A 71315-nucleotide genomic window follows, 5' to 3' on the forward strand; every position below is an offset into this window, starting at 1 on the left:
ACATTTTTAAAGAAACCCAAGTAGACCTTAAAAAATGAAAATGTAGGCTGGGTGTGGTGGCGCATGCCTTTAATCCCAGCACTCGGGAGGCAGAGGCAGGTGGATTGCTGTGAGTTCAAGGCCAGCCTGGTCTACAAATCGAGGCCAGGACACAGAGAAACCCTGTCTGGTAAAAACAAACAAAAAATCGAAGTTGTACTAATCACCTGGTACCCAAGGAAACGCATATGAGGAATCAGCAGAGTCCTTGCCATTCTTTGTGCTCCTGTCTGTATTAGTTACTCTTCTGTTGCTGTGACAAAATACCACAGCTAAGGCAAGGTATGCAAGATTTTGTTTGGACCTATCCAGAGAGGATAAGAGTCCATTGTGACAGGGAATCATGACCACAAGCATCAGAGGTGGTGGCAGGAACAGGAAGCTGAGGCTTCACGTCCTGAACCACAAGCCAAGCACTAACTGAGAATAGGCAGACCCCACACACTCACCTTCCACCGATGTACCTCCTCCATGATGCCATGCCTCCACTAATGTACTTCCTTCATGATGCCACACCCCCACTGATGTACTTCCTCCATGAGGCCACACCCCCACTGATGTACTTCCTCCGCTAGGCCACACCCCCACTGATGTACTTCCTCCACTAGGCCACACCTCCCAAACAGCCTCGCTACTGGGGACCAAGGGTTCAAATGCTGAGACTATGTGGGTCTTCTCATTGAAAACACCGCACCATCTCTCCCTACTTCTGGTCACCTTTCCTCCCTCATTAGCTTGAAGCTCACCCAGGGCACGCCCGCCTCCTTACCTCAGATTCGTCAGAGCATTGACTGCCTAGGAAAGGGTAGGACTTAGAAGCTGTTGCACTAGTGACTCATCATGTCTCGCAGGAGGCTTTGGCTTGGCTCTCAGCCTAATTGGGTCATTTTTAATTCATAGCAAGCTCTCCCCTTAATCAGAGCAAATCTGCTCAGGCTCAATTAAAGCTCTTTGGAGACCCTTGTTTTCTACCTGCCACATTCTGTTTGTTGTGTAAACTAAGTCAGTTGAGAAAAGGTGTACGACTATATACCATACACAATAAAAAGGCCGCCAAGCCTGCACGTTATGCATAACTGTATGAATGGATTTACAAGGCCCCAGTGAACTGGTTTCCTCCAAGAGTCTAGGTGAAGAGGAATTAGTTTCTTTTCACTGGCAACAAAAAGGCAACTGTTTGACCCATTTCCTTAATGCTTTACCATTCTCCTATTGCTTTCAGGAGTAAGTCCAAAGTCTTTGTCAGAGTGAGTTGGTGATAGAACCTCCACCACCTCTTCCTGCCCCATCACTCAATCTCTCCTCTCTTTCCTCCGCCATCTTTAGTTCTTCTGAGCCATTCTCCTTCTGATCGCGTGGCCCTTGCCAATGCTGTTCTCTCCCTGCCCTCTCCTTGTTAAATTCACATTGTGTACCTTTGAGGCTACTGTATTATATTAGGCATATCTTTCCGAAGTCACCCTCTGATAGGTGCCTCTCAACTTCCCTTTCAGAAGGAGAAAATACTGCATATGCAATTGGAAGATTATCTGCTTGGTGTGTTTGCAGGTGGCGTCTGGATGCTGTGTGTATGCCTGTTAGAGTAACTAAGTGAACACTTGCCAGGGAGGGGGAAGGGAGTAAAGATTAGGGAGAGAGTGACAGGGGTGGGAGGAAGGACAGAAGGGAACTAGTTAGGGACCAGGAAAGATGGGAAGGCAGGGCATGCCCACCAGGTACCCAGAGCCCATTGTAATGAATGGTTCTGTTCACTGTTCTTGAACAGTCATTAGTGTCTGGGTTTAGTATTCTCAGACTGAAAATACAACTTGAAAGTTGTATTGGTAGTTCTGTTGCCTTAAAATTTCTATTTTACAGAAATTTGGGATATTTTTGTTTGGTACTTTCTGGAGGGAAAAGGTCAAAGAAAATTCATGCTTTGCTTTCTTCAAACTGATATTATTCTGAATTTTTGTGTTCTTTTGTTTGTTTGTTTTTGCTTTTGCTTTGTTTTGAGACAGGGTTTCTCTGTATAACAACTCTGGCTGTCCTGGACTCGCTTTGTAGACCAAGCTGGCCTCAAACTCAGAGATCTGCCTGCCTCTGCTTCCCAAGTGCTTGGATTAAAGGTGTGTGCCACCATGCCCTGCTTCGTTCTTTTTTCTTTTAAACAAAATCTTGTTATATTAGCCTAGACTGAAATGATTGCTCTTTCTCTGTTGTTCCTTGTTGATGTGTTTGGGTTTGAGACAATGTCTTATTATGTAGGCAAGGCTGGCCTCAAACTGGAGTTCCTCCTGCCCAGCCTACTGAAGCCGGGTTTGCAGGTGTGCATTACCACACTTAGTTTCTTTTAAAATAGCCTCTAAGGAGCATAGCTCTTCCCATAAAAATCAGTGATGTAATGCTACCAGAAATGAGAAGATAGACACATCTAAGTAGACATTGTGGTGGTTGGAATGGGAGTGGCCCCAATAGGCTCACATGTGTGGATGCTTGGCCATAGGGAGTGGTGCTGTTAGGAGACACGGCCTTGCTAGAGGAAGTGTGTCTCCGTGGAAGCTGGCTTTGCAGTCATAGATGCCCAAGCTATGCCCAGCGTGGCTCGCAGTCTCCGTCTGCTGTCTGTAGCTCAAGCTGTAGAACTCTCAGCTCCTTTCCCAGCACCTGGCCTGCCATGTGTTTCCCCGCTATGACAATAATAGACTAAACTGTTGGGACTATAAGCCAGTCCCAATGTACAGTTTTTCTTTACAAGAGTTGTCGTCGAGGCTGCAGAGATGGCCCAGTGGTTAAGAGCACTGACTGTTGCTCCAGCAAAGAGCACACACCTCTAACCTTCACACACACACACACACACACACACACACACACACACACACACATATATATATATATATGTATATATATATGTGTGTGTGTGTGTATCAGTAATATATATATATATTTGTATTATATATATACAAATATATATTATACAATTGGCTTATAAAGCCCCAGCGATTTCAGTCAAGACAAAACTATAAGTAGTCCACAGAGGAAAGGGAGTGTTGAGTTCTGGAATGACCTAGCACACATTTTTCAATGACACAGATTACTGTAGGGAATCTGTTTATCCCTGAGGTCCAGGCTTGGCAGCTAAATGAGCAGGATGATATTTATAGGTAAGTGGTAAAGGTAAGATCCCTCCAAACCACATCTAGCAAGCCGAGCATCACACTTTTATGAAATTAAACTGAAATCAAAGTATCTGATGGTTTGATGATTCATTTCCTATTTAGCACATTTTTAAGTGTCTTCAATGATTCAATTCAATATTTTTTATTTATTCCATTCATTTTAATAATTAAAATTAGCAAATATTTTCAATAGTCAATTTAGCTAAATGTTTTACTTAGCAAATATTTATTCAGTCTAGTATGTGCCAAGGATATATTGGCAGCTGGAGATCTTGCAATTAACTCTAAACTAATTAGCTTATTGCAAGAAGGTGTGCATAAGATCAGTAAAATCAGCAGACACTTGGCTACTCAGGCTGTATTCTTCCAACGTGTTAGGCTTCAGGCAAGCCTCATTCTCATCTTCTGGAAAATAACAATAGCCTGTTGCTCTTATTCTTGCTTCAAGACTCTGAGAGACAGTCACGCAACAAGCACCCAGGAAATGATGTTATTATTATCACAATTGTTTTTCTCCTTCCACACAGGCACCTGTGATGATGCCAGTTTATAGAAATAGGCGCTTGATAAGTGCTGTTGAATCAACAAATGAATTGGCAAACAACAGAAAGCAACACCCATCTAATGATCCATCCCATTTGTGGGTAAAAGGCAGGACACGGTTGGCAGGTTATTCTCATATAGTTCCATTTACGCTGGGCAATGCATTCTATTGTCACGTATCTTTAACATGGTCCCCTCTCTCTCTCAGTGTTCACAGGAGTCATAAATCTCCCTGTTAGAAAGCTTTTCTGTCTATTCAAGCATTTCCCCATCTCGTTTATTAGCAGAGTCTTTGGTGTGTGAATTTGGAGGCTCTTTATAAATTATACAAAACAGTTCTAGGAAATCCAAAGGTTTCCTAGAAGCATAATGATCTAGTAGGAAAAGCCTTTCACATCTTTGAAGATTCCTGAGGTGCTGAGGGAGACCATGGCTTTAGAGTCTTGTTGGGATCAAAGCTATGAGGACCGTAGAGAATACATCATTGCCAGGACCTTTCTCCTACATCATGTGGGAGTTATGGGATGGACTGAAAGGTCACTTCCTTAACTTTCCAAGGTAAATGGCTCAAGTTTCAGGCATCCAAGGTCTTCTGTGGGATCTCTTTTTGTTTGTTCCCCTCTTTCTATTCCTCCCATCCCCACCCCCCATCTGTCTCTGGCAGCATCCTCCAAGGACAATACCAACAAGGTAGAATGTGGAAGAGAAGAAACTGCACCTGAGATGGTGGGCTTTGTGAGACAACACAGTGAGATACTGTTTGCACGGATAGCCTGAACTGTTGGTGCATTTCTTTTCTGTTTAGTTTTGTTTTTGGACACGGCCTCATGTAGCTCCGGCTGGCCTCACATTGCTTATTCTTGTGCCTTAGACTCTCCTGTGCTGGGACTACAGGTGTGTACCACCACACTCAATGGAGTGTGTTCTTCAGCCTGACTCGGGTCCTGTTCTTCGCTCTGATGTGCTAAGTTGGATGTGTGGGTTATTACAACTTCAAAACTTAATGAAGGCTCGTCAATGAACCACTCTGCCTGCTTGCATGAACACCAGTCTTAAGTTGCTTGAGGAAATATGTATTGAGTTTCCTTCAAAGTAAACACCACTGTTCTTTATTATACTTGCTTTCTGGTGAGGGAAAAAAAAATACACAAGCCATTCTGTGGGTTCTCCCTTTAGCTGATGTTGCTATTGGCCGTCTCCTGCCCTGTTTGAAAACTACGGCTCAGATACTGAATTGCACACGCAGTGGAAGAAAAGACTTGGGAGTTTCTTTTGTTCTTTTCCTGGCTGTTTTTCATTCTCTGCACGCCCACTCCTGCCCACAGATTCAAGGCTCCCGTCTCTCACTAACACATATTTCTGCCTACAATGTACTCGTTAATTTACACAGCTCTGATTCATCTCAACAGTCACATGCTCCTGACAGGTGGATGCCCCTGGCCAGTCACCTGGAGCCACTTTTCTGTAATAGCAACTGTGGTTCACAGTGCTGCTATGCACCACCCTTGTTTTCCTGCGGAAGATGTGACAGACAGGATTCCAGTTCCTTGTATTCGTAGCCCTTTTCCACCCTCATGGAGTTTTTCCTTTTGTTTTGGTTTGCTCTTTTTTTTTTTCTGGTACTATTTTTTTCAAATTCATTTTTCTAACCTACTCCAACGTTCTTTCAGGTATTGTGCTATCCTTATGTTGTTGTTGTTGTTGTTGTTTTTTTTTTTTTCTCACCTATCCTGTAAACAGTAATTTGTTGCTCTGGTAATATTACTGGTCCAAGCTGATTCCTGTGGAGCTCTGCAAATTGCAGACAAGAGCGTGGAAGCTGCAGCCGTTGTTAGACGAAGTGGATGAACCTGGCTTGGCGCACAGTGGGAAGGGTCTCCCTGTTAGCTCTCATACACTACGCTCTCTGCGTTTCTTTTACTTCTTGGCCCCTCAGAAACTCAGGACTCTTACATTCCCTAACTCCCACGACGAGGAGGAAGAATAAACAACCCTTGGTTTGGTTGAGGAGCTTGCTACATCTCAGTTTCCAGCCTGCCTCCCTCGTTAGCTACCAGTCAATCAGCCATTCCTCTACCACATGCCCGCCTTCCTCCAATCACAGTTGGCCGGGGTAGGAATGGGTAGCTGAGGCCAGCTGCCAATTAGATTCTTTTTTTGTTTGTTTGTTTGGTTGGTTGGTTAGTTTTGTTTTTTGAGACAGGGTTTCTCTGTGTAGCCTTGGTTGTCCTGGGCTCGCTTTGTAGACCAGGCTGGCCACAGCGAGCCACCTGTCTCTGCCTCGGAGTGCTGAGATTAAAGGCGTGCACAACCACGCCCGGCCTGCCAACCAGGCTCATTTGAAAACTTCAAGTACCTATTGGATTCACAGCTCTTGCCCTTCCTTCAGCTCTTGGTAGGCTGGTAAGGTCGCTCTGACTTTCCGGTAATCTTTAAATTCCACCACACAGTCCCTCCGGTAAGATGGGCTCTCCACCGAAAGGGGGCGTATTTGAGCAGAGTTCTATTCCTTTCATGTAGGAGTCTTCTGGGTACTGTGGGTGGGATTGCTCCAAGGTCGAGGCCTTTCAAGTAGAGAGAGAGCGGAAGTGAAGGTGTAGATGGTGTATTCAGTGATGAACCCCGGGAGCCCCTGGTGGAGGGTGCAGGACACTTGAGGAGCTGTCCACGTTGTCTGCTCCTGGAAATCACCTGGGCAGCCCCGAGGCTCTGGGGTTGAGGACCTCCAGATCATATGCTGTAACAAAGGCAGGCTAGTTGTCGTCATCGGAGTCAGGGAAACGCCCCAGGTTTCTAACACTTAGTTAAAATGCCAAACCAAAGCCATAGCCAAGCCATGGCGTCCTAGATACCGGAGAGCATTGGTTCTCAACCTTCCTAATGCCGAGACCCTTTAAATACACCCCTCATGTTGTGGTGACTCTCCCAACCGTAACATTGCTTCATTGCTACCTCATAGCTGTAATTTTGCTACTCTTACGAATCATAATGTTAATATCTGATACGCAGGATGTCTGCTATGTGACTATTGTAAAAGGACATGGCCCTACAGGTTGAGAACTCACTGCCAAAGAGGATTCGGCCTGACTGTTAGAACGGAAAGCATCCCGTTTCAAGGACGGCTTGACAGTTGAAGTAAACGAAAGGAGGGTGTGGGCTGGGTCACCTTCGTGGATGGTTCACATTTTCTAGGATGATGACCGTCAGCTGGAAGGAGGCGGTCAGGCTTCAGTAACTATGGAGGAGGGGTTGGGCGGGGGAGGGGCCTGGGGAGGAAGAAGGCCAGGGGGATCCTGGGTGGTTGCAGGAACAAGTCTCAAGGGAGATGGATGTGAGGAGGAGACCCGGACACTGCAGCTGGAGCCGGGAGGGGCTGTAAGCAATCTTTTCTGGTTTTTTTTGGGGGGGGGCGGAGGGTCTGGGAGAAATGAGAAGGCACGCGCAGGGCTGCGGTGAGGTGGAACTGAAGAAGAAGGGTGGGTCCGAGCCAGAGGAAGAGCCTGCAGCACTGCAGGTGGAAGATTATTCATAAATGTTTTACAGAGAGGAGTGAGCAAGGTCCTTAGGGATGCAGGGCTTGGCCCGTGCTGGGTTGGGGTCACCATCTGGCTCGACTGCAGCCCATTTGATGGCGGTGGCGCTCGCACCTGGGTGGAGGGATGATCGCTTATATCCAGAGTGTGCCATCTTCAGCACCCTTTAAACTGCTTCATACATTTAGATTTCTTACTGGGCCCCAAGAATTGGAGCCAAAGCATGCATGCGCGTGCACATGTGTACAGACACACACAGAGGCACGTGTGCACACACATATACATACATACACACACATCGCACACACACATACATGCACATACATATATACAAACACACACACATATATGTTTTGCTTTCCCCTGGTGTAGAATGCTGGCTCTCACTCCCATACTGACAGGCTTCCACTTTCTATGTCTCTATAGAAACACCATTTTTTTTTTTCCAAATTACCATCCAATTGGGATTGATCCCCTCATATGTTCCTGGGCTTCTTTCTTTCTTCTTCTTCTTTTTTTTTTTTTTTAATAATTTTTGTTTGTTTGTTTTGTTTTTTGAGACAGGGTTTCTCTGTGTAGCCCTGGCTCTCCTGGCCTCGCTTTGTGGACCAGGCTGGCCTCGAACTCACAGCGATCCACCTGCCTCTGCTCCTGAGTGCTGGGATTAAAGGCGTGTGCCACCACCGCCCAGCTTTATTTTGATGAAAAACATTTTTTTTCACTTTACATCCTGATTGTAGCCCACTCCCTTGTCGCCTCCAGATCCCCCCTTCCCCATTTCCCCTAGTGCTCGGAAAGGGGAAGTCCCCCTCCTCCCCCTAACATCTGATCTCAGCCTCTCCAGCCTCATCTGGACTGTTTGTATCGTCTTCCTTTGTGGCCTGGCAAATTATCCATAAGTAGTTCCTGGGCTTTGAAGGTGCTGGAGTTACAGTACCTTGTGGCTTGACTGTGAAATGTCTCCAGCAGGCTTAGATAAGCTTCCAAACACATGCTTCCCAGAGATGCTCCGGAAGGTTGTAGATGCTTAGAGACACTCAGCCTACACAGCAGCAGCGGCTCGCTGGGAGTGAGCCTTCGACATGGGATCTATTTCTGGTGCCTGTCTAATGCTCTTCCTCCTTGGCTGGCCAGGTGTGAGAGCCTCTACCACACTGTCTGCCAGGTGCTCTTCTGGGCCATCGCTCCCGTGACTGGAACTGTGAACCCCAAATAAGCGTTCCCTCTCCTCAGTTACTTCTGTCAGGCCTTTGGTGACAGTGGCCTGAAAAGTAATATAAGAGGTGGGCGGGACGATGTCCTTGTCCTTGTGTGGCCTAGGGCATAGGCCTGGGGGAGACATGGACACGCTAAAGAATGAGAGCAAAGCTGTTTGGCAAAGTGACCGAGGCGGGAATCTGGGTGGTTGGAGCCCTGTAAGCATTGAAAAGGGTCCCTGGAAAGCATTTGACGGGAGGCATGAAGGAAAAAGCTAGTGGCGTATGGAAACCTGGAAAACAGCGCACACCTGCCTAGATAACAGGTTGAGGATAAGTTCTTATTGGCTTGCTGGCCGAGCACTGCCCACGGAGCTGCATCATGGCAGGCCTACCCACCTGCTCCCAATGGGGGAGAAGAGCAGAGAGACCTTTGTCTTTGTTGGCACATAGTCTATGTTTGCATCTCCCATGACAAGAAAATGGTAGCGCCGCCAGTGTTACCCACAATGCCAAGTGCCTATGATCTTGCTTTTGTAGTGCCCTAACACCGTCGGTTTAATTCAGGTTGTGTGGTGACGCCGGCACCACATCTTCCTTGATGAACGGAATGTCAGTGACTTCTGTGTCTTGCTTATGAGGACAAGAGCTGATCTTGCCAAAAGCCCTCTGGGGACCCATCAGTAATTTACTTGCACAGTACGTTTCTGTCAGATTTATCATTAGGAATTTCTTTTTAGAATTTGTGTGTGTGTGTGTGTGTGTGTGTGTGTGTGTGTGTGTGTGTGTCTAGGGTACCTGCAGAAGCCAGAAGATGGCATTGGCTCCTGTGGATCTGGAGGTACATATAATTGTGAGCTGCGTCATGTGGGTGCTGGGAAGTGACCGCTGATGCTATGGAGAACAAGTGCCCTTAACCACTGAGCCATCCCTCCAGCCCTGTCATCTGGAATTTTATAGTCTAAATGTAGGAGAACACATCTTTTAAACTTGTCTTTAGTTGTTAAGACATCATATCTCTGTGTAACAGAGCCCTGGCTGTCCTGGACTCTCTTTGTAGACCTGGCTGACCTCAATCTTACAGAGATCTGCCTGCCTCTGCCTCCCAAGTGCTGGGATCAAAGGTGTGCACCACTACACCCTACCTTTAATTCTTAAGTGTTAGCAGCAAAATGTGGCCTCCTGGGATTCTGACTGTACTCCTAGCAGGCCACATACCTCTATGAGGAGAGAGGGGATCTGGATGACACTAGAAGAGAGGTCTTGTTCATTCAAGGAATGTACCTTCTTCATCTCACAGGACTTCACACCAGCCTAGAGAGCTCTCACAGGACTTCACCCCAGCCTAGAGAGCTCTCACATGTCTTCACCCCAGCCTAGAGAGCTCTCACATGACTTCACCCCAGCCTAGAGAGCTCTCACATGACTTCACCCCAGCCTAGAGAGCTCTCATATGACTTCACCCCAGCCTAGAGAGCTCTCACATGACTTCACCCCAGCCTAGAGAGCTCTCATATGACTTCACCCCAGCCTAGAGAGCTCTCATATGACTTCACACCAGCCTAGAGAGCTCTCACATCATTTCACCCCAGCCTAGAGAGCTCTCACAGGACTTCACCCCAGCCTAGAGAGCTCTCACAGGACTTCACACCAGCCTAGAGAGCTCTCACAGGACTTCATCCCAGCCTAGAGAGCTCTCACATCATTTTACCCCAGCCTAGAGAGCTCTCACATGACTTCACCCCAGCCTAGAGAGCTCTCACATGACTTCACCCCAGCCTAGAGAGCTCTCACATGACTTCACCCCAGCCTAGAGAGCTCTCACATGACTTCACACCAGCCTAGAGAGCTCTCATATGACTTCACACCAGCCTAGAGAGCTCTCACATCATTTCACCCCAGCCTAGAGAGCTCTCACAGGACTTCACCCCAGCCTAGAGAGCTCTCACAGGACTTCACCCCAGCCTAGAGAGCTCTCACAGGACTTTACCCCAGCCTAGAGCGCTCTCACATCATTTTACCCCAGCCTAGAGAGCTCTCACAGGACTTCACCCCAGCCTAGAGAGTTCTCACATCATTTTACCCCAGCCTAGAGAGCTCTCACATCATTTTACCCCAGCCTAGAGAGCTCTCACAGGACTTCACCCCAGACTAGAGAGCTCTCACATGTCTTCACACCAGCCTAGAGAGCTCTCACATGACTTGACACCAGCCTAGAGAGCTCTCACATCATTTTACCCCAGCCTAGAGAGCTCTCACAGGACTTCACCCCAGCCTAGAGAGCTCTCACAAGACTTCACCCCAGCCTAGAGACCACAATGGTCTTGTCTAGAACACGGCCTGACATGTGTAAGGGATCCTGCGGTGAGTTAACCACCCCGAGCAACGCTGGAGGCTGGAGCAGAGGTGTAGCCTCCATACATCACCAGAGGCAAGGGCAGCAGAACTTCCATGGCCCACAACCATGACCTTGTCCTATGTCCGACATGAAAACATCCCAAACTACAGTCCCATACTAGGTAACCCATTCTCACAAGAGCTGGTGACAGGAACAGCTGCTGGCTAATGAGAATCACCCAGTCCCTGGGGTCCCCTCCTGGAATGCAGGCCTATGTGATTCCCAGGGCTTCTTGGGGCAACCGGCGTGGGACGCAGATGAAGGACGTGAAACTAAAATACAGAATGGCACTGAGCACCAGAACCCGGGAAACCAGGACTGGATCCTGTGTCATCTGCTTCAGACTCGGGGGTGCCTCTCCCAGGGAGGGACAGCTGGCACTGGCCACTCCTAGCCTGGAGGAGGAGAGAGTTTTGAGGAAGGTACCTCGGGCCACTGGAAGTCATATAGGACCTGGCGCGGGAAGGGGTGTGGGGCCCAGGCAGGGATGATGGCTTGGGTCCACAGGCTGAGCTAATATATGTCTATGTTCTTGGGAATGGTCCAGGCTGGAGTTATCGCTCTGGGAATCATCACCCAGCTGAAAATAGCTTCATGAGCGAGGAAAATTCTGAGATTTCTCATTCTCAGACTTTCATCTTCTTCCCCAAATGTGAGAAGCCAGTTGTCTCTTCCTAGGAAGACACAGCTCTCTGAACCAGGGATTAGGCACTGCGGCAGTTTCTAGAGCCTCTATTGCTTATGTAAATATGCAAAGAGCTCCCAGCCCTGGAAACAGACAACTGTACTGTGAAAAGCCACAGACCTAGACCCCCCTTAGGAAACTGCTTGGTTTGTGCGTGTGACAGTTTGAGTTTTCAGTACCAGGCAAAGGCTATGCTCTTAAGCCCTCCCTGCCTGCCCTGAACAGTGTTATTTCAGTCTGATGTCTGTTTAGCTAGGGGAATAATTAATTAACAATTACATCTGCTGGAAACACACCACCAAGTGGCACTCGGTAAATATTGACGAGGACTGAGCCTACTATTTACTGGTATCGTCAAATTAGGAGGACAACTGTGATAATGCCGCAGCAAAATATCTGAGGCTTTGTCATCTCACCGAGGAGGAAGTGAGGGCCAGAGAGCCAGGGAGGAGTGGTGACTTTTTGGACTTCTGGTAAGGCAGAGACCAAGCCAGAACCCGTGCCACTAACTCCTGACCCGAAAGTCATCTGCTACTTCTTTTCTGCTCTGTTGCCTTGGTCTGTTGCCTTGGTGGGCTTTTTTTTTTTTTTTTTTTTTTAGAAATGGCTGAGTCCGGTTCAGATGTTTGTGACGTCAGCTTCTCCAAAGAACAGTAAAATCTCATTAAGTCCAAATAATTGGAAGAATGGCCAGGCTGAGCTGGAGAAAGGTTTGAGCTATTTTAAAAAGATTCCCAGCGTCTTCCTTTCAAGGCCGTGTGGTAAATTAGAACAAGTACTTGCAGAATGGGGCCACGTAGGTCTAACTGAACCCACTCAGAAAACAACAAACATTTATGTACTCTATAAATGGAACATTGATTATTTGCATGTAACTGATGGTTGCTAAAGATATTTTAGGAATTTGGGGAAATATCTTTTTTTGCTAAAAGAAAAGCTGTTTTCTTTGAAAGCTTATTATTATTTATTATTATTTTTGCTAGGTGTGGGGTGGCACACACTTTTATTCCCAGTACTTAGAAGGCAGAGGCACATGAGTTCAAGGGTAGCCTGGTCTACAAAGTGGGGTCCAGGACACTGTTACACAGAGAAACCCTGCCTAAATAAAAATAAATAAATACATAAATAAATTGAAATAAAGCTTATTTTCATGTTTCATGAAGAAACTCGCAAATATAAAAGTAAACATAGGCCAAATCACTCATCAAAGTTATCATTAGTTAATCAAATTTAATGACAAACTATAAAGCTAAAATAAGAATTAAAAACAACTGAGAGCTCTCCACCCCACTGTCACTCCTCCTAAGTCCCCTCCTCTTCTTTCTTTCTTGTTTTGAGATGTGGTCTCCCAATGTAGCTCAGGCTAGCCTCAAACTCATGATCCTTCCAAGTCAGCCTCCCTCGGGGGTAGGGTTTTGGGGATGCGCAGTACACTTGGTGTTTTATATTTTAATGGCAAAAAACAAAAACAACAAAAAACAAAAAAACAACAAAAAAACCCCAGAATTGCCCAATCAGTCCAATTTTTAGAAAGCAACACAAATTCTGCTACACACTAAGGACAACCACATTCATCCTAAGAATCTTTCATGGTCTGCCTTGAATTCTCACGAGAGGGCAGTTACCAGTAAAATAGAGTCCTCAATCTAGCTAGTCTCTCTCTGTCTCTGTGCACCTCCCTCTCCGCACCCCCCCCCCCCCCCCCCGTCACATTTACAGTTTTTCTGTGCTCCACCACTTTGGTTCACAGCAGCACATTTTCACCCCGCCAAGGCCAGCAGAGCGCCCCCAGCTGCTTTGAAACTGGAAGCCTTTGAGGCTGTTGCTTTCCCTCACCGTGCCTTTGAATTTCCACAGGTGTCCAGCCAGCCCTCCCTAGTGCCTTTTGTGACCAATCCCTGCATCTGCATGTCTTCTGTGTTCTGTTGCTCAGACGCTGAACATTCATTATGAATGTTCTGAGAAACACGAGCCTCTTCATCCGTTCATCCGTAGCCCTTTTTTTTTTAAAAACACAAACAAGGTCAGGCATGCTTACTCCTGAAACAGCTCGTAGGTGCTTCTATTTTCCTCCCTCGAGTTGGCTTTTTCCTTCTTTATCGCTTCGGTAAGCAGCTTGTGGCCAAGGGCACGCTGTTGAGTAATGGGTGGCTATTTGGGAAAAACAGTCTGTAAAGTTGACAAGCACGTGAGCATGCTCACCGCGGGGGGCGGGGGAATTCTAGGGAATCTGGTTGAAGACATATAAGGCTTTTCTTGCTGGTTTGGTTGTCTTGGATGCTATTCAAAGATTCACATGTCTTAGGGCTGGGGAAAAAAAAAACTGACCAAAACAAAATGAGATACATTTCTGCCAAGTAACATGAAGCAAAGGCTTTTCAGGTAGTCCCTGCTGGCGAACTGCTGCCCCCATCTGGAGACGTTGGGAACTGAAGATTTTTTGTTTGTATTTTGTTTGGTTGGTTGGTTGGTTGGTTGGTTGGTTTTTTGTTTGTTTGTTTGTTTGTTCCAGCCCAGGTCTTGCGTCCCCATGCGTCTGCATTTGCTTGGCTGTCCTATGCAAGTGTGTCTCGCTGAAGTTTGAAGAAATGCCAGGCCATAATCTGAAAAATGTTTTCGGTTTATCCCGAATCCGAGTAACTCCAAGGATTTCTCCGGGGCCGAGACTGTCTCCTTACCTTTGTGAACCATCTGTTCTGGGTCCGCTCTGCTAAGAGGTTAAGTTAAACCACCTCACCCTTCTTGGCAGCCTTGGGCTAGCAAGGAGTGCTTTCTGATTTGGCATTCTGCCTTAGAATTTCTGTCCTTAAAAAGAAGCGTTTGAGCCGGGCGGTGGTGGCACACGCCTTTAATCCCAACACCCAGGCAGAAGCAGGTGAATCCCTGTGAGTTCGAGCCAGCCTGGTCTACAAAGCGAGTCCAGGACAGCCAGGGCTACACAGGGAAACCCTGTCTCGAAAAACAAAAACAAAAACAAAACAAAACAAAAAAAAGGAGCGTTTAGACTTTGATGTCTAAGCTACCTTGGGCTCTAGTTCCGTTAGGAAAAAAAAAACTTTACTGGAAAGAAACATTTATTTTAACTCAAATACACCCTTAGGCATTAAATGAGCCCTCTCTTTATGAACAAGAGTTCTGGAAGCAACATGTGCTTGGAGGAGGAGCTGAATTAAAAAAAAAAAAAAAAATCAAATGATGAAGCCCACCACTAGGAGACAGTGTTGATAAAAAGTTCAAGAACAGCTTCCCCATAATCTTTCCTTCTGATGAGATTTTTTTTTTTACCCTTTAAATCAAAGGATATAAGAATGATGAAAGACTGTAATATTTTTGTTCAGTATTAAAGTTCTGGAAAGAATATTAAAGGGAAATACATTTTTCAGAGTAAGACAACGCTAAGTCTGGTGGCATTTCTATCACCTGAGATGGAAAAATACTGGGCTTGCTTTGAGAACATGAAAGAACCAGAAGATAGCATCCAGCTCATGCTTGTTTGGCTTCCTCGGAGGGGCGTGCTGCATTAGCTCTGTGTTCTGGGAGCAGGGTATTAACTGCTAGAAAATTCTAGAAGTTTCTTTTCCCTTAATACAGGCTATCTTTTTTTAATATTCCAGCATTCCCATGAAGCAAAGAGTGCTGCTTTTTTTTTTAAAAAGACGGAGAGATCGAGGCATAGAGATTTTTGTACAAGACTAGAATTGCAGAACCACAATGAATCAGGTGTGACCATGACAGTCTCGCTGCTCTCGTTTGTCTTTTTTTTTTTTTTTTAACTGAAGACTTCAGGCACATATAGTGCATTTTAATGAGATCCAACCCCCCCCCCCCAACTGCTCCCATAGCCCTGCTCCCACCTTCCCCTCTCAGCTTTATGTGTTCTTTTTAAATCCACTGAACACTTGCTGCGTCACCAGGATGTAGGTGGGTGCAGGCCTATCCCCTGGAACATACAAAGGATGGCTGCAGGGGAGGAGTGAATGGCGCTGCTCCTTTTAATAGCTGGAAAGGATTACAGTTTTGAACCAGAGTAACAAACTGGCCTGGCAAGATAGGCCCACCCGTAGGCTCAATCGTCTTAACAATTATACTTTTGTTATGAACTCACTAACAGAGCGTACCTCACCTACAACCCGATTAACCCAAACAATAGGAGAAGGAGATTAAAGAACACAATAGTGAAACCTTAAGGATATCAGTTTCGAGGAAAGATTCTCCTGGTGTGGTCAGCAGGACCTCAGCAGACTAGCAATTCCACCAAAGTGACTGCTGAAACCTGGAGCAACTGGAACCCCTGGAGCCTCAAGCCTTGAAGCCCTTCCTGGAGCAGTTCTCTCTAGGAGCATCTCTTGAAGTGTTGATGAACAGCCAAAACAATCCCAAGTTCCCCCCCCCCCCCCCCCCCCCCGTCTCTCCCTCCCTCCCTTCTCTTTTGGGCCCATAAATATATCTCCTCTGAGTCTCTACTAGGATATTTTCAGCTGGCAACATCCAAGCTCCCTCACGAAGTGGATCAACTTCCAAGGGGATAAACATCCTGCTCTCTCTCAGGAGTCTGTTCCCCATCCCACACTTGGGATCAACACAAAACCATGTTTTATCTCCTCTTCACCTACCAGTGTAAAAGTGGCACTTTCTGGTTGGACCGTGGTGTGTTCATCCCTGATGTAACACATATATCTCAGTCCCTTCCCACCCCCGAAGGCTCAGGTATCATCAGAAAGGAGGGTGTGGGAGGTAGTGGATGACTGCTAGGAAAAGGTGTGTCTTGGCTAAAAGGCCCCCCGATCAAAAGCAATCTGGTAAGGAAAGGGTTTGTTTCATTTAACAGCTGGTAGCCCATCCCCCAGGGATGTCTGGGCAGGAACCTAGAGGCAGGGACTGATGCAGAAGCCATGTGAGAACACTGCTTACCGCCTCGCTCTGTTTTCTTTCTTACACATGCCAGAACCACTTGTCCAGGCTTGGCACCACATATAGTGGGCTGAGCCCCTCCCACATGAATAATCAATGAAGAAAACGCCCCTTGGGCTTGCCCATAGGCCAGTCTGGTTGGGGGGAATGTTTTCTCAGTCAAGATTTCCTGGGGGGGGGGGTGTTTCTGGACACAACAGGTGATGGCATACACACGCTCCCTTACAGTAGTTGTGGTCACGTGTACAAGGCCTACACAAGATCAACCCAGCCAAAAATCCTAGCAGGAAGAGCTAGCACAGGAGCAACTCACAAAGTCCCACCCCTAGCTGAAGAGCTAGTGGCTGTTGATGGCTTCTGTGGGAGATGGCCCCTACTCATTCCTCCAATAGATGGACTTAGACCCACCCACGCATTGGTAACTCTGGTCCTCTGGAAGAGCAAGGATGCTCTTAACTGAGCCCCTCGTCCCTGCCCCATCTTTAAATTATTATTATTTTTAAATTTGCTTTTTTTTTTTTTTTTTGAGACAGGCTCTCACTATGTAGCCCTAGCTGGCTTGGAACTCGATAAGTAGACCAGGCTGGTCTTGAACTCACAGAAATCCTCCTGCTGCTTCCAGAAGCAGAAGCCACCATGAGACTAATCCTAGCTGTCAACTTGACCACATCTGGAGTCAACTAAAACCCAAGCAGCTGGGCACATCTGTGAGGGATTTTTCTTGATTGAATCACTTGAGGTGGGAAGACCCACCCTAAGTCTGGCCAGTACCTTCTAAGAGGAGCCTATATAAAAGGACACAGGAGAGGGAAGCTTTTGTTTTTTGCTGCTTGTGCTCTCTCTCTCTCTCTCTCTCTCTCTCTCTCTCTCTCTCTCTCTCTCCTCTCTCTCTCTCACTGAGGTGTTCATCTGAGGTGTTCCTGTGTTCCTACTTTTTTTTTTGCGACTCCAGTGTGTACTGAAGACCAGCTGAGACATCCAGCCTTGTAGACCCTTTGTCGGGAGCCAGTCATTGTTGGACCAGGCAGACCACAGCCTGTAAATCACTGTAATAGACCATATGCCACTGTAATAAAACTCTTAATTAATATTCATCCTATCAGTGCTGTTCATCTACAACAGCCGTTCCCAATCTTCCTGATGCTGCAATCCCCTCAATACAGTTCCTCGTGTTGTGGTAACCCCCAAACCACCAACAAAAATTATTTTCATTGCTACTTCATAACTGTAATTTTGCAACTGGTATGAATTATAGTGTAAATATCTGATATGTAAGATACCTGTGAAATTGACCTCCAGTTTCATTTGACTTCCAAAACGGTCACAACCTACAGACTGAGAACCGCTATTCTAGAGACTCCTGAATATATCCACCATACTTGGCCACATGTTTTGTGTTTCAAGACAGCGTTTCTCTGTGTAGCCTTGGCTGTCTTGGACTCGTCACTCTGTTGACCAGGCTGGCCTCGAACTCACAGAGATCCACCTGTCTTTGCCTTCCTGGAGTGCTGGGATTACCATGCCCAGCTACATGGTTTTAAAAAATTCTTTTTCTTCTACTGAGGGACATTTAAGCTGTTTCCATGTTCTGGCTGTTATAAATAAGGCTGCTATGAACATGGTTGAGCAAATTTTCTTGTTGTGTGCTGGCGTATCTTCTGGGTATATTCCAAGGAGTGGAATAGTTGGGTCTTGAGGAAACCCTATTCCCAGTTTTCTGAGATAGCACCAGATAGATTTCCAAAGTGGCTGTACTAGTTTGCATTCCCACCAGCAATGAAGGAGTATTCCTCTCTCCCCACATCCTCCCCAGCATGTGGTGTCACTTGAATTTTTGATCTTAGCCATTCTGATGGGTGTAAGATGGAATCTCAGAGTTGTTTTGATTTGCATTTCCCTGATGACTAAGGAGGTTGAGCATTTCTTTAAGTGTTTCTCAGCCTTTTGCTATTCCTCTGTTGAGAATTCTCTGTTTAGTTCTGAGCCCCATTTCTCAATTGGGTTATTTCGTTTGGTGGTGTTTAGTTTCTTGAGTTCTTTATATATTTTGGATATTAGACCTTTGTCAGATGTAGGGTTGGTGAAGATCTTTTCCCAGTCTGTAGGCTGTCGCTTGGTTCTGTTGACAGTGTCTCCTACCTTACAGAAGCTTCTCAGCCTCACGAGGTCCCATTTATTAATTGTTGACCTTAAGGCCTGGGCTGTTGGAGTTCTGTTCAGGAAGTTTGTCTCCTGTGCCACTGTGTCCCAGGCTCTTCCCCACTTCTTCTTCTAACTGACTTAGTGTCTCTGATTTTATGTTGAGGTCTTTGATCACAGGGGGAGGAGGTCCTCCTCAGTCACAGTCATAGGGGAGGGGAGTAAGGGAAAAATGGGAGGGAGGGAAGAATGGGAGGATACAAGGAATGAGATAACAATTGAGATGTACTATGAATAAATTAATAAAATATATTTTTAAAAATTATTATTATTAGATTTTTAAGCTACCAAACTGATAAACTCACTGCTCCACATCTGGCTGATCCACCGAAGCACTTCAGTGGGTACAGGTTTGAGCAGCATAAAGAGGGTGGCCTTCTACCGGTGTCACCTCCCTCCCCAGCATGCTTGTGTTTCTTAGTGGTCAGCGTGAGTCTGGAAATGGAGACAATTTTGGAATTCTGGACTCAAGCCCCAGGGCCGGGAATCGTGGCACAAGCCTGTAATCCCAATACCTCATGAGGCAGAGGCAGGCGGATCGCTGTGAGTTTGAGGCCAGCCTGCTCAACAAAGTGAATCTAGGATAGCCAAGTCTACACAGAGAAACCCTGTCTTAAAAAACAAAAAACCACTAACAGGCCAAAAAAAGAGCCCTGAAGGTTTTTAATCAGCATGTTTTTCTTTTTATTAATGACATGTAATGGAAGGGGATAGAACAAAAAATTCCAGAATGAATTGTTCCTTTTTTCTTTGTGGTTATATGCTAAGTTTTACAGAGCTGTTCCATACAATGTGTCTCACTAAGGGTCAATGCTCAAAAGATCGTGGGGGGCTCATTTCCAGAAGCACCTTGAATAAAGTGGGTTGCTGTGTCACTTATCATATGGTCCCTGAGATGTTACTAGATCACTTATGGTGACTTATGTCCCACCCTCCTACCTGAAATGAGCTTGACATCTGAGTGACTTTCTCTTCGCATCAGTGATCTCTGTAAGGCCTATTGCACGGCAGGTGCTTAGGAAATCTGTTTAGGGTTTCTGTGGACTTTTCCTTTCTTTGCATCTAAGTAGATAGCTAAAGCATACTTCTGTAAGTGTAAAATGCCATTTGTGATTCTGTTTCGTCTCGCTAGATGATAATCATAGGGGTAGGCTGGTATTAATGCAAGCATCGGCTTTTAGCTACATTTTCCTTCTGTGTGCGCACTGTGGCCTGGGTGTAGACGAATTCACCCCCCTAAATGGTTGCCCCGCGGCTACTGTGCAGACTTGAACTTCTGTTTCTCAAAGAGCTCTCTCTGCTGCTGCTCGCTGGTGGCCTCCCGCTGCTGCATCAGCTCAGCTGTTCCTTTGGTCACCCCCCAGGCATCTGGCTTGGACATTGAAGGGTTATATGGCCTGCCAGAAGCTATCCGGAGACTCTGCCAGTACTCCTTTCTGGCCCTGTGGAAACAAAGCACATGTCAGGATCTGCAATATATCCAGAGCACATACCAGGATCCCTCAGCCCACCCTCAGAGCCTTTCTTAGTCTCTGAAAGTACTAACATGCAAACATTTGTTTACGAATCCAGACGTAAGGCGTTTTCACCACTTAACCCTTTTAGGTCTTCTTTGAACCCAAACATAGAGATGCCTAAAATGTAGAATCAGGATATTTTCTATCTGGTATATATAACCTTTCCATCCTAGTGTCCTGGCCACATTAAAAAAAATCTCTTATAATCTGGGTGATGTATACTTTTAGTCCCAGCATTCGGGAGGCAGAGGCAGAGGCAGGCAGAGCCCTGTGAATTCAAGGCCAGCTTGGTCTACAGAGTGAGTTCCAGAACAGCCAGGGCCACACAGAGAACTTTTACTAGACTATGTTAAGTGTGCAAAATAACGTCTCTCCACATGCCACTCTCGTGTGTGTATGTCATACTTTGATCACACGCACCCCTGTGTTCTCTCACTTTCTCCCTGAAACTTGTCTGGAGACAAGCTGGCATGTGTGACTGGATTCTCCCTCCATCCTATATTCATCATCTCCTCCTGCTTCCGGCCTCATGTTAGTAGCCTGTCTGGAAGGCATCTACACTGGCTACTTTATTTGCCAAGCTCTTGAAACTCTAACCTTCCTATGGGCTCCCCATCACCTCGGCGACAAGTTCATCCACCAGCGAGCACACTGATGGTAGCGGACCTACCCCTGCTGGTCCCGGGAGTCTGCTTTCTATGGAATTCTGCCTCCTCTCTGCTCTCAGACTTGCTCAGTGCCCCCTGCCTCTTTCCACCTCTTCATGCCTCCCATCAGCCTCCTCTTTTGTCTGGCAGTGTACTTCATCCTTCAGAATTCAGCTCCGGCTGCAGCTTCCACAGGCATCCCTCAGGAGCCCCCTTCTGCCTTGTGTCGCCGTGGACCATTAGGTCAGAGCCCGCACTGCTATGTGCGTGTGTCTCTCTCTTTGTATTTGAATTCATCATGTCATTTGAACTTGCTTGCTTGTTTCTCTGTCCCTTAGGTTAACTCTTTGGGAACTGGAGCCCCCACCCTCCTTTTCTACCTGGTAGGATCCTATTTAGCTTTCAAAACCCAGCTTTCAACTCTCCCCTTTTTTCTGATATGTTGTCCTAGCTGGCAGAGACAGTTATTTTTGTCACTCCTCGAAAGCTGCCACCGTGTAGTACAATGGCTTTATCTTTCTTCTGTTGCTTTTCCCTTTCTATCCTATGTCCCATGCAAACCACGTTGGACTCAAACTCACTATGTAGATGAGGCTGGCCTAGAACTTCCTATTTTCTCCTTGCCGCCTTCTAAGTGCTGGGATTATACCTGTGCACCGCCGTGCCAAGCATTGGTTTTCTTAGCCACTCCTCCTTGTGAGACTCTCAGAGCCAGGTCCCACCCTCCCTCCCCCCCCCCCTTTTCCCCTTCCCTAGTCCTTAGAAAGTGGAAACCATCCTCACATACGATCTGAGCCCAGCCTATCAAGTTTTATCTGGGCTGCCGGCATAGAGCCCAGCCCGGTGCCAGTTGTAGACTTATTTCCTTGCTCATCACCACCACTGGAATGTGAGTTCTGAGGAAAGATCTTGCCCATCATTACCACCTCATTCCTAGCTCTGAAAATCAGGACACAGAGCACTTAGCATTAACATAAAGTATTAATACTTAAATGGACACTGCATGCGCTGTGCTTGAGTGGGGCGCAGATTTGCATTTGCATGCTCTTTAAACTTACAGTCTATCTTAAACCTTCTCCACAAGTCACCTGGCAAGACGCTTTCTAAGCAGCTCAGGAGAGACTCTGAGGAGGAGGGCCGACCGGGGTTTGCCCATCCTCTTCGCACGGGACATGGGAGGAAGGGGTCCTGAGGGGAGCAGATGGAGTGGAGGAGTACTGACCTGGCTCTGACCCAGGGTTTGGTGTGCATGTTCAAACCACTTCCCCAGCTGCCATGTTTTTCTGAAGCTGGTGGCAGGAACCCCCTTTCTGGGGCCAGCTCCTCTGCAATCGCCCTGATGTGGTAGGGCTCAAATCCGCAGCAGCCGCCGATGTACCTGACCCCCAGGTTGTAGGCCTCTCTGGCATATTTTTGAATATCCCATCTGGTCGCAACTCTGGGTTCCAGGCCTGGAATAAATGATATTAGGTCTGAGTTCTTTTTTATTAAAAAATAAAAATAAAAAATAAAGGGCTGGAGAGACAGCTGAGTGAATTAAGAGCAGTTGCAGCTTAGGCATGAGGAATTGGGTTGGGGCCATGTCAGGTGGCTCACAAATGACAGCCTATAGCTTCAGCTCCAGATGTGCACTCTGCTAGCACCTGCAGTCTCATCATGATCATGTGTGTGCATATACATGGGTGCACACACACACACACACACACACACACACACACACACACACACACACACGAGCATCACACATGAGCATGCACACATGCTCAAACACCACACACACATGCAAACCACACACACATGTACACACGTAAGTGTAGACACACGAGTGTGCACATGTGTACATACACACACATGAACACACACATGAGTGAGCACACACAGACATACACATGCACATATTCAAACACCACATATACACATACATATATACATGTACACACACATTTACACACTCACACACACCAACAATTTAAAGTAAATCTTTAGAAAGGGTGGAATATGAAAGAGCAGAATACCTGATGCCTCCTCTGGCCTCTACATGTATGTACATGAATACATGTAAACATACACATGGGAGTACACACATACAGACAACCACACACAAAATTAACATGAAAATTTTAAGAGGGAGTGGGGCTTTGGAAGTAATTCATTGAATTTTATTTTGTGATTAAAACATTAAAAATAGATGGCTGTGGTGGTGCACGCCTGTAATCCCAGCACTTGGGAGGCAGAGGCAGGAGGATCTCTGTGAGTTCAAGGCCAGCCTGGTATACTGAGTGAGTCCAGGACAGCCCAGGCTACACAGAGAAACCCTGTCTCGAAAAACAAAAACAAAAACAAAATTAAAAATAAGGGTGAAAGGATATTCTCGAAGGCCACACACTTCAGGAGCAGAGCTAGAACCAGGACCAGCCCTCTCCAGACGCCCCCGCCCCAGACGACAACCTTTTCATCAACTCTAAGGCACAAGTCACTAGCTGTCACCTCTGGGTCACAGTTAAATTCATGGTTACTGTTTCCCTTAGCAGTCCCTTTTTCCTTCCGTGGCCTAATACGGAGGGAGTTTTGGCTTCAGGGACAAAAGCTAGGGGGCAAGAGATGACACTCACAGCTATTTCTCTACCATGGCAAAAGCTCTCCGGCTACATAAATTCGTTTGGAATTTTTCAGGCAAAGATATTGAGACACTCCATTAAAATGGCCTGTCTTACCAAAGGGGAATTCTGGGAGATCGATAAATCCCTGTTTGCCGCAGTCGGGGGTGTGGTAGGCCAAGGGCTGGCTCATCAGGTAAGCTTTCAAGCGGGCGGCCTCCAACCCCTCTTTCATGAGCTTCACCGTGTGGAGGCTGGTGGTGGGGTCGAAGTGGCAGTTCACACCGACAATGGAGGCACCTGGAAGTGAGGGGAACATGTTAGCATAGGGGAGACACCAGATTCTGGCAGCTTCCATGCTCCTGGCTCTGCAGGAAGCTGGTACTCATCGATGGACCGAAGGACAGTGTTTGGTCCCCACGCAAACCTTTATCATCTGTGAGGAAGAGCGATTGAGAGCATCCAAGAAGTGTGTTCTGAGAAGTCTGGTATAATTGAAGTGTCACTTAGGCACATTGGGCTGTCCATCTTTTTTTTTTTTTTTCCTTTCTTTCTTTTCTTTTTAATCATTATTAGAGGCTTTTCTTTCCTTTAAGTTTTGGCAGTCCATTTTTCAGTGTTCGACATTATGTAGCAAGCGCGATAATTTTTCAGCACTCCCAGCTGCTGGATTGCACCTGTGTTTAGCATTATGCTGCTCACGCAAGGCCAGAACAAATCTCCCCTCTCGCCAGGCATGGTTAATACATTCACAAATGCGTCTGAGGCATAGTAGCCGAAGGTCATACAGAGAAAAAGGTTCATTTGTTGTTGTTTTGAGACAAAGTTTCTCTGTGTAGCCTTGACTACACTCAATTTGTAGACTAGGCTGGTCTTGAACTCAGGGAGATCCACCTGCCTCAGCCTCCTGAGTGCTGGAATTAAAGGTGTGTGCCACCACTCCCAGCAGTTAATGTTTTTGTTTCTTATTTATTTATTTTTTTTTTACTGACTTTGTTTGTTTGTTTTAAAATCTGTTTTCAAGAAAAATTTTTGTAGAGTCCAGGGCAGCCAAGGCTACACAGAAAAACCCCGTATCAAAAATCAAAAACAACAACAACAAAACCCCACAAAAACCAAGAGAGACAGAGAGAGAGAGAGAGAAGAAGAAGAAGAAGAAGAAGAAGAAGAAGAAGAAGAAGAAGAAGAAGAAGAAGAAGAAGAAGAAAGAAGAAGAAGAAGAAGAAGAAGAAGAAGAAGAAGAAGAAGAAGGAAGAGGAGGAGGAGGAGGAGGGAGGGAGGGAGAAATTTGTGTCTAGGATTAGTGATTTGAAAACAAAACTCTCAAGACCCTCCTTCACTTGAGGTGGCTAATCACTTTAACACCTCTCACAGGGACAAAGTGCTCCTTTGTGCGCCAGCCTCCCGGTCAGGCAGCTTCACAGAGCTGCCACCTAAAGTGTTTTTCTGAAATCTGTTATGGTGATGTTTGATTTAATAAGACAAAATACATTTTAGATGTCTCATTTCATTAAAAAAATTTTTTTTTATTTGGTTTTTCAAGACAGGGCTTCTCTGTGTAGCCTTGCCTGCCCTGGAACTTGCTCTGTTCAACTGGCCTCAAACTCAGAACTCACAGGGATCTGGCTACCTCTGCCTCCCTTGTGTTAGGATTAAAGACATGTGCCACCTCTACCCAGCCTAGATGTCTCATTAAAAAAAAAAACTTTTATAGTTATTACATCCTTAACTGTGTCTGGAACCAGGATGACCAATAATGACAAGTGTTAGGTATGGTTTTGGAAATTTCATCATCTAGTAGATTTGAAAAGGACAACAGGCTATTAAAAGTACCACTCTCTCAGGAGGGCATTGTGGTGCACACCTCTAATCCCAGCACTCAGGAAGGCCGAGGCAGGTGGGTCTATGTGGGTTTAAGGCCAGCTGGGTCTATAAGTGAGTCTAGGGCAGTTAGGGATCTTATTATACAGAGAAACCCTGTCTTTAAAAACAAAACTAAACAACCCTCCCCCAGAAAAAAAAAAAAAAAGCTAAAAACTGAAATCAAACTGAACCAAACCAGTTCCACTCTCTCAAAAATGAAAGGGATTCCCAAATGGAGTATCTTTCTTCTTTTTTTGAACTTAAGAACTTTCAGTAAAGGGTTGGTGGAGATGGGTCAGTGAGATGAGCACTTGCTATGAAAACAAGAGGATCTGAGTTCAAATCCCCGGTGCCACCAAACTGCTGCCATCAACATGCAAGCCTGTGAGCACAGCCCTGGGTGGAGGGTGGGGGGTAGGGGTAGGGGGGATGACAGTGGGGGGGGGTTGAGATGGTCCAATCCCAGCAGCTTGCTGGCCATCTTGCCTAAGCTAACTGATAGGCTGCAGGTCAGTGAGAGAGATCCTACCTTCGTTTATCTAACGCTTTCCGTTGGAGTTTTTGTGGGACTAAGTCTCACCTTGTGGCCCAAGCTGGTCTCAACCTCTAAGCAATCCTCCGGCTTCGGCTCTCTTGGCCACCCACCCCTCCAGCAATGGGGATACAGGTGTGCACACCACACCCACTCCATCTTGATCTTGACCTTTTGACTTTAATTTTGATTGTGGAGCTCCCATAGCTTCTCTTTCTTTGCGTATTTTATTTTATTTGTTGTTATGCTTACTTTTATTGTACTGGTTAATTAATTATATATTGGCTATTTATTACATACTTGCTAGATGTAAGGTTCCTTGGAAGGAGAAATGTAAATACAATATGGTCTGACATCACAGACTTTGTGTTTTTTTCTTGATTAAAAGCATGTGTCATCACTTGAGCTCAGACTATCTTTTAGCTCAGTATTTCCCAAGATTTGGCCCATGAACATAAGGTTTTATGATGAATTAAGATAGATAATGGCTATTCATCACATCTCCTTCTTGGATATTAACAAGAGATAAGAATGTGTCGAAGAAACAGAGAATTCTCAACAGAGGAATATCAAATGGCTGAGAAACACTTAAAGAAATGCTCAACCTCCTTAGTCATCAGGGAAATGCAAATCAAAATAACTCTGAGATTCCATCTTACACCCATCAGAATGGCTAAGATCAAAAATTCAAGTGACACCACATGCTGGGGAGGATGTGGGGAGAGAGAAACACTCCTTCATTGCTGGTGGAAATGCAAAGTAGTACAGCCACTTTGGAAATCTATTTGGTGCTATCTCAGAAAAATGGGAATAGGGCTTCCTCAAGACTCAGCTATTCCACTCCTTGCTTGGAATATACCCAGAAGATGCTCCAGCACACAACAAGAAAATTTGCTCAACCATGTTCATAGCAGCATTATTCATAATAGCCAGAACATGGAAACAGCCTAAGTATCCATCAGTAGAAGAATGGATAAAGAAACTGTGGTACATATACACTATGGAATACTACTCAGCTATTAAAAACAAGAAATTCCTGAAATTTGTGGATAAATGGATTGAGCTAGAAATGATCATAATGAGTGAGTTAACCCAGAAGCAGAAAGACTCAAATCGTATATACTCACTTATATCTGCATACTAGCCCAAGGGGCATGTCCCACGAAAGCCTTCACTTACCAGGAAACTGGGACAGAGGGGAGGATATCCTATTGGGACTCTAGATGAGAGAAGCATGGGAGAATGGCAAAGTAGAAGGATCCAGAGGGTCCTAGAAACCTACAAGTAGAACATTATGATAGGCAGATTTGGGCCCAGGGGTCATGCTCAAACTAAGGCACCAGCCAAGGATAATACAGGCGGTAAACTTTAAACCCCTACCCAGATCTAGCCAATGGTCAGAACATTCTCCACAGTTGAGTGGAGAGTGGGATATGACTTTCTCACGTACTCTGGTGCCTCACATTTGACCATGTCCCCTGGAGGGGAAGACTTGGTGGCACTCAGAGGAAGTACAGCAGGTTACCAAGAAGAGACTTGATACCCTATGAGCATATACAGAGGGAGGTAATCCCCCTCAGGAACAGTCATAGGGTAGGGGAATAAGGGGAAAATGGGAGGATACAGGGATGGGATAACCATTGAGATGTAACAAGAATAAATTAATAAAAAATAAAAATAAAAAGAATGTGTCAAAGATTTGGCTAAGTCAACAGTGGAGATCCAGGCACAAGCAGGATTAGTGTGGCGTCTGATCTATCAGCATTCTCACAGATGGAAAATGCCAACTGAAGACATTCGAAATGAGTGTTGTAACTGACAGTAGCATGCTTCTCTCTCTCTCTCTCTCTCTCTCTCTCTCTCTCTCTCTCTCTCTCTCTCTCTCTTTCTTTTTGTGGTTTTTCTAGACAGAGTTTCTCTGTGTAACAGCTTTAGCTGTCCTGGAACTCACTTTGTAGACCAGGCTGGCTTTGAACTTACAAAGATCCAGTCTGCCTCTGCTTCCCAAGTGCTGGGATTAAAGGCATACACCAGCACCGCCCAACTGACAGCGGCATGCTCTAAGGGCAGAGATGCTCATATCAGATACATGGAGGTAGAATTTGAGCTAAACATTGGAAAATGAGCCTGGTTTCTTAGGCACAGAGTGCTCAGGGTTGAGCCAAATAAATCTGGTTGATCTAGTGGGGTGATTTTAGACAGATAAATGAGAAAAGTGAGGCTCCCTATGCCTGGTGCACATGAAAGGCCTGCATATGATGGGAAAGGCCCAGACTGCCTGCCAATTACCAAGGTCCCCTCTGACCTTGGAGACCACTAACTTACCCCCTCTTAGTTTTAGAGTTCCCATAAAAATTAGGATTATATACTTTCCTTCCTACGCATAAATATTTCTTACTGTTAGTGACAAGTGTGAAAACGATTCTTATGAAAAATCAGGAGGTGGGTAAGAACCATAAATTAGACAAATCACTGACGTGTCTCTAGCTCACAGAGTGAGTCTCTCTTCCTCTGACACTGAGTTATAACTTGGATTTAAAATGCGACAGTTTGGAAAACAGTCTGTGCATTTCCCTTAATTGAAATGAAACCCAATGTTAGGAACAGAAATTGGATAAAAAGATATATTAGGTGGTCAGCATTTCATATCACAGTTTCTTTTGATTTATTATAGCAATTACACGAGGCAAAGCAAGCTAGCCACTATAAGAAAGAAAAAACTTTGGCAAACAGACAACTAACTTTGAAGTTATTAATGTTTAAAGATCCTCGACTCGAGACACGTTTAAATAAAACACAATTTCTCCTAATGTTTCTTTTGACTTATGCAAACATCCTTCTTGTTTCAAAGCATTAGGCCTTCAACATATGTCTGGCTACCCATTGCAAAAGGCTGCCATACGTCTGTGGCTTGGGGATTCGAGAATGAAATTTTACTGTTCTTTAAAAATATAAACTCATGGGTTGGGGAGATGGCTCAGTGGGTCCTAAGTTCAGATCTCTGGTCCCTGCATAGAACAGCTGGGCATAGTAGCCCGCACCTATAGCTCTTGTGCTACTGTGATCAACACAGACAAGTGGACCTAGGAGCTCAGTGGCCAAGCCAGCCTACGTAATCAATGACCTCAAGGTTCAGTGAGAGACCCTGTGTTAAAAAATAAGGAGAATAAAAGAAAAAGAAAGAAAGATGAAGAGCAATAGAGAAATACACCCAAGGTTTTCCTCAGGCCTCTACATGTAAACACACATGCCACAACACCCCTTCCGTTCACACACATGAACATGTATACAAAGCAAATTCATAGATTTTCTGTGTATGTTTTCTTGGTATATGCCAGAGTATGTATCAACTCCTGAAACAGTGTGCATTTTCTTTGTTACGTTTAAAGCCTGACTAGTAGCAAACTGACGGAAATCTATCATTACCTGCTTTTACCAGCCGCACTGCACACTCTCCGGGGGACACCCCATGCAGATCCCCTTCAGGCCCAATGCACATGGTAGCCGCTACAGGTTTACCAGATGTTTTTAAGGCTTCCACTGCCCACACAGCTTCTTCAACATGTTCAAAATACTGAAACCGGTGAAGAGAAGAACACATTTAATCATGTTCCCCACAAAACAATAAGAACATTATCACATGAGGAACTGCCTAGCAACAACTCAATTTCTAAGCATTTTTTGACCCAGAATAGAATGAGCGACAGCTTCTTCCTCCTTTTTTCCTAGACAGGGTTTCTCTGTGTAGCCTTGGCTGTCCTAGATTAGCTTTGTAGAACAGGCTGGCCTCTAACTCACAGAGATCCTCCTGCCTCTGCCTCCCAAGTGCTGGGATTAAAGACGTGCGCCACCACCATCTGGCTCTTTCTTTCTTTCCTTCTTCCTTCCTTCCTTCCCCTCTCTTTCTTTTCCTCCTCCCCCCTCTCCTCCTCCTCTTCCTTCTCCTCTTCTTCTTCTTCTTCTTCCTCCTCCTCCTCCTGCTCCTCCTCCTCCTCCTCCTCCTCCTCCTCCTCCTCAAGACATGGTTTCTCTGTGTAGCCCTGGCTGTCCTGGACTTGCTTTGGCATCAAACTCACAGAGATTCATCGCCTCTGCCTCCCAGAGTGTTGGAATTACAGGTTACCATGCCTGGGCTTGGAGCCACAGTTTCTTAGTGTGAACAGAAGACAAAAGATTTGAAAACTACTGCGTCCAATGAACTGTGTCAAAGTTAGCTGAAGTCTTAGATGAAAAAAGATCCCCAAAGCTAAATACATAGTGAACCCCCCACCCCATGTTGACGTGAGAGTAGAAGGTTAGAGAAAGGGGTTCCGTCTGAACTCGGGCCATCTTGCTCACCTCTGCAATGAGGAAGTCCACGTTCTTCTTCATGAAGACCTCTAGCTGCTGGTGAAATATTTTCTTCACTTCTATCTCACTCTTGCAGCTGAGGTATGAAGGTGTCTGGCTCACACCTCCGGCAACCAAAGCGTCTCCTTCATCGGCCACTTGCCGGGCGATGTCGCACGCAGCTTCATTGACCTTCTGCCCCTAGAGCAGGTAAGTGGAGGACAAGTGTAAACTTACGTGTGAAATCAGACGGCAAATCAGTTACATGCCCGCCTCTCGATTTTCTTTATTAATCATTGTTCTTGTTCCAGAAAACAAGAGTTATGTAGATCAATGCTTGATCAAGTCCAGCAGTTTGAAAAACTACACTAATATGAAAACAACGACAGCTGTGGTGAGGTCTAGGCTAGACGGTGTTGTCAAAAATCTGAGAGGACAGCAGTCTATAGATGAAAAGAGCTAAGCTAGGATTTTATATAACCTGAACTTAGATAAATAATTGTGACAATGGACAATAGCCTTTATTAATTAATAAGAGTAAAATTCAATTAAGATGATGACCAAAAATTCATGACTGTGTATTTCTCCCATGATAAATACGTGCCTCATAAGGCACATTCTAATAATTTAAGACATTTAAGGTTGAGCTGGTCTTTCTGTTTGTTTGTTTGTTTGTTTGTTTTAAATGGAGTCTCACTTAGCCCAGGTTGTCCTTGAACTCCCAATCCCCCTGCCTTCCTCTCACAAGTGCTGGGATCACAAGCTGGTACCACATGGACCATCTCCCTTTTGTACTGAGATAGCGTCTCATCCTGTTGCCTTCAACTGCTGAGCTCACAGGTCCTCTCACCACAGTCTCTTGAGTGGCTGGGAGTGCATATGGGGCTAACAAGCCTGCCTGCTCTAGGGTGTAGCTTGCTGGCAGGGCTCTTGCCGAACACATTTGAGGTACTGGGTTCTACCCCTCACACTGCAGATAATAACCACAACATCTTACCTTATCCTTGAAAAATAAAGCAAAGCAAACCTTCTACCACCCCATAACCCCCAAACGCAAAAAATAAACACCCCATACCACAGGTCATTTTAGGACTCTCCCCCGCCCCCACTTCCGGGTTCATTTTAGATATGACTAGATATGACGAAATATCAGCCTGAATGGACAAGTGATTTGGCAATGACAAAAGTGCCTGCAGCTACAGCTAAACTTCTCGGCTTCCTGCTCCCTGTACTCTGCGCGCCTTCGACCTCAGCACTCGGGAGGCAGAGGCAGGCAGAGCTTAGCGAGTTCCTGGTCAGCCAGGCGGCATAATAAAAGCCCAGTCTCCAAAAAAAAAAAAAAAGGTATGGAGATGTATGGACTTGTGAGGACGCCACTTTTGTTTAGCCACGTAAGAGCAGGCTGGGCTCGTTGTTGAGTGTGTCTTTAACCTGCTTCACCAGGGGCCTTCCTGTTAATCGTAATGAGTGCAGCTCAAAGCCTGAGAGTGTGAGTCCAGAACAGAACTCCAGCTTTGCTCCTCCGTGAGCACTTGGGTGGGGGAGTGTCTATGATGCCCGTCACGGGTGGCGGCGGCCCTGATGGCCGATACTCACAGATATCTTCTCCGCCACATAGTTTCCTCTGTTCTCCAGCTTGTCTTCACTGGCATAGAAGGTGAAGGTCTGCATGACATTCGAACCAGCCCTGAGGAACTCCCGGTGAAGCTGGCGAACTGGGGAGAGCGCACAAGCAAAGCTGTGATCTCACCCGCTCACCAGCCTGCAAGGCTCTCAGGCAAATGAACATCAAAATGGCTCCTTCACCTGCCTGCCATTTGTACGTCTGGGCTTAAGGAGGGGGAAAGCTGGGTCTCCTGGAACCTCCCTCAAAGCTGTCAGGACTAGGTAGCTGGGTGGTTGGAGAGGGCAGCGCTCAGGGGCGACGTATTTGCGTCCTGTTTTTCTTGGTTTAGTTTGCTCTTTGTGACCTTGTTTTTCATTCATTGACTCTCTGTGGAAGGCGCTAATAGGAGGGGCAACAATCTGTTGTCTTGTCCTTGGGAGATCTCATGATCCACCCAAGGATAGCTGTGTGGGTGGGCTCTGCAGGAGAGACTGTCTACTGTGAGGAGAGAAGCAATGGGGCTGCGTGTTGAAGAATCCCAGGTTCTCGCTGGGTGGAGGTGGGCAGGGAAAGTCCCTGTAGTGGGACTGGCCTGAACAAACACAAAGTAGGATCAGGTTTGGCATTTGGGGGAGTGACAGGAAGTCTGCATGGGACACTGAAGAGATGTTGGAGAGGTTGGCAGGAGATACAGGTAGAAAGGCGGGGCTGAGGATAGAATACAATGGCCACCAGTCTGCTAGCCTAAAGACCATGCTCTGGACCTCAGGTGATAGCTGTGACTAGCCCAGTGGGGTTGTTTGTTTGTTTGTTTTCCTAAAAAACTTATTTATTTTTTTATGCATTAGTGTTTTGCCTGCATTTATCTATCTGTGTGATGGTGTCAGATCCCCTGGAACCGGAGTCACAGACAGTTGTGGGCTGCCACGTGGGTCCTGGGAATTGAACTCGGGTCCTCTGGAGGAGCAGTCAGTGCTCTTAACCACTGAACCATCTCTTCTGCCCCAGCCAGGTGGTTTTTGTTTTTGTTTTGTTGTTTTGTTTTTTGGGCAAAAAAAGTTGAGTTTCTGTTTGCTTGTTTTTTTGAGGAAGGGTTCTCATATGGTGGAATCCTTGGTCCCCAGTTGGTAGAACTATTAGGAAGGGTGGGGAGTTTGTTGGAGGAAGTGTATCACTGGGGGCTGGTTTCGAGAGTCAAAAAGACTCTCCCCATTTTGAGGGTTAACTTTGCGTCCTCCTTATGAGAAGTGAGCTCTCAGCTAACTGCTGCTCCAGTCGCCTGCCACTGTGCCTTTGCTCTGCTGTCATGGACTCTAAGGCTCAGAAAACATAAGCCTAATTAAACACTTTGTTTTATCATAGTGTTTTGTCACAGTGATAGAAAAATAACTAAGAAAGGTCTCATGTAGCCTAAGCTAGCCTTAAACTTGTTATGTAGCCAAGGATGGCCTTAACCTGATCCTCCTGCTTCTACCAGCATTGAAAGATAATTCTGGAGGCTTGGCAGATATAGGTCAGTGATTAAGAGCTGCCCTTGCAAAGGTCCCATGTTTGGTTCCCAGCACCCATGCCAGGAAGCTTACAATCACCTGCCACTCTGGATCCTGAGATTCCGATGACCTCTTCTGGCCTCCCAGGGTAATTCCTCACTTCACCCATATAATTAATAAATCTTAGGGGAGAGAGAAGAAGTGGGGAGGGAGAGATGAGGAAATGAATGTTCTTGGGTTTTTTTTGTTTTGTTTTGTTTTGTTTTTTTAGTTTTTTGAGACAGGGTTTCTCTGTGTTCTCTTGGCTGTCCTTGACTTGCTTTGTAGACTAGACTGGCCTCAAACTCACAGAGATCCACCTGCCTCTGCCTCCGGAGTGCTGGGATTAAAGGCATGCTCCACCACATCCAGCTATGAATGTTCAATAAAATGAGAATTGGAGCACTGTTCTCAACTATAAGCCCTTGGATGGACGGCAAGTGGGAACAGTTTCATGGCTGAAAAAGAAGAATGTGGGAACTGTTTCCCATATAGTTACCTATATTCAATTTAAAGAACAGTACTTGACTCTAAGTAATCGCCTCTCAACCTATGGTGCTCACCAAGGCCCCTGAGTGCTTTTTTAAAATGATGGACTTGAGGGAGAGTCAACCCCACAGATACCCTAACTCCCTCGGGGTGGGATCAGGCATTACTGTTTGTCTTGTTTTTATCCTTTTGAAGGTTCCTGGTTGATTCTTGTTTTCAGCCTTGCTGAGAACTGTCATGCTAAGACAGATGGAAACACGCATCTTATAAAATGAAAAATTTAGTGTTTGTTTTCGTCAGGGGAATTAGCCAGGCAAAGGAAGGAACCAGCAATCCTGCCAAGCCCTGGCATGTGTTTTGAAATGCTAGAGGCCTATAAAAGCCAGCCTAGGGCAGCTATGTCAGAGACTGAGAAATTAGCTAGGACACTGGAGATAAAGGCTAAGGCTGGAGTGGGGCCTACGCGTCTGCATAGTACCTAGAATGCAGGCAGAGCCTCTGTGCTCTTGCTTTTAAATGGGTGGACAAGTGTGTGGGAAAAAAAAAAAAAGCTCCGTGATTTAGAAAATAGCCTCGCAAGCTTGAAGCCAGCCCTTTCATGATTTCACTCTTTTTTAATCATGGAAACTTTAGCTCTCAGTGGGAAAGGAGCTTAAAGCACACATCTAAGCTTTAAAGCTCATTTTAATTAGCACAGGAATCAAATAAAAACACCTCAGAGGGAATACCTGTCAATCAAACAAGCATGGAGCTGCTGAGATCTCAGGCACTAGGATGGCGTGATTTATAAAGTCCACCAAGGTGATCCGGATGGATTTCCAGAAAGCCTATGAAAAAATCCTGGAAGGAGACACTACCTGTTTGTGTTACATGTGTGTTCTATGATACAGGCTGTCTGTCTTTCTAGACTTTCCTAGGGGGCAAAGGTCCAAAATGACTGAAGATATTTCTTTACTTTGAAACTATTTGTTTCCTCATATTCCTTCTCTGTCTCCCTACCTCCCTCTTTTTTTCCCCCTCCCTCCCTGCCTAGAACTCACAGAGATCCACCTGCTTCTGCTCCTTAAACGCCACCACACCCAGATGAGAAATCCAAGTTTGTGAGGCTCCACAGCAAAATTCTACAACAGTGCTTCTCAGCCTTCCTAAAGCTGCAACTCCTTAACATAGCTCCTCATGCTGTGGTGATCCTTCCCCCACCCCAATCATAACATTATTTTTGTTGCTACTTCATAACTGCAATTTTGCTACTGTTACGAATTGTGATGTAAGCATCTCTTTTCCGATGGTCTTAGGGGACCCCTATAAAGGGCCGTGCGACTTCGGAGGGGGGGTCACGACCCACAGGTTGAGAATAGCTGTTCTACAGTCAAAGACAGTTTTCCAGTGGCATGTTATGTTGGCAGGAACATCAGTTGGGAGAAGCATGTGATGAAATAACACTGGGGTATTTCTTTGCAGCTGTGAAATGCTGGCCAGAAGGAGCCCCAGTTCCCAAATCATGTTTTCCAGCAGTTTGCTCACTCTAATAATGAGCATTCCTGCGTGCCTGGAGTAAGTGCCCACCCCCCCATCATCGAGAGTTCCTGCCAGGCTCTCAGAGTGACACAGTTAAGGGAGGCCATTAACAGGGACAGTCTCTCAAATGGTTGAGTGAGTCTATCTACAGTTTGGGTACCATCAGCAGACCAGAGGAAGATAACGGAAGACTGAGAGTAAATTGTTTCAATTTAAGGCAGAGGGTGGCAGCCAGGACCTCCAGGAAGGCTCAGGTACAGGCGACTCTCCTGCATCTAGAAAGCAGAAAGAGCCGAGGATCTGGCCCTAGACAAAGTGACACAGAAGCGAAGCTCCCAAATGCCTGGATATCAACCAGATATGCCTGCTATGTTCAAGTCAGGGCACTGATGAGAGAGAAACGGGACTGCAAGGCAGAGTAGAATCACTCACCCAAAAACTCTGAGAACCCAGGTCCCTCCCAGAATGCTCTGGGCCAGAGTAGTCCATTCCTCTGCTGTGCACATGTGTGTGTGTGTGCTTGTATGCTTGTGTGCATGCGTGTGTTCATGTGTGTGTATGGTCCAGAGGTGGAGATTGAATGTATTTCTCAATTGCCTTCCACCTTATTTTTTGAAACAGGGTCTCTCGCTGAACGTGAAGCTCACTGGTTTCGGTAGACAAGCTAGCCAGCAAGCCCCGAGGACCCTCCCATCTCTCCCCATCGTTTGGATTACAGGTATCCAGCTTTTTTTATGTGGGTTATGCGGGCTGGAACTCAGATCCTTGAGTCTGAGGAGCAAGCACTTTAGCAGCGAGACATTTCTCCAGTCCCAGTTCCACCCTTTTAAAGATGAATGCTTCCCTCTTGCTTAAGAATCTGCAGAGACCGCTACCTTGGAAGATAGGACTTGTTCCTTCCTTGTCACTATTGTTTGGTGACTTAAAATAAAAAAGAGTTAAGGCAGATGGGATTGGGTTTAGAACGGGAAGATGCTTGACTGCACTTAGGCCTGGGCTACAGGACCGTGAACTGAACAAGTTGCCAAATGTGCAAATGGAGAGATGGGATGTGGTGTCACAGGCCTTAAAGCGTGTAAGAGCAGGACAGACATGTGGAGGGGAATGACCAGAATCTAAGCTGGTTAGAACGAAGGATGGGGGGGGGGGCTTGATGAGATGGAAGGATGGGAGAATTACAGAGAGGGAGCAGACAGACAGGAGGAGCTCGTCAAAGGGGGCTTGCTGTCAGCATACCATAGGTGGTCATGTCTTGGTAACGGTGGCTGAGGTACAGCAAAGGGAAAGTTCACTGGGGAGGAGATGTAGGCATTACCAAACTGCTGAGTGGATTGCCTGTGTGAACACTGAAGGCATAGATTGGTAGGGGGTCAGGGCAGGGGAGGGGGAGACAGCAGCCAAGGAAAAGACAACACCAATCCAAGTTCTAGACGTCTGAAGTGAAGGGCAGGGGCCAGGTGGTGGGTGGCTGATAGAAGCAGTGAGAAACATTGCGCTTTGTAGCATGTGAGTCTATACTGATAGCTGGCAGTGCCCAGGATCAGTAAGAGGTATGGAAAACATTGCTAGCATGCACCTCTTTCGTTCAGCACAGCACACGTTATTACAGCTTAGAACCGAGGGTTCCACCAACCTGCCTCAGGGTGCTCCACAGCAGCTTCCGGTGTCCAGGGCCCCGCCTTGACATAGCCCCTCTTTTCCAGCGCAAAGACAAACCCTCCATCTCCAATCACAACTTCTCCGGCGTTTAAACGTTCTAGGATCCCCTGAATTTACAGCCCAGGGAGAGAAAGGAGTTGGGTTTCAAAGACGAGTCCTATTTTTAGTGGTTTTTGTTTTGTTTTGCAAATATTTCAGTGCTGTGTAACAACTGCCACTGTGCTCAGGTGTGAGGGATGAACTTTGAATTGCGAATTGGAAAAGGGCTTTATAGACTCGAAAGTAATTTACTAGTATAACCGTTTTTGTAGTCACTAAGAATCATGATCTTTAAATTAAACATACCCTATCTTCAAATTCTCTCTCTCTCTCTCTCTCTCTCTCTCTCTCTCTCTCTCTCTCTCTCTCTCTCTCTCTCTCTCTCTTTCTCCCTTCCTCTCTGATTTTGGAAATTAAAGCCAAAGCCTCTGAATAATTTATCCAAGGTCCTTACAACTCTCTCATCCTTAAATGGTTTCTAGATTTGATTTCAAACAGAGGTGAGGGAGAGTGGAACAGCTCTGCAAAAAGGTGAATAAGCCTGAGGGATATGTTAGGACGCACACATTTGCTGCATTCTGGTTACTAGCCATACCAGTGGATTTTTAGAAACATTAAGAGAAAACTGGCTGCATAAACAGCATAAGGAATCACAGGCTTTTGCACCAAAATCCCTCTGCATCTTCGCAGAGCCTCCTTCATTTTAACCCTCCTCCTCCACAGTCCCACCCCAAGCCATTATGATATCAGGAGCGAGCTCAGGGGGGAAACCTTTGAGATCTTCACTGTAGAACTGGAAGTTACATGGGGTGTATGCTCCCTACTGCCTTATATTCCTTTTGGACCCGAATAATTTCAAGCCTAAATGTCTGTGAGTTAACAAACAACTATAAAGAGACAGAATTGCTCATGCGTAATCTTGAAGTTAAAATATTCATCATGACTATGATATGTCTAAATATTACATCTTAAATTTAAAAGTATATATGTATATATAAATTAGCAAATATATGTTTGTGATATATAGATATATATTATATGTAATATAAATATATATCACATGAACAGTGGTCCCATAAATAATCTGTGACTCACTTCAGGTGGAAATAATTAGTGATATTATGGCAGTTAACAGCGCTCACTGAACATGTTTTCAAATTTCAGAACCACAACTTTTTAACACACAGTATACATAGCAAGGAAGGAGGAGGAGGAGCAACTTAATTATCACGCCAATCATGTTGAGTGGTTATGTCAGCATACACTTAGATTCTATTACAGTTTTTAATTCTCTAGACATAAGAATTTTTTTGTTGTTATTCCTAAGCTAAACAGTGCCACGTGCTATGAAAAGCTTAGAGTTTTGTTTTGTTTTGTTTGTAAAAAAAATTATTATAAAGGAGTATATGTAATATCAGCTTATTTTTTTTCTCAGTTTATTCTTTTAAAGTGTGTCTGCCTAGGCAACTAGCAGAATATATATCAGAATGTTGCAGGCTCTGTTTGTGTTTTAACCAGTTTGGTTTTTGCAATGAGTAAGTGTCCTTGTGATATCTTTTTTGTTTTGTTTTGTTTTTGTTTTTGTTTTTGTTTTTGTGAAACAGGGGTTTCTCTCTGTATAGCCTTGGCTGTCCTGGACTTGCTTCACAGCGATCTGCCTGCCTCTGCCTCCCAAGTGCTGGGACTAAAATCGTGTGCCACTGCGCCTGGCCCTTGTAATACCTTTTAAAGGCAAATGTGTAGGCATATTGCTGCCCTTGTTTTAACATTTATGTGAGAAAAAGGGTATTGGGGAAGCACCCATATGTCCCTCCTTTCTTGATAATTCTCTAAAGTGCGTACACCCACACCCCACACACAGTTACTGTTTTTTTTTCAGACATGGAGGCACTGTGTAGCCTAGGTTGGTCTTGACCTCTGATCTTCTTGCTTCTCTCTCCTGAGTGCTGGGGTTTCATGCACATGCCATCAGACCCTGCTGCAGAGTCTTTTTTGAAATGGTGACATTTCTAAGCTTGAGTTTGGGAAGTGGGTTAGACTCCAGGTTTTACACCCCAGATGGGGTGTATGTGTGTGTGTGTGTGTGTGTGTGTGTGTGTGTGTGTGTGTGTGTGTGTGTGTGGTGTGTGTATGCGCAATGGGTCTTTCTTTGCAGTCTGCAAGGGACTTGCATCATTTAGTAAATCTATGCACTGGCAGTAATTCAAAACTTACTTAAATCTCACACCACCCACATGCGTTTACCTCTAGGGCACTGTGCTTCCAGTTTTTAATAGGATTAGCTTTCTTTCTTGAGTGGATGTCTTGTTTGAGTTGACGCCTGTCCCTTTACAAACTATGCACACCCAGGTGCTTTCCGAGCAGGCATGCCCCGCTTTCATGGGTTACTGACGGTTATAGTCAGCCTGGCTCCATCTGTGTCTCAGACACCTCCTGGGCTTGATATCAAAGCCAAGCTGATTCCCTTCTCTCCTCTGTTCCCTAACCCAGAAGGTCTGATTTAGACTGAACTCCTGTGTTCAGCAGGCCACTAGGAAGCAGAAACCCGCTTTTTCTTAGGTGAAAACAAGACTCACAGGCTTTTTTCCCCCCTAAGGCTGGGCAGTGGTGGCACATGCCTTTAATCCCAGCACTTGGGAGGCAGAGGCGGGTGGATTGCTGTGAGTCTGAGGCCAGTCTGGCCTACAAAGCGAGTCCAGAGTCCAGGATAGCCAAAGCTACACAGAGAAACCCTGTCTAAAAAAAAAAAAAAAAAAAAAAAAAAAAGAAAGAAAGAAAGAAAGAAAGAAAGAAAAGAAAAAAAAAAAAAAAAAAAAAAAAAAAAGAATTTCATGAACAGCCCTTCCTCAGTGTCTTACATACACTCGACTTATTTGTTTCTGAAACTGTTTTTTGGTGCTTTTGTAAGAAATTTTCTTTGGTCGTTGAAAGAAATTGCAGATGAAACCTACCATCACTCCCCCACAGTCCTGTCCTCCTGAAGGCAGCTGCCAGGGTGTGGATGAAAGGAGGCTCGAGCCAGGAACTGTCTGGCAGTCAGGTGGGCTCTGTAGCTGCCTGCCCCTCCTGCATCGACAGTCTGCAAGCCACCCTCCAGGGACACCACCCCCCCGGGGGTGGGGTGGGTATTGTACCCATGGGTCTGTGAGCAGCTTCCCTGGTCTTTCGGGGTGCTGCACCCAAAAGTTGAGAGTCTAAGGGGCTGGAGGGGCGCCCTGACATACCGTGTGACTGTGGGGATGCCTTGGGTCCAGAAGGCAATCATCCCACAGATCTAGGGTACAATGTGGTCCAAGTGGAGGCAAGAGTGCAGTGTGGTCAGAGGCTGTCCTAGGCTCTGTGTAGGAGATGCCTCGAGTCAGACAAAAATTCTCTGTCCCTTCTAACCTAAGGCTGCCAACTAGGAGGATGCTATGCCGCAACCAGGCTCCAAGTACCCCTCTGTGCTCGCTGACGTTGGGAGTACCCAGCTGGTGGTGTATTGAGAGCGCCCTGGGGTTCTCCCCAGACTCACCTTCTTGGCCTTCTTGCCGGCAACCGGTGCCATCTTTCTGGTGTAGTGAGTGGCGCTGGACACAGCTGCGGATGGGAGGGAGGAGAGCTGTCCCCACAAAGTCTGTGCTGCTGAGCGCCCACAGGTCTCTTTATACAACAGCTAGGTTTCCCCAGCCTTGGCCAGGTCCAACACATGGCCTCAGGCAGGGAACACGCCCACCAGCCTTTGAATCAGGTCAGGGGCTAACTGGGAAGTTGCCGGCCAGAGGAGATGTTGAGATTGGTCTCCCAGATGGGTGGAAACACCAAGAAGTAAGATAAGAAGAAAGAAAATAAATAATTAAATAATACCGAGGTCACTGCTTGCTCATCTATCAGCACACTGCCCTTTTGGCCAGTCACAAGCCTCTGACCTTGATCTGGGGTCAGGTACCCATGACCCACTTAAACTGCCAGGCTGGGCCCCTAAGAATTCCACTCAGTGCCCAAATATTTGACGAAGGTGAAGATTCAAGCTTGTTGCAAGAACGTCGTGCAAAGTGTAATCTGCACGACCCACACCTGGCGTAAGTAACTCAAACTTGGCATTTGCAGAACTTTTCGATGCCGATCCTCAAGTGGCGGTCCGTTTTCAGTGACCTTACAAACAGGCTTTGCAGCTTCCAATAACCCTGGCTTCTAGTAGGGATACCCGAATACCTGGCAAGCTCAGGGTCTAACATGTAAAAGGCAAAATGGAAAAAGACTCTGAAGACCTTAAAATTCCACTTGAAAAACAAGGGTGAAGCAAGCCAGAAGGGATCTGGAAGTCTCAAGCTGTGTACTGATGGCAGAAAGGTGACAGTTTTTAACCTGTTCTTTGTGATTTGTAGTTTTCCCCTAAATATTTAAAACTTATATTGATTTTAAAAACACTATAGAAATATCACTTTTTAAAACTGTACAACATACTAGTAAATACTTAAAGGGAACAAATGGTGTGAGGGTTCAGAACCTTTTATCCAAATACAAAAGGATGGGGGGGCAGGGGCAGGGGGAAATTCTCCGCTAGAACAATGACCTCAATTTCACACATGCAGAAGAAATTACAGTGGCAGATAACACATTGGTAAAAGTTTAAAGTGATATATGAGTGATATGCAAGTCAAAAACTTTTTTAAAAGCCCATTTCCCTCTGATGAATATGTAAATGAGAAAAAGAGAAAAAAATATGTTGAAAGTAATTCAAGTGACAATATTTTACTGCCTCCCCCACCATTCTACAACCCTATACACTATACACCATGCTACAACCCTATACACTATAGGGAGCCAGCAACAATGAGACACACATGATGTCATCTTTTGCAGGGTCCAGATCGTCCACCACTACTGTCCTGGAGAAGCTAAGTAGGTTAGCTAGTTAATGCCCTCACTGATAACCACAGCAGTAACGGCCAGTATTGCTGAAGTGCATTGTGGTCTTCAAGCACTAGAGGGCTCTATCAGGGTTCTGCCTGTCAATAAAGTCAATATTTCCAGCTTCACAGGTTCATCCAGACTCTGCAAAAACAGTGGGGATTTTAAACTAGCAGTTTGGGGCTGGACAGATGGCTCAATGGTTAAGCGCACTGGCTGTTCTTCCATAGGACTCAGGTTTAATTCCTAGCACCCACATGGCAGCTAATAGCTGTTTGTAACTCCACTTCCAGGGGATATGATATCCCCATATAGACATATATGCAGGCAAAAGACTAATGCACAAAAACAAACAAACAAACAAACAAACTAGTAGCTTTAAAATGAAAACAAACCATAAAGTTTTCATGAATAATATAAATACATGGTAATTAAAAGATTGTCCTAGCTGCTATTGCAAATTCAAGTCCTTGCTCTGGAGCTAGCCATCTTTAAAAAATTATTTTTATTATTTTAAATTATGTATATGTGCATATTCCTGTGTGTGTCCATGTACTTAAGTGCAGGCGACCACAAAGACTTGAGGCATCAGATCCCCTGGAACTACAAGCAGTTGTGAGCATCTGGATATGTAGTTGTGAGCATCTGGATATGTAGTTGTGAGCATCTGGATGTACAGTTGTGAACATCTGGATGTATAGTTGTGAGCATTTGGATATACAGTTGGAGCATCTGGATGTGTAGTTGTGAGCATCTGGATATGTAGTTGTGAACATCTGGATATGTAGTTGTGAGCATCTGGATGAGTAGTTGTGAGCATCTGGATGTGCAGTTGTGAGCATCTGGATATGCAGTTGTGAACATCTGGATGAGTAGTTGTGAGCATCTGGATGTGTAGTTGTGAGCAGCTGGATGTGTAGTTGTGAGCATCTGGATGTGGGTGCTGAGAACCCAACTCAGGTCCTCTAGAAGAGCAGGAAGTGCTCTTACCCACTGAGCCATCTCTCCTGACCCAGGAACTCGTCACACTACATTTCCAGGGGAATGTTATGCCTATTTTTGTTATATAAATAGATAAATGAATATTAGCAATCATAACCGAATGCAGGGATTGTTAGTCCTTCGAAAGCTTACTCCTTCCTACTTTCCCTACGTGGCTTATAGGCAGCTGCTGCAGTATTTTTATCTTTCCTCGACCCTTTGTTTGTTGTCCTAACTTTTCTTTTACCCCTAAACTAGATCTATAAAAACATCACCCACCTGCCACTTCCGTGTTGGATACTAAAATCTGCAATTCACTGGGTGGTACTGTGCCCAGGCATCAGCTGTGCCTTCACGTGGTTGTTAGTTATCCCTCACGGCTCTCTACAGTGGCACCCTACACAGTCCTCAGGCACCGTGAGACAGGTGGGCAGGAAGAGTCCTAAAACTCTGAAGACCGCCAAGTCCTTGCCTCTGGTTCCAAAGAACTAAGTCCACTTGAAAACCAGAGGCAGCACGCTGTGTCATAGCCGGTCTTGGGAGAGTGCCTGCGGTCTTTGATCTCTGCTCCCAGAAAGAGAGGCCGTAAGGCTGAAGTGCAAAGTGTTCAGGGTTAAAAATAAGTCCCAGCGGAAAGAGGAGGGTTTGAGCTGGAACCCCCAGCCTCCCCCCCCCCCAAGTTTCATAACCTCAAGAGAGAGGTTATTGTCCTGTGTTCAGTTTTCGCTTTGCTCTACTCAGAAGCATTTATTAAATCCCACTTGACAAACATGAAGCACTGTGAGTGCGGTATTTCAGACACCGTGCGCGGAGGTGGAGGTCAAGGGCGCCTCCTCCTTCACGTTCCCCAGTGAGGAAATAGATGGTGTCTCACCAGACTGCTAAGGTCCATTTTATCAATACATAGGTGGGAAATGATCAAGACTTTCATCTTCTGTTTAATTGGAATTTCCTTTGAAAGAGAGTCAGGCCTGAGGTGTAGCTCAGCTGTACAGTGCTTTCCAAGCATTCAGAAGTAAAGCTGTGAGTTTGGCTTCTAGCACCTCTTAGACAAATAAATGAATGACTAAATAAATAAAACAATTAAACATGAAATTGGCTTTCCTCAGATTTTTTTTTTTTTAATTAAAACATGAGCCACTGAGCTTTAAGCTATTGAAGATGCTTTGTGTTTTAATACTGGGTTTAACAAAGTTTTGACGCCTGTGTAGAGCTCTTTGCAAACTGGTGGCATAGAAGTGTAGCCAATATCCATGTTTGTTTTGGCAGAGCCAGTATTTATTAAAAAGGGAAATGTGAATTCCTTTGTGCAGGGCGTTCACCTCTTCCTGTGTGCTATGCACACCACACCCAGTGTGCTGCATTCAACTGATTTGTGTGCTTTGCAGCCTATGCTGAAGGGGTGTGTGTTGTTTTTAAAAACAAAATCCCAAATGTTCGATTTTACTAATAAAATGTCAGGAGCCAGATGCAGGACTGAGAGAGAGTCTGCTAGCTCAGAGAGGCAGGAAAAGCACCCAGCTGATCTTCCTACCCAGCCAGAGTCCCAGAGGGAAAAAGCCCTTCTCCTTCTCCATGCTGTCTTACAAAAACAAAACAAAAGCCTTTTCACTCTGGAAGTCCACTGTTTGCCCTCCAGACCTTCTTTCACTCTGTTTTTGTTTTTTCCTGTGTTCACTTCCTATCAACTGGCTGCTTGCTCTTCCTCTTATCGTAGGGTTAACTTTATTTAATCCTGTTTACAGAACACTTTTGGATTAGAGGTGTATGCTAGGGCTGAGCTACATTATAACCACCTATTTACAATAAACAGAAAGTTCTTGGTTAAAGGTGTGTGTTAGGGCTGAGCCACACCACCATAAGAAACAGATTTTTTTTTTTCCAGTTCACAATGTTGGTGTTCACAATGGGATCAAATAACCTACAACACATGTGTGTATGTGTGTGCTTGTGTGTTTGTGTGTGTGCACACATGTGTCATTCGTGCCTTTGTATAGGCATGTATGTGTGCAGGCGTGTGTGTGTATGTGTTTGTATGTCTAGGTGCTTGTAGGTATGTATGTGTAGGTGGATGTAGGTTTGTGTGTGCTTGTAGGTGTGTATGTGTGTGTGTGCACATGTGGGAGGTGGATATGCATGCATGCTTGGCTTGTGGAGAGTAGAGATCAATTTCTGGTTTAACTCCACAGGTACAGTCTGTTAGTGTCACAGCACCAATGTTACATGAATCCGCTATGAAACATATCTGGTATAAGGATGTTTATTTGGGGGAAGGGAAGGGGAGGGGAGTTAGGGCCTTCAAGAGGAGGGGTAGAGGTGGATAATTGAACTTGTAGACAGAGAGACAGACAGACAGACAGACAGACACAGAGCTATGAGGGCAGAGGCGGATATAGAGAGAAATCGTAGGGACAGACAGAGAAGGAGAAAGACCAAGAGAAACAGAGAGAGCTGGAGTGGTGGGTGGGTCCTTTTGTCCCTGACACACCAGTAGCACCTGGTGGCAGGTGATGACGTAAGACATTGCTCGGATCCTGAAGGCAGCCTAGTGGGCTCGCCTCTGAACTGACACAGTCCACCTCTTTTGTGTGTGTGTGAGTGTGTGAACTGTGTGTGTGTGTGTGTGCTCTTGGGTGTGTATGTGTTTATGTTGCACATGGGTGCCATTTCACACACATATGTACACACACATCATTCTCATTTCTGTTTCCTAGTCCACTGCATCTAAAGAGGAACTGGGAAGGCTTTAAAGTGACTGCTGATAAAAGAGAGTTGTGTCTAGGTGAAGAATTGTTCTGGGATAGATTGCTGTATAACTTTAGTCAACTTTTAGATTATTGCTAGGAATGCAGCCCTCTGCTGAGTTATAAAAGTAGTAATACCTTCTCAAGTACCAATGTTGCCATTGTCCACTAGCTGCTGAGCCTCAAAACTACAGGAAGGTTAGTTGGGCATGAAAGCACATGCCTGCCTCAGGAGCTTTCCGGGGTCTCACTCGAGGTTCAATACTAAAGACACGGAGACGTCTGTCTAGTATAAGACTGTTGGCCGTTCTGCTGGGGCAGTCCCTCGGCCACCGAGCCTCTGCTTCCATCATTTCTTCTCTCTCCTCCATCCTGCCTCTCCGTCCTTTACCTGCCCAGCCCCAGCCCCAGCCCCAGCTTCTAGCTCTTTATTTATCAAAAGCCACACTCTCTTCTCATACAAAAGAGCTATTACAGCCTGGCATGGTGGCAACACTCTTATAATCCCAGCACCCTGGGAGGCAGAAGCAGACTGATCTCTGGGAGTTTGAGGCTAGCCTTGACTAAAGAGCAAGTCTAGGACAGCCAAGGCTACACACAAAAACCCTGTCTTGAAAAACCAACCAACCAAACAAACAAAAAAAAGCCCAACAAAAGAAAACAAAACATTCCCTCAAACAACAACAACAACAACAACAACAACAACAACAACAAAACCTATTAGCATAGTAGGAGAGATTTGGCTTACTTATTCTGAGCCAATCAGCAGAGGACTGCTTTGGAGAGTTTTGCCTTTGGGTGAGATTGGGTGCTTTGTGGCCTTCCTCTTCCCCTTTCAACATGATAATCTCAGAGAATCCTCTTTTGGGGCAGATGAGGGTGAGACAAACATTTACATATCCAGCCAGCACTGCCTTTGCCCGCACAGCCATTAACAATTGAGAATACAGGGCACACCTTCAGAGGCAGTAAATACAGTATGTGTGTGGGGTAGGTCACCCCAAAACAAGCCTGTAATCCTAGCACTTTGGAAACTGAGACAGAAGGATGGCAAATTTGAGACCAAAGAGGGAGCAAGTCCCCTTATTTCAATAAACAAACTAAATCAACCAAGTAAGCAAGCGAACAAAGAAAAAAAGAACACAGAGAAATGTTAGTTAGTTAGTTACTAACTAGTTATATTAGTTAGTACAGGTGCATGGGAGTCCCAACTAGTGAAAAAGGACTAAAAGCAAATTTACACTTCCCTAGTTTCACCTTTTCCATGTTTATAATCTGCCCAACATAAGACAGGGTCGCACTATGTATACTTGCCGGTCCTGGACTCACTATGTAGAGCAGACTGGCCTCAAACTCACAGAGACCCACCTGCCTCTTGAGTGCTGGGATTACAAGTGTGTGCCACCACACTTGGATAGGAGTTAGTACTTCATTTGGGTAGCTGAGGGCTTGATCCACTTATCAGTGAGCTACCATAAGCATCTCAGAAACATTCTTTTATTTCCCTTCCCCAAGTAGCTCTGCCTGTCCTGGAACTAGCTCTGTAGATCATCAGGCTGGCCTCAGACTCACAGAGAACCAGGTGCTTCTGCCTCCCGAGTGTTGGTGTTAGAGGTGTGTGCCACTACTGCCTGCCTGTCATAAACATTCTTTTCTTCTTCATCTCCTCCTCCTCCTCTTCCTTCTCCTTCTTTTTGTTTTTGTTATTGTTTTGTTTTTTGTTTTTTGAGACTGGGTTTCTCTGTGTAGCTTGGCTGTCCTGGATTCACTTTGTAGACCAGGCTGGCCTCATCCATGTTTGGATGCTTCCTTAAAGTAGGTGCAAACAGAGATTGAAAAAGAAAGAAAGAAAGAAAGAAAGAAAGAAAGAAAGAAAGAAAGAAAGAAAAAGAAAAAAGAAAAGACTCTAATCCCAGCCCAAAGAGTTAAGAACTCAGTGACTGTAGGTGCAGCAAACAGTTCTATTCCTTCAACTCAATGCCCTTTCTACTTCCTGTCATCTCTCTATCTGTCCTACAGACTTCCTTTCACTATGTTTTCCCCCAGTGTTCACTCCCTGTCTACTGGTTGCTTGCTCTGCCTCATAACCTAAGGGTAACTTTATTTAATCCTGTTTACAGGATTAAAGGTTTGTGCTAGGGCTGAGCCACACCACAACTAGAAATGGGCTTCTCCAGTACACAGTCTCAGGGTTCACAGTGTGATCAAATATCCTGCAACAAAAATTGGATTATAATAGGAGCTGTGTGCTCACATCAGACCCTGACAATATTGCATAAGAAGGTACAATTACTCTTCCACAGGGAGCTGGTCTCTTGTCTTTCTTTCTTGTTCATCTCTCAAAACTCAGGCTTGTGGTCTCCCTGGTACATAGTGGTATCCACCCTGTTTTTCCCAGAGCTGGGTTAGGAATCGAGTCATCTTCCACTGTGGTCCGATTGCTTTGGTGTCCCCGACCCCACCCTGCATCTTACAGGCTGAAATCCTGGCCTCTTGGTTGGTTATGATAGAAGGAGGAGCTTTGGGAGGAGGCTGGGCCTCCATGTCGTCGGGACTCTGGTGGATGAGATTAGTACCTGCCATGATTTGGGCCTGCTCTGAGTGTGTCTCTCAAGGCTCCAACGTGATTAGAATCTTGGTCCCAAAGGCAGCATTTAGTGTGCCTCTTTAGGTCATGAGCCTGTGTCCCCGGAGGAATCATGGGAGGCCAGACTTCTGGTTTGGCTGGGTGAGCTTTTCTACACACACAGGAAAAGGAGGCAGAGTTTTACATTATGGCCTCTGTGGCATTGGTTTTATTTTCCTCCTTTTTCATGTCTGAGGCTTCAACATACCCAGAGGGAACAGAAATGAATCTTTCCAGAACAAAGCAAGCCAAAGTAGCCTTTCTGGATGGATGTTGAAGGGAGGAAGGCTTGGGCTTGTTTGAGCCAAGCATCCTGCCTGATGGCTGTGTTGGGGAGGCTTGGGGAACAGATTCTTGGAAAAACAATGAATAACTAGGTCTTCTAACAGTGACCTTGAGTAAATCATTGGAAACTTTCTGAGCCTCTGTTTTCTCACATCAACGTTAATGGAGTTGAACCAGAGAAAAGATCCCCACTGGGATTTTAAATGCTACATATCTATTTTACTATTCAGTCTGAAAGAAGATCTACAAAAACAAACTGAGCAGGTCTAATAAGTGAATGCAAATACTCTATTTTAAATCAAACTCTATAGTCCCTAACGTTTCTGAGAAACTTAATGGATTTTTCTCCCGTTATTTTATTTTAGTTTTTGGTTTTTCGAGACAGGGTTTCTCTGTGTTAGCCTTGGCTGTCCTGGACTCGCTTTGTAGACCAGGCTGGCCTCTAACTCCCAGCGATCTGCCTACCTCTGCCTCCTGAGTGCTGGGGATAAAGGCGTGTGCCATCATGCCCGACTTATTTTATTTTTTTAGTTGTAGTCATTGGTACTAACTCATAACTCAGCTTGTAACTTTAACTATATATTAAATATGATATAGTTCATAAATGATTAGAGGCTAATATAATAATATCATAAAGGTACTTTTAGTTAGTTGAAAAGAAAAAAAAATAGAGATAGCTTCAGCTCACCCGAAAATCCAGCTGGTCTGATATTTGATAGTTTCCTCCCTCAATCTCCAACATGCTAAGATTACAGAACTGTGCCATCATTTCTGGCTTGAACTTTTTTAGTGGTTGGGATGAAGTCCATGGACCCCCAGGTTAGCCTCAAACCACTTGTTTTCCTCAATTCCTGATCCTCTGGCTTGTACTCCTAGGACTATTGGTATGTGTTACACACCTGGTTTTAGCCTGAATATCTGATTTCTAAATTGTCATGTGGTCATGATGTCTGTCTGCCAGATATTTGTATCTAGGGACAGTTTTAGGAGTGTGACCTTCCTAAAGCCCCCAAACACACTTTCCCAGATTTCCTAATGTCTGGGAGGTGTCAGGTCTTGACTTAGGAACTGGTAACCAGAGGCACAAAGTTGAGGCCAAGTGAAAATCAAGGCGTGGGATGGAATGAAAGGGAGGAGCCCGGTCGGGTGGGAGGACACAGTTTGTAGGAGTGGACTCACACCCAGCATCAGCAGCTATGTGCTTCCAAATAAACTTGAATAAATCCTCTTCTGGCTTAAGCTAGTTACAGTGAGTTCTGTTGCTGGCAACAGGGAATTTATGGATAGATGTATTTCTCAAGAACTCCCCTGTTCATCCAGGATCTAAACTTTTACTTTCTAAGCAAAACAGACAAACAATCTTCTGGTTGTCTGACCTTACCTGAAAAACCTTTCTACTCCATAAAACACCAGGGAACGCTTTAGCAAACAGTCATTTTTTTTTTTTTCATTCAACAAATCTTATGCTCAGATCTGAAAATGGTCCTGTACTTCATAAGGTGTAGTGGGGTCTCTGAGAGCCCAAATTGTTTTAGATCTGAGAAGGACATTGTGAGTTGCCGTGCCTCCCTAAATACGGACTCATCCTGTGCTAGGTACACGTTTTACTCCACGGAGTCCTCCCTATGGCCGCAAGAGTTTGTGCAGGTCTCCTTCCTAAATATGAGAAGTAAGCAGCTTGCCTGAGCTAGGGCTCTTATCCAAGGTACCCAGCTGCAGGTAGCAGAGCCAAGGGGCAGAGGTGGTCTGTTCACTACGGATGCCCACTTGGGATTCTTAGCTCCCTCATGGCAGGCATTCCTAGCCACTTAGAGAACCTCATTTATAGTCTTCCCGCTCTTCCCTCTGAGTGTAAAGCTGTATGCCAGTGGTCCCAGTGAGACCGGGAAAGAGGCCACACTCCTCTTGCTGTCTTTTTTTTAAGTTTTATTTTTTTATTAATGTATTCATATTACATCTCAATGGTTATCCCATCCCTTGTATCCTCCCATTCCTCCCTCCCTCCCATTTTCCCCTTGCTCCGCTCCCCTATGACAGTGACTGAGGGGGACCTCCTCCCCCTGTATATGCTCATAGGGTATCGAGTCTCTTCTTGGTAGCCTGTTTCACAGGCTTCCTCTTGCTCTCTTAAAGACAGAAGAGTGAGCCTACAAGGCAGACTACAGCCTTCCCTCCATTTCCTTTGGTGAGGTTTGACAGGGGCCAGGACTTTCAGAAGGACTGCTGGGGATGCTAAGCAACACCTCCTACCATCCCCTTCTCCCCACTGACAACCACCATGCAACTGCAAACCAGACCAACCAACCAACCAACCAACGAACAAACAAAACCCTTCCGTTGTCAAGCTCAGGGCTTGGCTGGGTGGCAGTGCACAAGGCCCAGGGGTTGATCCACAGAACTGAAATGAAGAAGAGGAGGAGGAAGGGGTGGGGTGAGGGTGGGGGGAGAAAGAGTGTCACTTTAAAAATAGGTCCACTGTTCTATTATGATTCTGAATGTCTGCTCTGGCCCATGGAGAGGGTAGAAAGCAGGACAGTGAGAGACTTGGGGTCATCACGATGTCTCCTAATTTTTAAATTTGAAATATCCACCACACAACATACATGGTATAAGATTTATTGTAGAAGCATGGGGAGAGAAGGAAGGGGGGAGTGCCCTAGGAGGAGAGAGAGAGAGAGAGAGAGAGAGAGAGAGAGAGAGAGAGAGAGAGAGAGAGAGAGAGAGGAGAGCAAGACAGGTGCAAGAGGGGAAGAGAGGAACAAGAGATGAGATGGGTTTGCCCTTTTATATCCTGGGCAGGGGGCACAGCTAACGGTAGGCAGGTAATGATGTCATAGGTTGCTAGGCAGACTAAGGGCAGTATACTAACACTAACAGCTGTAAGCATATGTTAACTAGGACAAATGATGGGCACATGGTAAGAGGAAGAAGCACTTCTAGGGAGGTGTGCGGGGTGGTTACAGTCGTGCCCCTCTGGTGACAGCAGCATGTACAGCTTCCAGCTTCCTTACCTGGGAAAAAGCCCGGCTGTCCTGGCTACAGTGTCCTTCATCTCTCATTCAGAATGTTATGATCTACCAGTTTTGCTGTTATTGTAATTGTTTGGTAATAGCTTGGCCCACATTAGCTGTGTTAGCTTTTCTCTTTAAAGACTTAAAAAATGGTTCCTGGTGGCCGGAGGGACCAGATCAGAGAAGGACTGCCGTGTGACTAAAGCCCATTATCCACATGTATGAAACTGTGACCCTGGGACTCCTTACTTTGAGGGATTAACATACTCTAATCAAATGTTATAAACATGTTACAAAGATATATCACACGCCTACTCTTAGTCACTTTTTTTTTCGAGACAGAGTTTCTCTGTGTAGCCTTGACTATCCTGGACTTGTTTTGTAGACCAGGCTGGCCTCGAACTTGATCTGCCTGCCTCTGCCTCCCAAATGCTGGGATTAAAGGCATGTGCCACCATACCCGGCTAAATACATTTTTAAAGAAAGATTTACTTATTCACTTTCTGTTTTGTTAAAAATATCTGATGCACTTATTGTATATTATCAAAAAATTTAAAAGGAGAAGAAAATCTTTTATGGTGAATATTTAAAAAAACAAAAACAGAACAGTTCCCATCACCAGATGTGGTATTACATGCCTGGAATCCCAGCACTTGGGAAGCTGAGGCAGGAGCACTGATAGGAGTTGGGGCTAGCATGGTCTACATGCAAGTTGGGGCTAGCATGGACTAGATAGTGAGAGTTATTAAAAGACAAAACCAGAGAGGCAAGCCAATAAATAAACAGAAACACTGAGAAGCTGGAGATATGCCTCCAGTCAGGGAAAAACCTGTCGTCACATAAGTACAAGGACGCCAGTTTGAATCACAGCACACATACAAAAGCCTGGGACAGGGGCATGTGTCTGTAACCCCAGTGCGGGCGGCGTGGGGATGGGGCAGTGTGTGTGTGTGTGTGTGTGTGTGTGTGTGTGTGTGTGTGTGTGTGTGGTGTAGAGACAGAGATATCCCTGAGGCTCACAGGCCAGTCGTTCTGACTGAATTGATGAGGCCCTGATTTGCAGGAGAAAAAGACATCAGACATTGATCTGTGCCTCACACAGACATCGTCACTCACCCACAGGTATACATGCATGTATCACACGCTGGTGCATGCACACACGTGCACAAAGCCAGACAACCAAAGACACAAACAAATAAAAGGGTTGCCACATTTTAAGCCGTATTTTAAGTAGTAATGTTGTATCTGTGGCGGAGCCTTTTTTTTGCCCCCCTCATCTTGAGTCCCAGCTCTTTTCTCTATAGTAAATGTTTTCTCGTCTACTCTGGTCTGGGCCCTTCTTCCCCTGATCCATTCTGCTTGTCCAGCCTGCCATTCCTGATGCTGTCCACCCTGTCAACTAGCTGGTCAGGACCCTGCCTGACTCTAGTTTGAATACAGGAGCCATTATGCTATACTGTTAAAAATAAGCTTCCATTTGCTGTAAGGGTTAGGGTTACCTGGACCCTGACCTGCCTCAACCCATAACCTTGACTGTTGTTTGTTTGTTTGTTGTTTGTTTTTTGAGAACACCCTAACCTTCCCTAGTTACCCTCCCTAATAAACTGCATAATGAACACATGTGTTTTTTGAGATTTTTCTGTATTTCCTTATTACTTCTGTAAACCTACTTTGCAATACTTGTGATTTTACTCCTTAAAGGGCACCCAAAAATGGACTCAGGGCTGCTTTCTTTAACCTGAGTTAGTAGGCAGTTGCTGGCTAGCTCTTGGGCATATCCCAATAAAAGCTAAGGTTAATTCAAAATTGGCTCAAAATTGTGGTAGTGGTCCTATTCTCACCCAGTGGTATTAACACAGTATCCTCAACTTTGGTGTCACTGAGCCACAGGATATGGTGTTGGTCTGTCTTTTGTGCCAAGGTCTTCTACCTGTCTCCCTGCAGTATCCTGATAACAGAGGCCAGCCCTAAAATGTGCTGGCCAGAATTCTGTAGTCAACAGACGTGCGTTCTTCTAAAAGTTCTCTCAGCATTTTCGTTATTGATTAAACAAAGTATGCGCCCGTCTTCAAGGCAGCTGTCTGTACAGCCAAAACACGTTGCCTAACTTTGCTTGTGATTTTGCATAAGGTGTCAGGCCATGGCTGTGCTCCGTGGCAAAGCAGGGATTGTTTTTCCAGCTAACCTTCACCCCTAGCTGGCTTCCAACACTAGATGCCCCTCAACTCTTCGATCCTTTCACTGCCAGCTATTTGCTGGTTTGCATTTGTGACTCTGCTCCCAGCAGGGTTTATCAGAAGGCCATCTGCTCTTCTTGATAACTCTCTAGGACAGCAAATATCTACTGTGGAACTGGAAAGAGCTGGTTCAAACCAGCTTTTCTTAGTTTCACTGGTCAACAGTCTTGCAAGGGGTGAAGGTACCTCTTTTTTGGTTTCTTCCTACCAAATCAGAATCTGTGGAAATCTGGCCTAAAAACAAACAAACAAACAAACAAACAAAACCCCCTCACCTTATATGCTAAAATATTGAAGGTAAATTATAAATGGTAATTTAACATTTAGTAAGTTTTAAAATTTTTTCTCCACAAAGTTAAGAATTAACTGCATTATTGTAATTAATTTTAATTCCTTATTACCTTATTATCTGGTTAATGTTCTAATTCTCCTAGTTGTTCCACAGGACCAAGGTTTGCTAAGGAGGCATCATCTCCCAAGCAGGTGCCCATTTGAGACCACACAGTGTATCAGGTCATTATGGAATTGTCTCTTGGGGGGGTTATGTTTAATATAAGAAAGTGATAAGATACCAGAAAATAAAATATAAAGCAATAAGATAATAAGAGAATAAGATGCCAGGTGATAGATATAATATTAAATGAATTTATTAAATGATTGTGGGGGAGAAGGAAAGATGGAGGGGTACCCCAGAGAGAGAAAAAGAGGGATGGAGGCAGAGGAAGAGAGAGAGAGAGGGGAAGAGGAAGAGAGGAAGGGGCGAGGTAGACTGTCCTTTTATATCCTGGGCAGGGCCACACCCCTCATGGCAGGTAGGCAATGACATCACAGGTAGGCAGATTGACGCAGTATTCTAACATTAGATGATAAGATAATAAGATGCTAGATATTATATTATATAAGGTTTATTAAATGAGCATGGAGGAGAAGGAAATGGGGGAGGGGTACCCCAGAGAGAGAGAGAGACAGAGACAGAGGAAGATGGAGGAAGAGAGGGGAAGGTAAGAGAGGGAGGGGCGAGGTTGGTCTGTCCTTTAATATACTGGGTAGGGCCACGCTCTCATGGCAGTTAGGCAATGGCATCACAGGTAGGCAGACTGAAGCAGAATTCTAACAGGGGGTGCTCAGCTCTTACAAGATGGCATAGGACCTCCCCATAGCCCTCAAATATCCTCTAATTCACTCTAATAACAAACATGGTGCACAGGGTGTGTTCATAATTACTACACTGCACTGTTAATAATGCAGTCGCCGCACAGGCTAAGTACAGGTGCAACCCCTGCTCAGGCCCTTAAGTACTTTCAGTGTGCGGTTGCTTGCATCCATGGGTGTAGGACCTCACAGCATGTAGGCCTGGCTCTTTATAGATGAACACTCTCATGGTACTCCCATGGGAAGGAAAGCAGCCGCTCTGGAAACAAGATTTACCTGGTTGCTTCTTTGGGTGGTATGTGTGTCTTGCTCCTATACTGCCCTCTGAATGTCTCCTTTAAAACTCATGCTGAGACAGTCTCCAAAGTCTTACATAATGCACTCAGAGGGAAGGCCTTTGAGATGTGCTCCCCTGAATGTTGGAGGTCATGAAGGTGGGCCCCTCAAAATAGTATTAGTAGGTTTCATAGAAGACAACTATCAACTAACACACTAGCTCTACATCACATCTAATGCCCTTCACCATGCTGTGACACCGCAAGATGGCTGTCACCATTCATGGACACTGTGCTCTGGGGCTTCCTAACCCCTGGGACATTTATTCTTTAGAAACAGCCAGTCATAGTATTCAGTTATAGCAGTGGAAAATGAGCACAAACTTTCTATGTTCTCTCAGCTGGCTTCATTGGATTTCACTCTGGCATTCTCGGCGGCTATACATCCCTGGTGGTGTGGACTTCCTGTCCTGTGCTGTTACAGGGACTCGTGGTGTCTGGCTACCGACCTCACAACCAGGAATCTTTATATAACTTGTCAAGTTGATTTATTTCCTGGAAAAGGTAATGCCCATCCACAACAAATTCAGACTAAATAGAGTTGAGTGAAGAGGGGACCTTGTCTGGCATTAGACTTTCAGTTCCCATACATTTATCCAAGGAAGGGAAATGCACCTTCCAAGAATGGTCTATAGTCACACACAGGTGCAGGCATCACCTAACACATCTGGGAGTGTCCTTCTATTTCACAGCATGCTGATCTAACATGTCTGTCTGTCTATCTGTCTGTCTGTCTCTCTCTTTCTCTCTGTGTGTGTGTGTGTGTGTGTGTGTGTTGCATGCACACAAGTGTATACCACATGTGTAATCAGATGTACTTGCTGTAGTAGGTTCTTTCTTTCTACCATGTGGGTTCTAGAGATCAAACTCAGGTCATCAGGCTTGGTGGCAAGTGCCTTCACCTGGCCAGCCATCTCTCCAGCTTTAATGTGTCCCTTTCAATGACTTTATACTTTAAAATATGTAAATGTTTGAGAATTCACTAACTTATGTTATTGTTGGATATTGAGGTGGTTTCCAGACATGCACCTTTGGACATATATCAAAATACTGGTTGCATCCTAGTAAGGAAATTGTTCATACAAGGATGTATAACTTGAAACTTTGGCCATTGTGGGCAAATTGTTTTCCAAATAGTTTACACTGTTTTACATTTCTATATAGTGTTGGTGCACAGGAGTGTCGGTGCACAGGAGTGTCGGTGCACAGGAGTGTCGGTGCACAGGAGTGTCGGTCCCCTGCATCCTCATCATTGTAAAGACTCATCAGCTTCTTGGTCTTGTCAACACACATGGGAAAAAAAAAGACATCTCATCTTTGCTTATCTTTTCCTGTGCTTTAGTGGATTGAGGTAATCTATTCTCTAATTTGTAAAGTCAGCAAAGTCCCCGTTAGCCTATTAAACACATGCGAATCTTTTTGGCAGGATGTCAGCACTTGGATTCTTTTATCTATGTGCGTATTATTTATCACCTGCTGCCTTGCTGGCTCCAAAACAACATAAAGAGAGTCTTTCCCACACTCCCAAGGAGGGTCTGTTTGAGGGAAAGATGATGTCACCTTTCCATTGCTTTTGATGGTTTATCCATAGAAGTAACACATCAAAAGTTTGTTTGTTTTTAGAAAGTCTTTAATGGAAAAGAGAAAACCTTTAACAGTTCTGGGCAGGGAGGGTCAGGTCATGTGGGATACAAATGAAGAGCTGGTCCCCAGGAGTCACTCAAAGGGAGAGAGCCTACTCCCCGGGAAGGGAAGTCATGTTGGGCTGCACAGGTTCTGTTAGGGACTGTGTGTGCCTCCACAGAAGTGGCCTGTGTGCTGTATCAATGACTGCAGATCCAGTGCCCAGCCTGGCACAGCATCTCTTCCCTGTGTGTTGTGCTTCCACAAACATCTAGCTAACAGTGTCCTGTGCTGTACCTGGAGCAGTGAACATGGAGATTATTCTACTAGCGCTGATCTAAGAGCTTTGCCTGGGCTCTGGCTAATATCTGCTTATAAAGCCCAATAAAACTGGGCGTCCTGATATTGTTGCACCTCTCTTGTATTGGGTGCTTGAGTGGAAGAAAGGTTGACCTCAAGTACCTTAAGATTTGTGGACGAGTGCTTGCTGATGCCCGTTGCACTTCCTTCATTCATCTTTCCCTCTGCTTAGACTAAGAGGATGTGTGTGTATTCATACACATTTAAACATTTTTGTCTAACAATTTTTTTCTTTTATGGCTTTTTCTTCATGGAATTTTGGTCAAAACTTAGATCAATCTTAAATTGAGAGAAAGAAAAAATACATTACATTAATTTCTATATGTGTGTGCATGTGGACATGAGAGAGAGAGAGAGAGAGGAGAGAGAGAGAGAGAGAGAGAGAGAGAGAGAGAGAGAGAGAGAGAGAGAGAATGCATATGTAAGGTGGTTGACCAGTTGTCCCCATTTTTAACTACTCCAATTTCCCCTTGCTGATTTTAAATGCTCCTTTATGCATATTGATTTCTCCTACTGCCTTTTTTTTTTTTTTAAAAACACAGGTAGCCTGTGTATTTTTTATTTAATTTTATTCTTTTTATTATTATTTTTAAGTGTATGCATATTTTATGTGCATACAGGCCTATGTACCACTTTCATGCCCTGTGCTCAAAGAGGCTTGAAGGAGGGCATCAGATGGTTTGGAAACAGGGTCACAAATGGTTATAAACTTCCATGTGGGTGCCAGGAATTGAATCTAAGTTCCTCTGGAAGAGCAACAAGCACTCTTAACTCCTGAGCCATCTCCTCAGGCCCATGCCCCATGGTTTATTTACTCTGTTATATACAGTGATTGTCTGGCAATGCCACACTTTCCTTAGCACCCTTTTTTTTTTCTCCTTCTGATTTTACCTTGATCTCTGCAGTCTTGTTTCATATGAACATGAGAGTTTGCCTGCCTCTTTCTCCTCAGTGCGATGATATTTTTCCTCAGGGTCTTATGACAGTTGTTAATTGGTTCAGAGTATCTCACCACCTTTCTTTGAGCAGGTGAGTGTATTTATTGAAGTCTTATTCATTACCCCCACAGCAGCATAACTACAATCTCCTTCAATAGTCTCTATGTAGCTCATGTTAATTTTCTTCCTAGATAATTATTTTGCTGATTGTGAAATGACTATTTTCTTTTATACTTTCAAAAGAGTTGTCAAGTAAAAATAGAAGAGCTTTTGTATGTAGAAATTTAATCCTCATATTACTGGACTCTCTTACAGCCTTTTGGAATAGTCTTTCTGTACAACCATTCCTTCTACCTGAACAATGCTTTTATCTTTGCTTTTCTGGTATTTTAAATTACGAGTTGTCTAGTATTGTGAGAACAAGGTGAATAAGACAGGAAGTGCTATGATAAATTCCAGGCTGTGTTTAGAAGGATTTGTTTTGTTTTGTTTTGTTTTGTTTTAATGGCGCTGAAATACTTTCCCCTAATATGTTCTATTGTTATTTAAACTGTGATCCAATCACTATCTAAGTCTTTCAGTCTTTCCACATAGAAAATCAATCCTTTAAAAAATGTTTGCGCCATGTATGCTCACACATAGCTGTAATCTTGGCAAGTCGAAGCAGAAGAATCCTCAGTTCAAGGTTGGCCTGGACTACACTGTGAGACTCTACCTCAAAACATTTGTTTTTAATTTAATTTGTGGCTTGGAGGTGTAGCTCAGTGATAGAGTACCTGCTTAGCATGTGCAAAGCCATGTGATCAATCCCGAGGACCAAGATAACTGAGCTCTAACTGTGTATCTGCTTATCTCTTGGGAGCCTTACCAACTTTAGTGTCACCAACGTCTTAGGCAAGGCCACTGAAACTCTACACCCAAAGTGAGACCTGCATGTTTAACTACGTGAGGTGACTTTTGTCCTGTCGATAATGTTCCAGCTGCCCATCATCAAAACAAAACAGCACACACAAACTAGCTTATCCAGCAGTCTTCTTGACCCAATTCTCAGCGGCAGTGTCCTGTTTCATTTGGGGAGCACAAGGCACAGGCTGGCTCAGGTCCGTCTTCCTTGCCACCGCTCATCTTGTCTTGTTACTTCCGAACATCTTTGTGCACTCCACTTTCTTACTCCTGTCCCTATTCACATCTTTTAAGCCATGGCATCCCTGGGATGCTCACATTCTGAACGATACACTTGACATTTTTTTGCAGCTGTTAAAACTGTCAACCTGGAAAGCGGGTAAATGGCCTCACAAGGTCTAAATGAGCTATTCTTTGTTTATTTGAGTCCCAACCGAGTTTCCTTCTTTTTATAGCTTGATGCATCCAGATTTAAAAACACATCTTTACCATCTGCCATGTCAGTTTTTTTTTTTTTAAAGATTTGTTACACTGTTTCCAATACCGAATGCCACAGAACTAAATAAAGGGCTGTGTAGACCCAGAAGGGACAGCCCTTCCCAGTGTAGCCTGTCCACTCCCACTCCTCTCGCTGTGCCATACACTTCCCTCTTCACATGACCTTAACCTAGTCATCATGTCGGTCTTGGAGTGCAGGCTGACTCTCAGGCACTAACAACATACCGAGGCTTTGATTCACATTGAGCCAGCATAAGGACAAGGGAACTACAAACCTGCACAGACACAGACACAGACAGACAGACAGACAGACAGACAGACAGACAGACACACACACACACACACTGCAGTGCATTATGCCAGGTGCTGCTTGAAATACCTTATTATCTTATTCAATCTTTTTAACAACATCTCAGTGAGGATACTTCTGTGGTTCCTTTCATTTCACAGAAGAGAATATTGACAGAAAAGCTAAGTGACTGTCACACACAGATGGCACATGGCCAGTGATGTCTCCAAACCTTTTTTGTTTTGTTTTTGTTTTTGTTTGTTTGTTGTTGTTGTTGTTTGGAGTAAATTAAAAGGAGATCTAGAAAGCCCAATAGCTATCTTTAAAAAATATATGTATGAGCCTGAGTGAGTCTTTGTGCCCCACGTGTGTGCAAGAGCCTACAGAGGCAAGGGGACAGCATAAGATCCCCTGGAACTGGATTAAGAGGCAGTTGTGAACCACCATGTGGGTACTGGGAACTGACCCTAGGTCCTCTGCCAAAGTAGCGCATGCTTTTAACCACTGAGCCATCTCTCCGGCCACACGGAGAACTACTGACAGCAGCTTGTTCTGTGGATTCTCAGTCCTAATCTTTGGACCAAGTGAAGGTCGTAGTGAGCAGATTTCTGGCTACTATGGAGTCACTTTCTAAGAATAAGCCGCATCTTAAAAAGAAGTACGGGTGTGGTGGCGCACGCCTTTAATCCCAGCGCTCGGGAGGCAGAGGCAGGCAGATCGCTGTGAGTTCGAGGCCAGCCTGGTCTACAAAGCGAGTCCAGGACAGCCAAGGCTACACAGAGAAACCCTGTCTCGAAAAACAAAAAACAAAACAAAACAAAACAAAAAACGTACAAACAAAAAAAGAAGTACACGGTCTTTAGAGGTGGTGAGGTGCCAGGAAGCGCTGAAGAATGAGTTCTAGCTCGTTATTGCAAGGGACTCCAAGGGCCTTGATGTGCTTGTACAGAATTCACTCTCTAACTGCATCAGGTGGCATTCTGCTAAGTGGTAATGGTGAACGAACCCCAGGTTGTTATCGTTACAAAAACAACCACACCAGGACTCAAGGATTGATTCAGTCTCCAGGAAGTTGACCGTCAGTGGTTTATAATCTAGCTCTGTGTGATTATAAATATGCACTTACAAACTCTGGGACGTGAAAGCAAAAACATCATCTTTGAAAGCAAAGCATCGCGATTATTCAATAACCCTGCCATCACTCACAACGGCTTGGCATCTCCTCTTCTGAGAGACTGTGTTTGTAGCCACACTAGAAATTATGGGAGCAAAGCAGACCAACTGACTGCTAGTTCAGAGCACTGCTCCCCATTCCTTAAACACCAAGCTTAGACACCTGAATTATTCACCAAGGTTGCTCCGTGCTGACTTCTGGTTGGCTCTTAGGGTGTTGGGGCGTGGTCCAGGTGCCTCAACATCTACACTGCATCTGAGTGGGGATGCTCAGGAGGGGTGTGCCGCTCAAAAGGAAGGGAAGGCAGCTCCTCAACGCTCAGTAGCTGGAAGAACAGGGAAGGCTAAGGACAGCAGCGAGGTCGGTTCCAGACGGGGCTTGCTGTGGTTTCTAGCTTCGGAGTTTTCTTTCTCTGCTCCTTATGCGTCCGGCTTTGATAGGGAAGGACAGAAAGGTCTTCCTGAAGCTGGCAGCAGGCTCTCCCAGTATTCCCGACTAGCCCTGGGTTTGGAAAATATGCGCCATTAAGTAAAAGACCCAAACTCATTTTATTGAAACAATTTTTGCATGTTGTGTGCTGGCATGCGTGTGTGTTAGAGAAGAAGAGGAAGGAAAGGAGAGATGCCATACTAAAATAGAACTTTTGTCCAATCAGGAAGCGAATTCACATCTGGCAAGAATTTAGACGAGTGATGAAATCTAAGAGAGGAGAATCCACCAGGCCATGAAGCCAGGAACTTTCCCGGTCAAGGAGCCCGTCAAGGTTTGCTAAGTGGGACTGTCGCTTGTGCGACAGCTGTAATAATACTGTAGACGCCGTTCTCTGGCTTTATGGCGTTAGAAGAGACCTATAGATAAAGCCTGGAAGACTTAATTGTGATTACAGAATCGGACATAGTTGTTTAAAAAAAAGCGTTTGATAGCATGACTTGGAGCAGCCGAAGAATGGGCTCAGGGGAACCAGTCAGAAAGCGCTTGCTGTGCATGCATGAGGACCCGAGTTTGAGCCTCAGCACCTGCATAAAAATCCAGGTGCGGTGGTGTGTGCCTGTAATCCCAGTACTGGGCAAGCAGAGACAGGCATGGCTCACTAGCCGGCTGGCCTGATGCAATTGGCAAACTACAGGTCCTAGTGAGAAACCCTGTCTCAAAAAACCATGGTGCATGGCCCCTGAGGAAGAATGACACCTGAGGCTGTTCTGTGGTTCCACAATCAGCAGAATGTTCTTGCACACACACACACACACACACACACACACACACACACACAGAAATATGAAGCTGTGTAATAGGATGACTACAGAGAAATATATATATATATCTCCCTAAGGGGTTTGAGTATTTTTACCACAAAGAAATGATAATCATTGGAGGAGGAATGAGTTTATCCTGATTCGAACATTTTTCTTTTTTCTTTTCTTTTTTTTGGTTTTTCGATACCGGGTTTCTCAGGGTAGCCTTGGCTGTCCTGGACTTGCTTTGTAGGCCAGGCTAGCCTCAAACTCACAGCAATATGCCTGCCTCTGTCTCCCGAGTGCTGGGATTAAAGGCGTGTGCCACCACGCCTGGCTCAACTTGAACAATTTTCAATGTGTATATCATGTGGTGCCCATAAATATGTGTACATTTTTAAAATCCATTAAGAATGTATTTTGGGGCCTGGAGAGATGGCTCAGAGGTTAAGTACACCGGCTGCTCTTCCAAAGGTCCTGAGTTCAACTCCCAGCAACCACATGGTGGCTCACAACTATCTATATTGAGAACTGGTGCCTCTTCTGGCCTGCAGATATACATGCAAGCAGAGTACTGTATACATAATAAGTAAATACATTCTTAAAAGAATGTATTTTGACAACTAATCAATATGATCACAAGAATAGGTCTGGGGGGGGCAATTAAGTTATAAGGGTGGAGCCCTAGTGAATGGGATTAGTGCCTTTATGAAAGAGGCTCCACAGAGCTTGCTTTGACTCTTCTATTAAGAGAGCCCCCAGCAAAGAGTTACTATCTTTGAGAAAGCAGGCCTTCATCAAATACTGCATCTACTGGCAGCTTGTTTTTGGACTTCAGAACTCTATGAGAAACAAATTTCTGGGGCAGCGGGGTGGGGGAGGGCATATGGTTTGTTTGTTTTGAGATAGGGTCTCATTTTGTAGCTCTGGCTGGTTTGAAGCTTGCTCTGTAGAGACCAGGCTGGGCTTGTGCACACAGAGACCCTGCACGCCTTTGTTTCATGAGTGCTTTGATTAAAGGTCCAGGCCACCACTCACCCCTACTCCTGGCCCCAAATTTCTGTTGTTTATAAGGCACCAAAGTGATGGTATATTCTGTTACAGGAGTCTGCGCAGACCAAGTCTCCCCTGGGAGTGGGGTGGGGCAGCTTGCTTTTGTTCTGTGCACCTTTGCACCGCTTGCATTTGCAAGAACACATACAATGAGGTTAAAGGGGAATTATGGATGGAACTTAAAAGCGACCTCACCTGGCTCTGACCCAGGGTTTGGTGTGCATGTTCAAACCACTTCCCCAGCTGCCATGTTTTTCTGAAGCTGGTGGCAGGAACCCCCTTTCTGGGGCCAGCTCCTCTGCAATCGCCCTGATGTGGTAGGGCTCAAATCCGCAGCAGCCGCCAATGTACCTGACCCCCAGGTTGTAGGCCTCTCTGGCGTATTTTTGAATATCCCATCTGGTCGCAACTCTGGGTTCCAGGCCTGCAATACAATGGTTTTGACGTTTCTGTTACCATGTCTGTCGTTTGAATGGGAGATGTCCCCCATAGCCTCATGTGTTTGAACACTTGGTCCCTAGCTGTGGATTATTTGGAAGTGGTGAGAAACCATCAGAGGTAGAGCTTTGCTGGAGGAAGTGGGTCACCAGAGGCGGGCCTTGAGGTTTGACAGGCACCTCCCCAACCCCCAGCTTCCTGTCTTCATTGAGGTTCCTGACTGTGGATGTGACATGGCCAGCCACGTCACACTCCACTCCTTCTCAGCATGAAGGACTTCATCCCCTCTGAGTCAGAGCCAGAAGAAATCTTTCCTCCCTCAAGTTGCTTCAAGTCTGGTATTTGGTGAAAGCAACCAGAGAAGCAACCGCTGTGGCCTCGGCTGTCCTGGACTCACTTTGTAGACCAGGCTGGCCTCGAACTCACAGAGATCCGTCTGCCCCTGCCTCCCAAGTGCTGGGATTAAAGGCATGTGCTACCACTGCACGGCTGCAGCTCCATTTTCAAATGACAGATACTTAGCTGGGCTTTTCCTCTCCCTCACCCCTACTCCAGTTTAAAAAAAAAAAAAAACTAATATAAACGCTAGAAGCACTATGCATTCTTTAGGTAGTTTCTGTCTGGTTAACACTGAAAGTTTTTTCCTTACGTGGCCATATATTATTCAACTCTATCAATTAAGTCATAGTAAGAAGCATAAAGGAACCAGGCAGTGGTGGCACACACCTATAATCCCAGCACTTGGGAGGCAGAGGCAGGCGGAAACTTTGTTAGTTCGAGGCCAGCCTGGTTTACAGAGTGAGCTCCAGAACAGCCAAAGCTATATAGAGAAACCCTGTCTCGAAGAAGAAGAAGAAGAAGAAGAAGAAGAAGAAGAAGAAGAAGAAGAAGAAGAAGAAGAAGAAGAAGAAAAAAAAAAAGAAGAAGAAGAAGAAGAAGAAGAAGAAGAAGAAGAAGAAGAAGAAGAAGAAGAAAGGAAGAGGAGGAGGAAGAGGAGGAGGAAGAGGAGGGGGAAGAAGAGGAGGAAAAGGAGAAAGAGGAGGAAGAGGAGGAGGAGGAGGAAGAGGAGAGAAAAGAAATGTAAGGACTTTATATACACTTGAGCTTACAGAAGGGATATTCTGGGAGGTCCACAAACCCTCCCTTGCCACAGTCAGGTGTGTGGAAGCCCAGGCACTGCACCATCAGGTGAGCTTGCAGGCCCGAATCCCTGAGGCCCTCCTTCATGAGCCTTATGGTCTGTAAGCTGGTCCAGGGTCCAAACCGGCAGTTGACTCCAACGATGTCTGCCCCTGTGCAAGGCGATAAAGAAACCGTTACAACTTAGGGTGTATTCATTTGTTTGTTCTTTTCATAACAGTTAGAAGCTGAGCTGGTTATGGTGCATGGCTGTAATTGCAGCATCACAGAGCAGCGTGGTCACAAATTCAACGCTGGCCTAGGCTGCATTGATTAGAAATGATTGAACTTCATTTCAAATCAATCAATCGTCAATTAATCAATCAACCTTAGAATCTAGCTTAGAGATTCGCTATAGACAAGAAATTTTTCTTCTTGTTCTTTTATTTCTCTGACAATATTAAGCAGATTTGGCTGCATTTCATAAGCGGCCACTACACTGCTCGTCTCGTCATAGGCCACTTTACCTGCCTGTGCCAGTTTCACTGCACATTTTCCAGGTGTCACGCCGTGCATGTCCCCCTCTGGGCCAATGCACATGGTCACAGCCGCAGATTTCCCCACTTCTCTCAAGACTTCCACAGCCCACACAGCTTCTTCTACATCCTCAAAATACTAGGAGACAGCACTTTTTAAAGATTGGGCTCAAAGTAGACTCTTGAGCGGTAAAGCACAAATGCTGTAAAACTGTTATAAAAGTTACCAAACAGACAATATGTGATACAGCTTGCTGAGGAATGGACCTCTTAACAGATTATGCAAAGAATAACCTTCTGAGGAAGCATTTGAATTCCTTCAATCAGAATATTCGGAGTTTTCTTTGGCGATCAGTATTTGGTGACCTAGTGACTGTTAGTAAGACAAAAATTATACTATTTAAAGGTTGTTTTTAAAATAGTTATATATTTAAAATAAAAATTTTAAGGGAACAAATATTTTTGTCACCAGAAGCCCAATGTGCTGTCCCTTGCACCACAGATCACCGAGGAATAAAGATTTTACTTATTGATTTGAGGATCATCTTTTATGAAACTGAGGTTAGCTCTGAAAAACATATTTTATTGTGTACTATACTGCACAGTGTTTTTACATAATTTCTGGTTTATGTACCCTAAGAGTTCCATAAAGCAGGAAGGGGAAAGTGGGAAGATGTTCCCAGAAGGTTAAACTGAGGCACAGAGCATGAAACAGAGCTCCTGGGTGTCCTTGTTTGTTCATGGTGGCTAGAGCTATTTGTCAGCTGTGGGGTACTTCCTGGGAACCCCCATCAGCACCTCCGTTAAAAGGATGACTTAAGGAAACTGGACAAGAGACAGCAGCAATCTCCCCATAGCTTCTTTCTTTACTCCTTTTTTTGTTTTTGTTTTTGTTTTATTGTCTCTTCTGCCCAATCTCAGACCCAGAACAGAGCCAGATGACCTAGAGCCAGCTAGCTGAAGACTGACCCTCCAAAGCCATGAGACCAAGTGATTTTATTTCCTTCTCTTAAGTTCATTTTCCTCAGGCATACATCTCAGCAACAACAATAACGACAAAAACCTGACTTGATGTATCTATGCTTTCTTTAAAATGCCACTCACATGTGGTAGCCTGAGGAGAAGGAGAGAGGCAGGGAGGAAGGCCAGAATGGAGAAGCCAGTAGTTACCTGGTGCTGAGTCTCTCTGGTGAGTCCCTGGGTGAACCTGAGCAGCCATCTGCCTGCCACAGAGTTAGCTTCCCCATCGTCCCCACCTCTAACACGGTCCAGCCTGGCCTCTCCTGTGGCAGGCGGTAATTCCTAAACCACTGTCCTCTTTTTCTCATCTCAGGTTATCTGGTCCCCCCGAATCAGTTACTACAACCACTTAAAGCTCAGAAGGCAAACCCCACAGTGAGGCATGCATGCCGTAGGTCTATCCCCTGCCTCACAGAGAACCCAGCGTGCAGACGGCATGGGCTGCAGTGTGTTAGCCTAGACCCCTGACCATCCACACAGAGGAAATGAGGGCACAGGGCAGCCTGGTGCGGTTCCTCTACGGCCAGCTTTACCTCTGCAATCAGGAAGTCTACGTTTTTCCTGGCAAAGACTTGTAGCTGTAGTCGGAAAAGGTTTTTAATTCTAGTTTCGTCCTTGTGGTGTTTGTCCAGTGATGTCTGGCAGATGCTCCCTGCCACCAGAGCATCCCCTCCATCGGCCACCTCCCTGGCCAGGTCACAGGCGGCTGCATTCACGTCTTCCCACTGAGAACAGAAACATGAGCCTATGTTGTAGCTGGAAAGTAAAACAAGTCACAGAGGAAGCAGTGGGCAAGTCAGTCCTGCAGACTGCAATTCAGGAGTAACTGAACAGAACCTCCTGTGTCACCAGTGACTTTGTGTGTGTGTGTGTATGCATGTGTGTATGCATGCATATGTACCGCATGTGCATGTGTATGCATGTATGTGAGTATGGTATATGCATGCGTGCATGCACATGCATATGTGTGTGTTTATATGCCTGTGTGTGTATTCGTGTGTATGTGAATGTGTGTGTGTGTGTCGGGTAACATGCACTTGTGGAGGCCAGAAGTCAACACCAGGTGTCTTCTTCAATTCCTCTCCATGTTAGTTTTTGAGACAGGGTCTCACTGAGTCTGGGACTTGTGGATTTTGCTAGATTGGCTGGCCAAGGGCTCCAAGGATCTGCCTACCTCCGCCCTGGTGCTGGGGGTCAGAGATAGATGTGCATTAAACGCAACTGGCTTTTACATGGGGTCCGGGGGCCCAAACTCAGTCTTTGTGCTTATATGGCAAATAGTTTCTTGACTGAGCCATCGCCTCAGCCTCCCCGCTAGTGATTTTGTATTTCCGTTATTGTTATTATACACACTGGATTTTTAAACACAAATTTAGACTAATTATGAGGTATAGTCTTGTTCTTGTTCTTCTTGTTCTTCTTTTGATGATGATGATGATGTGTATGGGTACGGATATTTTGTATGTGTGTACACACACACACACACACACACACACACACACACACACACACACAGAGACACATGCCTGATCCCTTCAGAGGCCAGAAGAAGGCATCATATCCCCAGGGATTGGAGTTACAGACAGTTTGAGCTGTCATGTGGGTGCTGAGAATTGAATCTGGGTCCTTTGGAAGCGCATCAAGTGTTCTTAACCATCGAGCCACCTTTTAGTCCCATCACATTGGATTTTAATAGCTCTATTTGTTCCCCTCTCATACAGATCATGAGCCTCTTCAGAAGAGGGTTTGAGCCTTTCTGTCACTTTTCTACTTAGCACAGAGAGCACCATCATGATAGTCCATGGATATAACTGAACACAGCACACATTGGCTCCCACTAAATGTGGGCTTCTCCAGTCACTCATCAGCAGTCGGCTTTGCAAATACTTCTGCATCCTTCATCCCATCTGCTCTTCTTGATGGGTCTGAACATAGCACTGTTTATTACCTTTCTCCAGAGTTAAGACATTGTGCCATGCAGGGATGGCCTTACATGGAGTCACACAGGCAGCAAAACTGGGTGTCAAGCTTGACTTTTGTCAAGGGGGACAGAAAAGCGAGAGGAGAAAAAGAACAATACAGAATGAGAAGGTAAAAACCAATCTAGTCAAATGTTCTTTTTCCACAAAACACCTGGGAGGGATTCCTCCCCCTTCCCAGAGCCTGTTCTGGCCTGTCTTGTCCTTTTCCACCTAAACTGACAATATTCTGTTTCACGCACGTGTCTGTGGAATGGTGAAGTCACAGGAGTTGGATGTGACCTGGTACACCCTTTTCACCACCTCCCACGAGAAGGCTCTGCTCCTTGTAGCTGCTCCCCACCCCCCACCCCAGTTACCTTCCTTTCCATATTGTCCTCAGTGGCAGAAAAGGTGAACGTCTGCAGGACGTCAGCCCCCGCTCTCAAGAATTCTGTGTGAAGCTGGCGAACTGCCAAAAGAGTGGAAATTGCAATTTACAAAATGGAAATCCAGAAGCTTGTGTTCTCAGGCACAGCTCCCTCCCTCTCCTCCCTTACCACCGGACCCAATTTCAAACCTAGAACTGACAAAGCCACAGGTTGAAGTCAGTGTTGTGAGGGGACAGCAGGCACTATGGAGCATCCCTCAGGGTCCTGATGGCTGGCCTCAAGTGCCTCATCCCATGCTGAGACAGAGGCCTGGCTGGCTCCCTGTCCCCTCATTCTTGTTTAGAGATTGATGCTGCTGACCTGTTATTGCCAACGTGGGATGAAGAGTGGAGAAGCTCAGACAGAGGGCAGCAGGCCTGTGAGTGACACCCACAGCAGGCTGGGTTAACAGCAAGTGTGAGAGAGTCATGTGTAAACAGCCCCACTATCCCTAGCATCTCGGAAGGTCTTCCCTCTGAGGCTGGGAATGGAGCTCTGTCGGCAGAATGTTTCCTTAGCATGCATAATGTCCTCAGTTGGACCCTCTGCCCCCTGTAAAGCAGGTGTGGCATCTCACACCTGTAATCTAGCACTTAGGAGGAGGCATGGGAGATCAGAAGTTTGAAGTCATCCTCAGTCAGCTTGAGGCCAGCCTAGGATGCATGAGGCCCTGCCTAAAAAATTTTTTTTAAACATTTTTTTTCTTTTTTCTTTTCTTTTATTAATATTACATCTCAATGGTTATCCCCTCCCTTGTATCCTCCCATTCCTCCCTCCCTCTCATTTTCCCCTTACTCCCCTCCCCTATGACTGTGACTGAAGGAGACTTCCTCCAGGAAAGAAAAGAAAGTCCCCTTCTAATACTTCTCTGCCCTGTCATCATCTGATGGCTAATCTGACATTTTTGGTTTAGCTGAAAGATCGTGCAAAAATAAAAACAAAGGGAGAAATTCCTAAGAGGCACCGGAGAAGCAAAGCCACTCTGCTTTGCAGGAGGAGGGAGCACCTGGGGAATCTGGGAAACAGCAGCAATGGTCACAGAGTTCTAATGATGCCTGGGTAGCTCATGGTGGTAAGCAAACTCATCTGTCCTCACAACTGTCCTACATCCCTGGCCCAAGAGGCAGACAGAGGAGCAGGATTCTCAGTGAGGTCAGGGAACTTGTCTGAAGTCACAAGGCTGGTCTGGGGGAGAATCAAGCAAGCACATCAGGTTCACGTTGCCTAAAGTCTGTGCGAATGAAATCAAGCAGACACAAAAGCCGCAATTCCAGTATGTGGTCCATATTCCATGGCTTCATTTCCCCCACTTTGGGAAAACAAGGAAAACCAAGGAAGCCAGATAGAGTTAAAGCCCCAATGCAATGTCACCAACCAATTGCAACGGGTTCTACTTCTGACTCTTTCATTTTTATTTTTCCCATATCAGGAAGACGAAGGGAGCGGGCTCCTTTCTTTATGCTCTGGTCCCCACAGCCTGGCCACCTGCACCATTAAGCGGGTGATGGCCTTCAGCCACTATCACCATGGACGTGATTGTTATCGGCCCCACGCACAGCCTTCAGTGGGGTGAGTCTAAAGCCGGTGATAACTCTTGCTAACGTAAGGAAACTCTTAAATAGCTACAGGGGAAATATTCAAGGAACGGATATATTTTTAACAATGCTTGTTCAAGAAGATGTGAATGGAAAGGGAGAGGGAGAAAGAAAAGACAAAGACAGAGAGAAATGGATACTTTTCCTTGTGTTTTCAGTCCACACAATGTCATGGCCTCCGCCCGCTGGCTGTTTCTCAAGGGAAGCAAGTGGTCCTTAGAAAAGCTTGCTGTTTCCCTTGGTTTTCCCTCACTGATGTTTAAGCTGTTACTTGCACACACACCCTGGGCCACATGGGCACTCACCTGCGCTTGGATGCTCTACCACTGCTTCTGGGGTCCAGAGCCCTGCCTTCACAAAGCCTCTCTTCTCCAGAGTGAGGAGAAAGCTGCCATCCCCAATCACGACCTCCCCGCTGTCCAGACGCTCCAAAATGCCCTGGGGGAGGGGGGGAAGAGAACAGAGACTCCCTCACACCCGTCTCTTCTTTTAAAGCCATTTCTAATTGTAGGAACGGTGGCCTTGTGTCTTTAGGCAGAAACTACATCTAAGCATTTGAGAAGACACTGTAGCATGATTCCTGGCCAATCTAAATACTTGTTTTGTGCAGCCATGGAGCTATGGATACTTTTTTTCCTCAACTAGCATTTTCTGGGTCAAACTATCCTGAAAGTGCTAGTTAACCTGATAGTCACTTTAGTTTTTCATGTCCTCTCTTCTTTGTTAATGTATTGAAGTTTGTGAACACAATATCTTCAATTTAAACAAACAGACTCCTAAATCCATAAGACCCCCTGGTTGTTGGGCATGGCCTTGTCACACCACTGGCCAGTGACATGGTGGAAGCCATTTTGTTTCTCTTTTCCCTTATGACTGGCATGTCCTTATGACGCCTGG

General features: G+C 45.4%; 2 protein-coding genes across 2 annotated transcripts in view; both read right to left on the reverse strand.

The window, feature by feature from the left end:
* Positions 1 to 19870: 19870 nt before the first annotated feature.
* Positions 19871 to 40636, reverse strand: LOC127212499 (betaine--homocysteine S-methyltransferase 1). Its single transcript, XM_051172616.1, has 8 exons — positions 40502 to 40636; positions 36923 to 37055; positions 31744 to 31862; positions 30157 to 30348; positions 29245 to 29392; positions 23541 to 23723; positions 22049 to 22277; positions 19871 to 20104 (listed from the first exon to the last, which is right to left on the reverse strand). The coding sequence occupies exons 1-8, from the start codon at positions 40532 to 40534 to the stop codon at positions 19918 to 19920; spliced, it is 1224 nt and encodes a 407-aa protein (XP_051028573.1). The 5' UTR covers positions 40535 to 40636; the 3' UTR covers positions 19871 to 19917.
* A 20746-nt stretch (positions 40637 to 61382) lies between these two features.
* Positions 61383 to 71315, reverse strand: part of LOC127212500 (S-methylmethionine--homocysteine S-methyltransferase BHMT2) — a 12720-nt gene continuing 2787 nt past the window's right edge. The window contains exons 2-8 of the mRNA XM_051172617.1: positions 70724 to 70856; positions 68773 to 68864; positions 66968 to 67159; positions 65406 to 65553; positions 64869 to 65051; positions 63517 to 63745; positions 61383 to 61537 (exon numbers count right to left, since the gene is read on the reverse strand). Of these exons, the coding sequence (XP_051028574.1) occupies positions 61456 to 61537; positions 63517 to 63745; positions 64869 to 65051; positions 65406 to 65553; positions 66968 to 67159; positions 68773 to 68864; positions 70724 to 70856 (1059 nt within the window). The 3' untranslated portion in view covers positions 61383 to 61455. The remainder of the gene's footprint in view (positions 61538 to 63516; positions 63746 to 64868; positions 65052 to 65405; positions 65554 to 66967; positions 67160 to 68772; positions 68865 to 70723; positions 70857 to 71315) is intronic.

Source organism: Acomys russatus, chromosome 30, assembly GCF_903995435.1.
Source record: "Acomys russatus chromosome 30, mAcoRus1.1, whole genome shotgun sequence".
NCBI lineage: Eukaryota > Metazoa > Chordata > Mammalia > Rodentia > Muridae > Acomys > Acomys russatus.

What these genes read in the sequence shown, in the direction of transcription:
- LOC127212499 (XM_051172616.1), bottom strand. Translation starts at nt 40,534, where the DNA reads ATGGCACCGGTTGCCGGCAAGAAGGCCAAGAAG. An exon ending in CCGGCAAGAAGGCCAAGAAG is followed by an intron (nt 37,056 to 40,501) that starts GTGAGTCTGGGG and finishes CTGTAAATTCAG; the next exon opens with GGGATCCTAGAACGTTTAAA. An exon ending in ATGTGGCGGAGAAGATATCT is followed by an intron (nt 30,349 to 31,743) that starts GTGAGTATCGGC and finishes TACCTGCTCTAG; the next exon opens with GGGCAGAAGGTCAATGAAGC.